At 44.4% G+C, this 54,655-nt stretch overlaps 1 protein-coding gene across 2 annotated transcripts; it reads right to left on the bottom strand.

Annotated features, from left to right (window-relative positions):
* Positions 1-16,033: 16,033 nt before the first annotated feature.
* Positions 16,034-49,407, bottom strand: GPR19 (G protein-coupled receptor 19). 2 transcript variants are annotated; one of them, XM_048824345.2, is made up of 2 exons: positions 49,104-49,407; positions 16,034-17,484 (listed from the first exon to the last, which is right to left on the bottom strand). In XM_048824345.2, the coding sequence occupies exons 1-2, from the start codon at positions 49,372-49,374 to the stop codon at positions 16,292-16,294; spliced, it is 1,464 nt and encodes a 487-aa protein (XP_048680302.1). In that variant the 5' UTR covers positions 49,375-49,407; the 3' UTR covers positions 16,034-16,291. The 2 variants fall into 2 exon arrangements, with proteins under 2 accessions (XP_048680302.1, XP_048680322.2); XM_048824365.2 differs by having other exon boundaries at positions 16,034-17,561; positions 49,104-49,244.
* Positions 49,408-54,655: the final 5,248 nt, after the last annotated feature.

Below are 54,655 nucleotides of genomic sequence, written 5' to 3'. Positions count from 1 at the left end.
GCAATTTATAACGATCTATTCCACAGCATTTGGTAGGTTGAAAAAGCTAATTCATAAAGACATGTTACCTCACCGAATGACTTGACGGGATAATAGTCCTCCCATTGAGCATACAGACCTAGGGAGGTGGTGGAATCTCCTTCCTTTGAGGTTTTTAAGGTCAGGCTTGACAAAGCCCTGGCTGGGATGATTTAGTTGGGGGTTGGTCCTGCTTTGAGCAGGGGGTTGGATTAGATGACCTCCTAAGGTCCCTTCCAACCCTAATATTCTATGATTCTATGACCTGGATTTTATATATAATTTTTGTTGTTTAAGAGATAAAGGGCCAGATGTTCAGAAGAGCCAATCATTTGTAACTTCAGCTGGGAGTCAATGGCAGGAGCTTAATGCCTCTGAAAATCAGCTCCTGAATTAAGGCCAACTTAATCTAAAATTAAGTTGGCCAAATAGAGGAGACTGAAAGGCTCAGGAGATTGCTAATAGAAGACATGGAACCTTTTAGCTCCAGTGACTGGTTACAATCCACCTTGGATTCATAGTGACTACAGCTGATTGAAAAATATTTCCCCCTGTCAAGGTTCCTTCCCCACTCTGAACTCTAGGGTACAGATGTGGGGACCTGCATGAAAACCTCCTAAGCTTATTTTTACCAGCTTAGGTTAAAACTTCCCCAAGGTACAAACTATTTTACCTTTTGCCCTGGGACTTTCGCTGCCACCACCAAACGTCTAACAGGGATATAATTGGGAAAGAGCCCGTTTGGAAACATCTTTCCCCCCCAAATCATACACCCCCTTTCCTGGGGAAGGTTTGATAAAAATCCTCACCAATTTGCATAGGTGAGCACAGACCCAAACCCTTGGATCTTAAGAACAATGAAAAAAGCATTCAGATTCTTAAAAAGAAAAGTAAAAAAAATCACCTCTGTAAAATCAGGATGGTAAATACCTTACAGGGTAATTAGATTCAAAACAGAGAATCCCTCTAGGCAAAACCGTAAGTTACAAAAAGACAAAAACAGGAATCTACATTCCATTCAGCACAGCTTATTTTCTCAGCCATTTAAAGAAATCAGAATCTAACGCATATCTAGCTAGATTACTTACTAAGTTCTAAGACTCCATTCCTGTTCTGTCCGTGGCAAAAGCATCACACAGCCAGCGAGAGAGAGGCTTTGTTTCTCCCTCCCCCAGCTTTTGAAAGTATCTTGTCTCCTCATTGGTCATTTTGGTCAGGTGCCAGCAAGGTTATCCTAGCTTCTTAACCCTTTTCAGGTGAAAGGGTTTTTCCTCTGGCCAGGAGGGATTCCAAAGGAGTTTACCCTTCCCTTTATATTTATGACACCCCCCTCCCCCAGAAAATTTCCATTTTTAGCAGAAATTTGCTAAATGAAAAATTTTGACCAAAACCAAAATACTTCTATTTGGAAATGCTGTTGCAGTGCCCATTGGAGCTGTCATTCTGTTCCCACTCCGTATTGGCCAGGCTCACCTGCTCTCCCTGGTTTGGGGTGTTCATTTTTTCTACGAAAAATCTAAATTTTCTGTTGCAGGCACTTTCCCCAAAACAATGTTTAATTCAAAACCCAATTTTCTGTCAAAAAACAGTTTTGATGGAATATTTTCAACTTCCCCAAATAGTGACTGAAAGTTCTTCCAATATATTGGCTGCCTAATGACATATATGAAACTCATAGGTAATGGAGGAGTTCCTAGTGAACAGGGTGTCCACAACTTAAAGAAAAACACCTTTGTGATTGGCACTACCTAATTTGCCCTTTCATTTAAGACCAAAGAATGAATGGACCACAGAGACTGAACTGTTTTCACCCCCATAGGTGCTCCCTCACAGAGCTGAGAGAGGTTTGTGAGGCAGTGTTTTAGGCATGCTCTAAATCACGCCTCTCAAAGTTACCCATTTTGAGGGACATTGCTCATTTTAGTCCCAAAGTTCTTTCCACCCAAAGTGAATTTAATGCCACCTCATTTATTGATGAAAGTTATTTACATCAAAATAAAGAATCATGAAATGGAGATTGCAGAAAGAGTCATTTACATTAATGGAGTGAATCTATATACATTAACGGAGTGAATCCAGCAGCATTTTACACCTACTGCTGAATGATTTGTTTGTCTCTTTTCTTGGGTCCTTGTCACACTTCGTAGCCCATGTTTGAGCCATGGCAGGGTGAGAGTTGAATCTGAAATAGTCTCCAGTGCTGTCAAGCCATCATCTTTCATTAATGTTAAACTGACAGAAAACGTAAAAAAACCCCACACAAATACTGAAAAAATTCTACTTGCCCGGTAATGTGAAGTCATCTTTGTTAGTCTCTAGTTATGAGTTTATCCTTTTCACTAGAAACTTTTCAGGTAAACTCTAAATACACAAGTTTCAGAGTAGTAGCCGTGTTCGTCTGTATCCGCAAAAAGAACAGGAGGACTTGTGGCACCTTAGAGACTAACCAATTTATTTGAGCATAAGCTTTCATGAGCTACAGCTCACTTCATCGGATGCATTCAGTGGAAAATACAGTGGGGAGATTTATATACACAGAGAACATGAAACAATGGGTGTTACCATACACACTGTAACCAGAGTGATCAGGTAAGGTGAGTTATTACCAGCAGGAGAACGGGAGGGGGAAAAAACCTCTTGTAGTTGACAAGAAACTCTGAGGAACAGAGTGAGTGTGTGTGTGTGTGGGGGGGATAAACATGGGGAAATAGTTTTACTTTGTGTAATGACCCATCCACTCCCAGTCTTTATTCAAGCCTAAGTTAATTGTATCCAGTTTGCAAATTAATTCCAATTCAGCAGTCTCTCATTGGATTCTGTTTTTGAAGTTTTTTTGTTGAAGAATTGCCACTTTTAGGTCTGTAATCGAGTGACCAAAGAGATTGAAGTGTTCTCCGACTGGTTTTTGAATGTTCTAATTCTTGACGTCTGATTTGTGTCCATTTATTCTTTTACGTAGAGACTGTCCAGTTTGGCCAATGTACATGGCAGTGACTGTCACAGAAAACTTGACCCTTAAAGGTTTAGTAATATTGCTGTATAATATTGCTGGGCTATATTTGGCTTTTGCACTGGTAGCACCAAACCACGGGTGGCTGGAGGCATTCTGCCTACTGAGTGCTGAGGCAGATAGAATGCGCCCAGGGACTGTAGGAGAAGCCTGCTCAGAAAAGGCCCTTGCATCTCCGATGCGCAAACACAGTATACTTTAGTTTTAAGGCTAGCTTCTTACAGCTAGCCTGTAAGTTGGAGCAGTAAAGTAAAGCTCACAGTGAGAGTGTGGAGTTTTTTGCTGCACTTTCTATTAAAGTTGATGATACAAATAAATCATGTTCATGTGAATTCATACAACCTCGATAAAAGAACTGTTAATAGTTCCATTGAAGTCAGGCCCGACGTAAGGAGCTTGCCATCTAGGATTTAAAAAAAAGCTATTGAATAGAAAGCTAATGGTACAAGAAAACACAGGGCGCAATAAAAGGCACACAACTGTCCCTTTAATTTATGGGGGAGGTGGCTTTGGGAGGAGTCTGGCCTTGGGTGATTGAAGAATTTACTTGATAACTCAAGGACTGTGGGGTTATTCAGATTTTTTTTTTTTAATAGAACCCACATTTGGGCCCTAAAGTAGCTGAAACTGTTCCTTTAAGGCCTTTAAGAAAAGGTTTGCCAGCCCAATAAAGCAGTAGATGCATAGCTATACAGACAAACCTTCCGAGTGTCACCAGCAAAAAAGTACTTTTTGCAAGTATAGCTTATACCAATTTCTTGAGCGAAATAAGCTATACCAGCCTGCGCACTTTTATGCTGGTATAAACTGTGTCTATGCTAGGGGTTTTAGTGGCATGGTAATGTAAAAAAAAAATCAATCCCTAACTGTCATTGCTATAGCAGCAGAAGTTTTAAGTGTAAACCTGCCCTCAGTTTCAAAATGGTGATGTGGAATTCCAAACTGTGAATAATAGTGGTGATAGATATTTTCCTTGTCTTTTCAGTTTAGTTTTACATTTGGGGGGGGGGGGGGGGTGAGGTGGGTGAAATACATCCAACTGTATTTTATTTTATAACAGAAACAATTAAAAATGAAGAATGTTGTGGTTTCAGACCCATTAGTGAGCTTCTGTAGCTTGAAAAGCATTTTGATTTTTAAAATTATATCTAGCAGCTCGTTAGTTCATCCTGTGGTTTTAGTGCTTGGAGGTAGATTCCCCGCATCGTTCAAAGCAATAGAGCAAGTTAGAAAAAAAAACAGTCCCTGCCTGTGGTTAGTGCCGTTACTATTATCCTTCAGGATTTGTAATACTTTGAGAATTATTCTCCATACTCAGATCCACAACTTTCTGTGCATTAGCACAATATACTGGAATGTCTCAGCATTGGGGATTCACAGATTAAGGACTTGTTTGGTATGCACTGACAGATAGAGCCACTGTTACAGTGTCTCATCAATGTGCCACAGATAATGGGGCTGTCTCATGTACTTCCATTCATTTGACCTCAATGGAAGAACTGTTAAGAGTTGCACTGCAGCGAGACCCAATGAGAGTTGAGTAATACTGCCTCATGGCCTTCCATTAATGGAGATGGTATGATCTCAATGGAAGAGTCATAATGATTCCATTTAGACGGATGCCTTTAATGAAACTACTGTCTGAAAGAACAAACCAAGGGATTTTAATCCAGCAAATCAATGTTAAAATAACACTGTGGGATTGACCAGACCTGAGTAGCCACCATGGAAACCCTGACATTTGAATTTCCAGGTTTTGCGGTAACTAAGTCTGACACACAAAAACCAACAAATGTTGATGTTTCATGGAGAAACAACTTACTTAGAGCAACTTCTCTTTATGAGCCAATATGTATATTTTATTTGTCTTCCCTCATTTTGAAGGCCAGCTGCAACGGAAGTCAATGGGAGTTTTGCCATTGATGTCAATGGAAATAGGATCAGACCCTCAATTCCTAGGAATATTCCTTGCACATACAATTGTTTAACACTGAAGTCAATGGGATTTGTAGGGGTGCATGAAACATGTAAAATGTTTCTAAGGAAAACAATTCTGTTTTCATAGAATTAAAAAGCAATAAAAAGAGGAAGAGAAATATATGAAGTATGTGATGCTTGCAGAAATACTTGCAAAGAGGCGTTCCTTCATGCTATGGTGGGATCCCTTTAAATATTGTAATCTGTGGCTAGTATGCATGTGTACCACCACTCCCTGCTGCATGAAAGCACAGCTTCTCAAATGTGTGTCATCGGCCTTATCTTGCTAAGAGCTATTATTTCTTTGTATTGCAATATTGCCTAGAATCCCATCATGGATCAGGACCCCACCGTATTAGGTGCTTTACAAACACAGAACAAAGAGACAGTCCTTGACCTAAAGAGCTTGGATCCAAGAGAGATTGTCCTTTTAAATCTTATGGTAGAGGCCTGAGATTTTGGAGTAGGAGGATTTGGGTTCTATCCTCTTGCTACTAATAAGATCTGAGTGACTCTGCAATGCAGCATAGTGAGAAACCTGAAGTCCTGGGTGGCATGGTTTTGTTGAACTAGGATTTGAACAGAATTTTTGATGGTTAACGTATAACCCTGAAAAAACCCCAATTCACCAAAATCCAGCTAACCAAAATTCCTACCTAACTGAAGCCATGGGGTGTCTGTTGGAGCAGACAATTCGCTTAATACACAGTTGAGGCACGCTGATGGGAGAGGGGGAGGAGAGTTTGTGTTGCTGCTGCCTACGTGTTCTGTGAGTGACTGTATAGTTCTCTTCATTCTCCAAAGGTGTCAATACAGTACCTTGAAGCAACATTATAAGTTTTCTAAAAGTTATTATTCAAAACATATACACTGTCAAGTTCTCAATAATGCTGCTGATACCTGCATCAGGAAGAAACAAATACTTCTCATGCTCTAGTCAACCTTTAATCTACAATAGGAATCTTCATTATCCCCCATATTTTTGTAACAGGTCTTGTCATCTGGTTCATATGAGCTACCATTTCCCAGCCCTTTAGTATATGCAAGAAATGTACTTTAGTCCAGACATAATGGGACAAATTTATCCCTGGAGTCAGCCATACAAAGTGAATGGATCTGAGGTGCATTTGCCCAATACTTTTGTTAAGGTCAATTTAAAGTTTGATTGGGCCGAGCTGGCAACTAAGGAACTTGCATGCTGGATTTTGTCGGTTAGAAATTGAAATAATCTTCAGGCTGCTATGGGCATGGTTTTGGAATTTCACCCAGCACTTGGACATTGGTCTGTATTTTGATGCCAGTGAGAGATGAATCAAGTTATCCTTTGCTGCTGCAGCTGTCTTTTGGTACTCATGATTTTTAAACAGCTCTTATTGCCTTGTTGCTATGAAACTGGCATTTAACCTGCATCATAGATGTGACGAGCATTATTAACAGCTGGACTTATCTGCCCAGTGTCCACAGTGCCACCAAGTGGTTAATTATGTATAATCAGAAAAGTGAAATGTCTAAAATTATGGTTGTGTGGTTGGATATTCAAAGAATAAGCAATCCTTATACTTTCAGAATCGAGCGTCAAGCCCGTACAGGACAAATTGGTTTGTGTGCACATGTATACTGTGACAGGGTCAGGCCAGATGGCTACAGGAGAGTGATAGAAGGCAGATATATTAGCCCCAGATTAAGTAGGTCCTTTTTCCCTGGGTAAGGTAACAGGGAAGGTTCCAGAACAATCAGGAACTTTCTGGAAAGAATTAAGGCAGACAGGCTGATTAGAACACCTGCAGCCAATCACGAAGCTGCTAGAATCAATTAAGGCAGGCTAATCAGGGCACCTGGGTTTAAAAAGGAGCTCACTTCAGTTTGTGGTGCATGCGAGGAGCTGGGAGCAAGAGGCGCAAGAAGCTGCGGGTGAGAAGGCATACTACTGGAAGACTGAGAAGTACAAGCATTATCAGACATCAGAAGGAAGGTCCTGTAGTGAGAATAAAGAAGGTGTTGGGAGGAGGCCAGGGGGAAGTAGCACAGGGAGCTGTAACTGTCACACAGCTGTTACAGGAGCCATTGTAGATAGCTGCAATCCACAGGGCCCGGGGCTGGAACCCGGAGTAGAGGGCAGGCCCGGGTTCCCCCCATCCCTCCACCCCCCAACTCCCTACTTGATACCGGTGGTGTTGAACTGGACTGTGGGTTCCACCAGAGGGGAAGGTCTCTGGCCTGTTCCCCGATCCACTAGGTGGATCAGCAGAGACTGCGGAGATTGTTCTTCTTCCTTTCCCCGTGTGGGCCAGTGATGAGGCTAACTGAGTGAATGGCAGATTTGAGCCACAAACGTGGGCAAACTGAGGGCTGCCATGAACCTCTGAGGTGAGAAAATCTGCCAGTAAGCGCAGGACCCACCAAGGCAGAGGAGGAACTTTGTCACAATACATATATATGTGTGTGTGTGTGTGTAGTATCAGTTGTATTAATCCAACACAAGGCCTACTCTTCAGTGACTCAACCATGGGGCTGAATAAGGACTGTGGGGTTGGGACTACAGATTAGGAACTGGAAATGGAGATTGACCAAGCTGCACATATATTTTTACTGCACTGACTTGGCTTGATTCCTTAAAGTGTTGACATAATTCCTGAGGTTTCTGTGGGTAGCCAGCTCCAGGAATTGCATATGTATGTGCATTTTTTTAAGAGATGGGCTGTTTACAACTTCCTCTGAAGTGTCCTGCTTGTCATAGACAAGATACGAAAATAGACAGACCATTAGTTGGAATCTTGGTTTAGAGGAAAGGGGTGGAAATGGGGAAACTGCAGCTCTCTCCTTTTGCTAAAAGCACAGGGGAGCTCCCGCTCCCCTCCTGGGCTTGGATAAGCACAGCTTTCCCTCTTCCTCAGCTGGGACAGTGATCACTCCCTGTCTTGTTTCAAACTACTGATTGGTTTCTTTGTGACAAACTGTTATGAGGCTGATACACTCCATCACCGTTTGGGGGCAGGGAAGAGGTGCATTACAGCCCCATGGTTGAGTCTGTAGGGCTGCCCCCAGTCTTGGGGCTGTGTGGCCCTGTTGCCTTAGTCAGCCTGGCCCTTGCATGCAGGGCAATGCAGCCTAGTGGCCAGAGTCAGCAATACAGCCCTTGCTATCAGGGCAGTGCGGCTAGCAGTCAGAATCAATAGTGCAGGTGAGCTGGGCCACCACACCGGGGTGGGTAATGGCCAGGATAGGGGGACCTGGGCCTGCCCTCTCTACCAGGTCCCAACCCAGGGCCCTATCGGTGGCAGGGTTGCCCACCACCAGCTCAGTGGGGATCCTACTGAAACATGCTGAGCCTGTCTCTGGTTTTACAACCACTTTCTCACAAAGTTTCCCTGGGTCACTTCCTACCTGATTCTCTGCAGTTTGCAATCACCAGGTTTCCGTGGTCTCTCCCTTCTCTGTGGTGTCCCGAGACTGTGTGTCAGGGTCCATCTCTGTCTGACTGGCCTTCATGTCCTGGAGTGGAGGCGTTCCTCCCCAAGAAGTCAGCAGCACACCTTCTTCCTCACCAGCAGTCAACCCAGACTGAGCTGCTCTGCTGCCTTTTATACCCTGTCTCCAGCTAGAGCATGCCCAGAAGAGCTGAGGGGGTGTGGCCTCCTTGGCCAAGAGAGAAACGTTAACCCCTGATGCACCAGTGTTGGGCTGATACACCCCGTCACACACTCTCCCTCTTCACACACTCTCCCCATTAAGATGCTGCCTGAGGTCTGTCTTCCTTCCCCCTCTTCTCCTCTCTCCCCAAAGAAGAAGTCTGCATTCGCATGGGCCTTCCCTGGCTGGTGCAGGACGCAGAAGGCAGAAGGTTGGAGGGAGAGGTACCACTGCATGATTTGCGTGTTGCTTTCCGTCATACTATGGATCCATCGGAGGGGTCCATGGTCAGGTACATGAGAAAGAGGTTCCCTAAGAGGTAATACCTTAAGGCATTGACTGTGCACTTAACAGCAAGGGCCTCTCATTCTATTGTGGAATAGTGGGGGAACAACTTGTGGCTGAGGTTCAGGATTGGATGCTCCTCCCCCTCTAGTTCTTGAGACCGCACCACTCCAAGACCTACCTCTGAAGCATCCGTTTGGAGAATGAAGGATTTTGTGAAGTCAGGCTGAGACAACACTGGCTCCCAAGTCAACTGCTCTCATAGGGCCTGGAAGGTGGCCTCACAGTCCTCTGACCACTGGATTTTCTGTGGTTGGAAGTTTTTCGTCAAGTCTATCAGTGGGGCAGCAAGTGTGGTGAACTTGGGTACAAAACAATGGTAATATTCAGCCAGCCCTAAGAATTGCCGTACATGTCTCTTTGTTGTGGGGGTGGGGTAGTCCCTTAAGGCCTGCTCCTTTTCTATTAAGGAACGTAGCTTTCTCTTACCCATGGTGTAGCCCAAGTAAGTCACCTCCCACTGACCCAAGTGACACTTGACTGGGTTTGCGGTGAGGCCTGTGTCTCCCAGGGCTCGCAGCATGCTGGTGAGGTGTTGGAGATGTTCCTCCCAGCCTGCACTATAGACGACAATATAGTTGATGTACATGGCGATGTATGAATTATGGGAGCTCAGTATTTGATTCATGAGCTGTTGGAATGTGGCTGAGGCCCCATGCGACCCAGAAGGCATCACAGTGGACTGATATAGGCCAAATGGTGTAGGAAAAGGCCATCTTCTCTCTGGAGGCTGGTGTCAAAGAGATCTGCCAATATCCCTTGATTAGGTCTAATGTTGAGATAAATTCCGCATCACCCAGCCGCTCAAGCAGTTTGTCCACCCGGGGCATAAGGTTTGCAGCAAACCAAGAGATGGGATTCAGCTTCCTGAAGTCAATGCAGAATTTGACTGCTCCATTGGGCTTGGGGACAAGGACTGTGGGGCTCCACCACTAACTCCTGGACTCCCTGACCACTCCCAGGGCTAGCATCATTTCTAGTTCCTTCTGTATAACCCTCCACATCTTTTTGGTTATTTCTCACCTTCTGGCCAGGGATGGTGGTGATGTGAATGCTCGTCACATTCATTCTCTCTGGCCGGGATGACAAGACAGTGGGGAAGGCTGATACTAGCCGTCATACCTGATTCTGCTGTTTGGGATCGAACTCCTGGCTGATTGCCACTGGCCCTGACTCAGAGTGTTTGTCAACCAGTGGCCCCAGCTCAGGTTCCAGAGGGTATGAGGCAATCATCAGGTCTTCCCATTCCTTCCAGGCCTTGAGGAGGTTCATGTGGTAGACCCGCACATCTCTCTGGTGTCCTAGTAACTGTATCTCATAGTCAACAGGCCCTACCCATCTGGTTACCAAGAGGCCCTGCCACTTGGCCAGCAGCTTAGACTCCGAGGATGGTAATAACAACAGGACCTGGTCTCTGGGCTCGAAGCTCCTCATCTTCATTCCACTGTTATACTGGTTCTCTTGGGCGCGTTGGGCCCTCAACAGGTTGTCCGGCGCCGAGGTACCCAGCTCCTGGAGCTGTTCTTAAAACCATAGTATGTACTGGATAGATCCTCTGACCTGGGTTTCCTCTTTCTCCTAAGTCTCTCTCAGGAGGTCCAGGATTCCCTGAGGCTGCCTCCCATAGAGTAGTTCAAACAGGAACAAACCAGTGGACGCCTGTGGGACCTCTCGTACGGCAGAGAGTAGTGCGGGCAGCAACTTATCCCAGTGCTGGAGATTGTCCTCCATCATTGACTTCAGGGTCCCGTTGAACCACTCCACTAACTCCTCAATCTGGGGGTGGTAAACAGGAGTTTTGAAGGCATGAATATTTAGCAGGGGGCACAGCTCAGCCATTAACCTCAATGTTACATTAGTTCCCTGGTCTGTCAGTATCTCATGTGGTTGTCCAATTCTGGCGAAGATCTTCAGGAGTTCGTTAGCGATAGCAGGGGCAGTGGCAGTCCACAAAGGGACAGCCTCGGGGTACCGTGTCGTGTAGTCAACTATGATGAGAATGTACTTGTGGCCCATGCTGCTCTTCTCCAGGGGTCCTACCAGATCCAGGCCAATATGCTTGGGTAAGGGCACAAGGGGGGCCCTCGGTACCCCCTTTGGGCTGGCTTTCTGGCAAGAGGCACAGTAGTCCTGAACTTCTCAATGAATACCAGGGCAAAAATATCTTTGGGCCACCCTCTGCAGCATTTTCTCCCTCCCAGGATACTGAGTGGGCCAGGTGGAGCAAGCCTTGCCAGAACCGCTGTGGGACCAGCAGTTGGCACAGGTCTTCCTTCATCTGCGGGTCCTGGACCAACTGGTAGAGAAGACTGTTGCGGATCTCAAACCGGGGTCCTTGGGGAAAGTGCTGAGGTTGGTCCTCCTTCTGGGTAGGGCCCGCTGCCTGTTCCCAGGCTTGCCTACAGGTTGGGTCTTCCCTTTGTTCTTCTAGGAAGTCCCTGTCTATGTTCAGCCATCTTAGCCCTTCTCTTGTCAGGCCTTCAGCCAGGGGGTGGCCTGCCTCTAGTGTCCTGGGGTTCCCCGAGGGTCCATCTTTGGAGTGGTCCAGCCTTGGAAGGCCCAGCAACCCCCACTTTGTGGGGCATGTCCCCTAACTTCTGAGGAGTGTGCACTCTACTCCTGAAAGAGGTTAGTGAAGCCTTGCCAGTCACGCCCCAGGATCACTAGGTAGGCTAGCTTTAGGACCATCCCAACTAAGCATAGTCCTTCCTGATGGGTGGCCTTAGGTCACACCCAAGTGGTCAGGTAGGGTCTCATGTCCCCACGGATGCACTGCAAATGTATGGGTGCTCCTGCCGGGCCTGTGATCTCAACTAGGCCAGCCTGGATGAGTGTTTGACTGCATTCTGAGTCAACTAGGGCCATTGTAGATATCCTGTTCACCCAAATGGGAATCAAGATCTTACCCAGTTCCCTCTTGCAGGTATGGTGACTGGCCACCCATACCTGCCCATAGTTATAGTCCATGTAGGGTCATTCTCTCCTGAAGTGTCCCTCTTGTACACACTCATAACACTGGTCACGATTTACCGTTGTAGGTGGAGTGGTCTGGAGTACGCTCTGTCCCTACAGCAGGTCATCTCTTCCCTGGGTAAGGGTTGCCCTGATTGGGTCCCTTGTACTGAGTGCCATTGTGGGTGCTGGCATACTGGTGAAGAGGCGGGGACTCCCTCTTTCGGTCTTGTGGGGTCCCGGCCTGCCGGTCAGTCTCGCTCTCCTGGGATCCCCGGTTTATGGCCCGATCCTTCAGCGGCCATCTAGTCCTCTGGCAGGGAGACCGTTTCAGCGAGAGTTGCCAGGCAATTTTGTTGCACCCACTTTCCCCCCCTGCAGGCAGGATATGGATGAATTGTTCCAGGGTCATGGCTTTGGCCACTTAGACCCCAGTCCGGTGTTCCAGTTCAGGCCACCACCAACAATAATCCCGGAGTCATTGTGCCACAGCCCTGGGTCTGGCCCCTGGCAGGTACCATTCATAGCAGAGTCACTGGCAGTATGGTTTGGGGTTGATGCCTGTTTGGTCCAGGATAGCGCCTCCTGAGGATTGAGGTTCCTGTATGCGGTCTGTGCTAGGCCAGTTAAGTAAGGGGCCAGAAGTGTGGTCCACTGCTTGGGTGGCCACCGGGCAGCAGTGGCGACCTGCTCGAAGGTCATGAGGAACACCTCTGGGTCATCACTGGGTCCCATCTTTGTCAGGCGTACCAGAATCCCTGTCAGACTGTCCCCTGTCTCTGCTCCTGCCGGGATAGGGGAACAGTTCAGGGGTGCGTGTGTGTTGGAGTGGGAGGGGGGGCACAACAGTGATGCCATCTGTTGGACTAGATGTTCCTGCTGCACATGTGGTTGGGTGGCCAACTCTTGCATGAGCTGGTACTGCTGTTCCTGCTGCTGCTCCATCTGGAGCTATTGCTGGGAGGGGAGCTGCTGGAGCAGCTGTGTCTGCTGTTGTGTAACCATTTCCGAAGCTTCTTGGCCTCCATCCATCTGCTTTGGGACTTTTAGCAGGTTCCGATTGTTGCCTGCTTTCTCCACCAGTTGTTGCGGAGCTGATACATCCCGTCACCCTTTCGGGGCAGGAGAGAGGTGTGTGAGAGCCCTGCGGTTTAGTCTGTAGGGCTGGCCCCGGTCTCAGGGCTCCGTGGCCCTGTGGCCTTAGCCAGTAGCCCAGCCCTTGTGTGCAGGACAATGTGGCCTAGTAGCCAGAGTCAGTAGCCCATCCCTTGCTATCAGGGCAGTACAGCCTAGTGGCCAGAGTCAGCAATATGGCCCTTGCTATCAGAGCAGTGCGGCCCAGCCGCCAGAGTCAATAGTGTATGTGAAAAGCGAAAAGTTTCCCTGGGTCACTTCCTACCAGATTCTCTGCAGTTTGCCATGTCCGGGTCTCCACGGTCTCACCCCTCTCTGTGGTGTCCCAAGCCTGTGTGTCGGGGTCCGTCTCCATCTGGCTGGCCCCTGTGTCCTGGAGTGGAGGCGTTCCTCCCCGAGGAGTCAGCAGCACAGCACCTTCCTCACCGGTGGTCAGCCCAGACTGAGCTGCTCTGCTGCCTTTTATATCGTGTCTCCAGCTAGAGCATGCTCAGCAGAACCGACGGGGTGTGGCCTCCTCAGTCAAGAGAGAAGGGTTAAATCCTGCTGCACCAGTGTGGGGCTAATACACCCCATCACACAAACCTGAAAGTCTTCTGTTTTGTGCTTGTACAGAGATATGAGCTGAAGCCATGTTTATTGTCAGTGAAAAAAGTCTACATGCCAATTTGTCTCTTCCAAGATGTCTATTAGGTACATGTTAGTACACGTTCTCTATAGTGAGTCGACCTCTGTGTGGGTGCACTGGCATGGAGAGTGGGTATGGGAGTCCCTTCTTGGTCCTCTCACCCAGGAAGCAGCCACCAGCTGGCAGCCATTATTCCCTGAGTGCAAGGTGATGGAGTGCTTATGCCACTGGAAGCACTATATCCTTGGAAGTGGATCGGAAGCCAGGCCATGGCCCTTCCTCCTTGTTCATCAGCAAGTGGCTGTAGTCCTGAGCAGGAGGGGAATGCCATCTAAATCTGTTATACAGATTGGCAGGTGCAATAAGGATTGATAACAAATGTAGCAGTCGATGTTAATGTCCTTCAAATCACGTCAGAGTAAAGGTTTCCAGAACTGCAGTCTCCAGGTCCATCAGAGGGCAAATGCAATGCAGAGTTGTTATATCTGAGGTACTACAAGCTACACTGAATGCCTTTGCAGACGTTATAACACTCCTGAAATGGACACAGGGCTGACAATGTAACCTATATAGCTCAAGTATCTCGACAATGTCATATTTGCTGGGGAGCCAGCAAGTCTAGTGGTTAGAGCAGGGACCGGGGAGCAAAGAAATGTGGGTTTCTTTCCAGTTTTGCCAACTACTTTCGGTCAGTAACTTCAAATGTATTCTGTGCCTTAGTTTTCCCCACTTGTAAAATGAGGATAATATTTGTAAGCCTCTTGTGCAAAGCATTTTTGCATCCTTGGATGAAAGGTGCTGTAGAAGTGTGTATTATTATTATAGGGTTATAGAAGCTGATACCCTTATATATGACGAAAGATGCAGACCACGCTAGCCTGTTTTTCATCACTGTGAGTCATAGATATGCAGGGACCATTTTTAATGTGCGCCAAAATGTCAGGGGAGTCAAGTTCAGTCCTGGGCTTCATGATCCTGGGAAAACTATTCAGAAAGTATGTGTGTGTGTGTGTATGTGTGTGTGTGTATGTGTGTGTGTGTGTGTGTGTAAAACAGGATGGGCAGAAGCACGTTGCATCATCCTCTAGTGACATCCTCTGATCCTAGAAGTGTCATTGATCCTCACTTGTTATTCATCCCTCTTCCTCTTTCTTTGGTAGCAGGGGGTCAAGACTTGACAGAGAGAAGGAAAGGGTTTCTGAGGCATCAGAACAATTCCTTTCCCACTCAGAATGTGTGCAAAGCTTTTAGGACAACACACACTTATAAAACATATTTGAGTGATGGAATTTGCTTTTAAAAGACCTCCAGTGAACACCATGGATGCTTGGGTCTGGCAATTTAGTCTCTCTAGTAATAATTTGTATCACGGTAGGACCTAGAGACTCCAGTTAGGGACTGGACCCCATTGTGTAAGCTGCTGCACAAAGATGTAGTAAAAACCCACACTCTGGCCCCACCTCCTGCCCCAAATCTATTGCACTAATATGCAGTGAATTTCTGTTTTTAGTTTTGGTTTTACTTATTCAAAACCTTGATCCAAATGCTAGTTCTCCTGGAACACATGGTGCTTGAGCCCTGATCCATGAGTAACTTTACACATGTGCAAAAAGAAAAGGAGTACTTGTGGCACCTTAGAGACTAACCAATTTATTTGAGCATGAGCTTTCGTGAGCTACAGCTCACTTCATCGGATGCACACTGTGGAAACTGCAGCAGAGAGTCTGCTGCAGTTTCCACAGTGTGCATCCGATGAAGTGAGCTGTAGCTCACGAAAGCTCATGCTCAAATAAATTGGTTAGTCTCTAAGGTGCCACAAGTACTCCTTTTCTTTTTGCGAATACAGACTAACACGGCTGTTCCTCTGAAACCTTTACACATGTGATCAGTTACACTGAACTCAGTGATACTAGTCTCATGTGCAAAGTCACTCACCCATGTAAGTGTCTAAAGGATGCAGACCTTGGATTGCCTTTCTTTCATAGACCAACATGTAGATGTGTGGTGGGGGGAAATGTCTCATAGAAATATTAAGACGCCAATGCACCCAAGACAAAAGAGAGATTTTTCTAAGGCATGAAAAGCAACAGGAGCCCTTTAGGTACAGGCAGGGGGATATTCAAAAGCATTTAGCACTGGGCTAATTCTACTCTTGAAGTCAGTGTGAGTTTTACCATTAACTTTCATGGGAGCAAAGTTAAGCTAAGCTGAACACTTCCGAAGATCTCACCCACAAAGAGAAAAAACACACTCCAACAACATCTCATTAGGATAGTAACCAAAAGGTAGTCTATATGGACTTGGGTGGCTTCACATGTTTATACAGAGTGGTCAACATGCAGAAGTAAAAAGCAGTTTTTATTTTATTTACATGTAGATAGTATGAGATTTTTGAAAAGACTGTTCATGGTTCTAGGATAATTGTTCCAAAAAGCAGAATGTAACGAAAATTAAAAAAAAATACTGTATACAAGAAAATCAATGCATTTCATAAAATAAAGCATATTTTGTCTCCCTTTAAATTGTATGCAAAAATATGTAAATATATGTCTTTTCAAAAAAGAGATCTAGTGGTGCATAATAATTATTCAAATCAATTAGACAAATGTATTTGGTGGGTTCGAATTAATAGGCCAAGCAAGCTTTTTTTCCTTTGCTTCTCTGTCAAATGAATCATAGATTGAGTCTTTGGTTACAGTTTTGGTTGGTGCAGGGATTTCTGAGATTCCAACGTAATTTTTTTTGGCTATCCTTGAACTGGTGGTGATGGTGTATGCATTGCTTCGGTAGCATTTCATGGAGGACATGCAAAATGTTTCTTTCATCCCTTTTCTGAAGTTTGCATTATACACTGAGTACAGGGTGGGCTTAGAGGCTGACGAACTAAAGGATATCCAAGTGATAGCCATGAAAACCAAAGAACTCTTTCTGTAGTCTGTCTCCTGTGGGTGCCACAGCTGCACCACGTAAAAAGGGAGCCACGATAGCAGAAATACTAAATTTAACATCAGGAACATCTTGATGGTTTTCACTTTTGTCCTTGGGACTATATTCATGGTCCGCCTGACTGTTCTGCCATCAGTTCCTACCCTCCAAATGTATTTGATGACCTTTTGGTAAAAGAGGATGATGCAAATGGATGGAATCAAAAAACTCACCAAAAGATGGATGATGCTGTAGACAGCTCCATCCCAAGAAGAGGGGAGAAAAAAGTTGCAATGGTTGTCCCAACTGGAGCCATAGAAAAAGAAAGCTGGGGACACAAAAGCGGCATCAAAGATCCAAGATGCTGCAATCATTTTCTTGGCTTTTTCTCTGGACACTTTGAAACTCAGAGGATAGACAATTGTGTAGAACCTATCTACGCAGATAGACAGCAGCACGTAGATCTGGACACCGGGAGTGAGATACTGAAAATATCTCACTAGCTTGCACATAACGCTCCCAAGTGTCCACCTGCCAGATGTAAACTGGAGCAGCACAAACGGAGCACTCGTCATGCTAATGAGGAGATCGGCACAAGCCATGGAGACCACAAAGTAGTTGGTGGTAGACTGAGTCCTCCTGCTCCGGTGGATCACTAAGCAAACAAGGGAATTTCCAAAGACAGAGAACAGCCATAATGCTCCAAAAATCATGCTGGCTACTACTATTTCCCCTGGTCTCAGTTCATACTGCAAGACAGTACTGTTCCTCTTGGCTCTGTATTCCGTGGATACGTCTGTCATCTCATGGCTTGCCAGAGACATAGAGGTTTCAGAGTGGCTGTCGTTCTGAAGTGGTAGCAGGACTGTTGGGACAACAAAAGAACCTTTGCTATTATCCATACCATAGGCAAACATCATAGTCACGTTTTCCTCTTGAGCTCTGAATGGAGACAGAAGCAGGAACATTATTGTTAAAAGGGGGAGAGAAATATCTGATTAACAAATAATACATTTTGCTTTGGGATATTATTATGAAAAGTAAACAAATAGCCAACCCAAGTCTGAATATAAGGAACACCTGTTTATAATCTAGTCCACAGTTCCCTGACAACCTGTACACACACACACACACACACATGCTGAAATGCTTGTGTCTATATCTATCATTCCAGGTCGTCAGGGATCTGTGGAATAGATTATAAACAGGAGCTGTTTTTTATATTCAAATGTGGGGTGGAGAATTGTTTATTTTTCATGTCAATATCCCAGATCTTCATGGATCAAAGGTCAAATGCTGCTCCCATCAAAATTGGTCAGAGCTTTGCTATTATCAGCAGGACTGACATTTGGACACAAGTGCACAGAAAGCTGCAGAGATGAGATAGCACAGACAAGACCGTGATTGGTAAGCACAAAAATGCTAACTACTTCCAAATTAGTAACCTGCTCAGAAGCTGCCCATGGACTCACTTCGTCTTATTTCACTAACCTGTGTGCTGCCCAGCCCACTTAATCTGAACAAGTTTTTTTAAAATCAAGTAGCAGCAAGGGGTGGCTGAATCCTTTCTCTCCCCTGGCATGTTTCAGGCAGTCAAGGACTTGCTGGCTCTGGGGAAGAGAGGCATACAGACAGATGTGAAATTGAAGACCCAGGCCCTTTGTGATGGACAGGGAAGGAAGATGGGCTGAAGAAGCTCCTTGCACTCTCCCGGGATGAGGAGAAGAAGCTCTTGCATCCTGCAAGGAATCAAGGGAGACGATTCCCATAGCTCCTGCTCCCCTTCCACTTGTGGGAGAAGAAGAGAAGATCCTTTCCCCACTATCTGGGAGAGCGATCAGCAAAGTAGTGTGAGTGAAGAGTGGTGGTGGGTGACTGAGAGGAGGGAGTGGTGGAGAGAGGGCGTGTGTGGTGAAGTGATTGAGAGGGGTGAGTGAGAGAGTGAGGTATTTGTGTGTTGTGATGTGGTACGTATTGGGGATTAGACACCTAAATCCCAGGTTTGGCTCTACTGCTATCCACAAAATTCCCATGTAACCTGATAGGCACCTAAACTCACTCAGCACCTATGTTTTAAGGGAAAATCTCCAGAAGCGCCTAAGTTTCTACTTCCAGGCATACCCTGCGCTCTCTAGGTGTCCGGATGCCTCTCTCCCACCTAAGCCCCAGAGTGATCCACAAAACGGGGGAAGATCGGTGTTCACCTGCCTTTCTCATACTCAGAGGCTGCCCACCAGATCCGGTCCCATTCAAAAATCTGGTCACCAGAGGAGAGGATGCTCCTGCTGCCCACCCTGTAACCCAATGGTTATCGCACTCATCTGGGGCTGTGGATAACCCAGGTTCAATTCCCCTCTCTGCCTGAGGGGGAGAAACAATTTGAACAGGAGTCTCCCACCTCTCAGGAGGATGCACTAACCACTGAATTATGAGACAGTTTGATGTGGGGATTCCCTCAGTCTCTCCTGCTGATGCTGTTCCACTGTGGATAAATACCTAAAAAGCCATTGAGCAGGGGGCCTGTACCCTGGGTCTCCCACCTCCCCTGTGGGTTTCCTTATACATCAGGCCACAGAGTCATTGTCGTCCTGTTGCTCTCTCTCTCTCTGGCCTAGTCATTCTTTGATTATTTATCCACAGTGGAACAGCTTCAGCAGGAAAGACTGAGGGAGCCCCACATCAGACTGTCTCATTGCTCCATGGTTGCACTTGCTTGAGAGGTAGCAGGTTCTTTTCTCCCGCTCTGGTAGAGGGAGGAGTTGAACCCGGGTCTGGCAGGGAAGCGTTCTGATCACTAGACTAAAACGTAAAAGGTTGGCACCTGCACTACCTCTTCTGGTTGTTTTGTGTAGAGTGTGGCAGGTGCCTGACTCGTTCTCACAAAGACTGACTTAGGCGTCTTGGCTGCCTGACTCCAGGAGAGGTGTTCCTGGCTGTGGGTCACTGCAGAGATAAGTGCCTGAAGTTAAGTGCCCAACATTGTGAGAGAGGTGGAGCTGAGGACATCCCCCTCTCATCAGCATCTCCTGTTGGCTGGCTTAGGCAGCTCCTAGCACAGGGGTGGGCAAACTTTTTGGCCCGAGGGCCACATCAGGGTGAAAAACTGTATGGAGGCCTGGGTAGGGAAGGCTGTGCCTCCCCAAACTGCCTGGCCCCTGCCCCCTATCCGCCCCCTCCCACTTCCCGCCCTCTGACTGCCCCCCTCAAAACCCCCGACCCATCCAACCCCTCCTGCTCCATGTCCCCTGACTGGCCCCCTGACCCCTATCCACACTCCCAACCCCTTTCCACATCCCCACCCCCTGACAGGCCCCCCAGGATTTCCACGCCTATCTAACCCCCTGATCCCCGTCTCCTGACTGCCCCCCCGCGCAGAACCTCCACCCCATCCAACCGCCCCCTGCTCCCTGTCGCCTAACTGCCCCCTCCCCCGGGATCCCCTGCCCCTTATCCAACCCCCCCGCCCACTGCCCCCTTACCATGCCGCTCAGAGCAGCAGGAGCTTGCAGCCTTGCCACCTGGCCAGAGCCAGCCGCGCTCCCCACGCAGCAGTGTAACTGTGGGGGACAGCAGGGGAGGGCCTGTGGGCTAGCCTCCCCGGCCAGGAGCTCAAGGGCTGGGCAGGATGGTCCCATAGGCCGGATGTGGCCTGCGGGCCTTAGTTTGCCCACCTCTGTCCTAGCATGTTGGCTTTTGTGGATCGCATTTGGAGGTGCCTGTCTCTCCCCTAGTCATTGTATAGGGGAGCCTAGGTGCCTGTCTCAGGCTTTGTTGATCAAAGTGTTGATCCTGTGGCTTTCTTGGTTCCTAAAAGTTAGGCCTCGTGATACTGAGCATCACAATGCCTATGTCCCTTTGTGGAGCTGAGCGTGGGCGACTGAGAGGAGCGAGTGGTGGAAGTAGGGTTGTGTGTGTGGTGGGTGACTGGTTGCAGTGGTAACTGGGTGAATGAGTTGTGGTGGTGGGGGCTGGATTAGTGGGGTGAGTAAAAGGCCGTGTGGAAGGTTATTGAGAGTATCAGTGGGGTTATTGAATGATAGCGTGACCAAGACACAGCGTGAGACCTAGTGCGATTGTGCACCGTTTCCTTCAGCAATAGGAGAACCATACACTGGAATAAAGCACCCTGGAGAATGCTGCCAGCCTCACCTGCTTCACCCATCCTCAGTTATCGGCTTCTTCCCCAGTCACCTCACCTGAGGATTAACCGCTAAGATAAATGTGAATTAAAATATTTGTACCACCTACAGAACTTTATAAATAGGGATGGGGAAGAATACAGTAGAAGAAAGTCTGTTCATGAAAGACAGGGAGTTGGTGAAAAGCTGGGAGGTGAGGGGGACCCAGCTGTTAGGTTTTGTCTCATGCTCTGATTATCCGGACTTTGTCTCTGCCTATTGCTTTTTTTATTAGATAGGAAATATAGTCAACTTCTGAGGATTGTGTGCTCTGGAGGGATCTTTGTGCAGGGGTCAGCACCACCATGTTGCGCGATGGACACTTGACAAAATTACCGGACTTAGTGATAGACATTGGCAGAGGGCAGGAGTGGGCTCTGGGCTGAGGCAGGGGGTTGAGGTGTGAGTGGGGGTTCGGGCTCTGGGCTGCGGGTGGGGGTTCTGGGATGGGGCCAGAAATGAGGGGTTCAGGGTGCGGGAGGGGGCGCCGGGCTGGAGCAGGGGTTTGGGGATGTGTGAGGGCTCCAGCTGGGGGTGCAGGCTCTGGGGTGGGGCTGGGGATGAGGGGTTTGGGGTGCAGGAGGGTGCTCCAGGCTGGGATCAAGGGGATTGGAGCTGGGACTGGGGCAGGGGATTGGGGCCCAGGAGGGGATCAGGGTGCACACTCCGGGCGGTGCTTACCTCAAGCAGTTTCCAGAAGCAGTGGCATGTTCCCCCTCCAGCACCTACACGGAGGCATGGCCAGGTGGCTCTGTGCACTGCCCTGTCTGCAGGTGCCGCCCCGCAGCTCCCATTGGCCATGGTTCCCAGCCAATGGGCTGGGAGCCGCGGAGTCAGCACTCAGGGACCGGGGACAGAGGCAGCATGCAGAGCCGCCTGGCCGCGCCTCTGCCACCACCAGCAGGGACAGGGAGCCACTTGCGGGGAGTTACCTGAGGTGAGCGCCCCCACGGACCTCAAAATTTTTACCACGGACATGTTGCCAACCCCTGTCTTTGTGCAATGGCTGACATCTTGGTCAGGACCATAGATCTGCCGAGTTGAAAGCATAAGTCTTTATAGGAGTCAGGCTCTCAAGCTGGGGTCTGTAACAGCAGGATACATGTGCAGTGGCACATGGATGTAGAGTGAAATTCTGAAGATGTGCACTGACATTCTTGGAATATGAATTCCGAGTATTAAAACAAGCACCTGACAGTCTTGGAGCACTGTCCAGCCCAGCAGTTTATGCTCAGTTGTGTCCTCAGACTCTGCCTGAGAGAGAATGAGTGAGAGAATATACTTGTGTCTACTTTAGATGCACTGTAAAAATAAATCCTGTAGGTTTATGACCGGGTTATAAACTGCTGCAGTGAACTGTTGAATGTAGCCATCAATTCACTACTTAAAAGCTGAGACTTCTTGGGTAGCCCACAGCTATTTCATAGAGAAGCTCTTGTCTGGCTCTGGGAATAAGTGGAAATGCTTTGGCTGGCTTTGAGATGTGTGAAATTATTTTCTGTGTGTTTTGGAGGCCACACTATAAATTGACATACTGTTTTCCAGTGGTCAAAATTGATTGTTTTGGAACAATCTGCAACATGAGACAGATGCATGGCTCAGTTTAGCAATGTCAAAGACTCATTATCTTTTTCTACGCTCACATGGCTCCATCTGTTTCCCTACTGGAGCTCTACAGAGAACCTCATTTTCTCTAACTTCATAGCAATCCTCCCCATGCAGCTGTGTCATAGCCTTTATGCCTCTAATGAGGGCTGGATGGAATTCCCTAGCAAACCCATCAGCCAAAAAAGAAAGTGTAAGATTGGAAAGTGCATAGAGTATTGATCATGTGAGGGGTTGAGTGCCCTAGAATTGCATTGACTTTGTAGGATTTGTTTAGTCTCTAAGGTGCCACTAGTACTCCTTTTCTTTTTTGTAGGATTTGTGAGCACTTGGTATCTTGCAAGATGGGACTCTAGCAATGCAGAACATTCTCACTATGGCATTTCATGCCACGGAAATGCAGCCATCTCTGGGTCCAACAACACAGTTATTCTTTCCCAGCTACAGAATACAGTTTTAGGAAGGGAATGAAGCATTACTTCTCCAATTGAAACTACAGGGGAAATTTAGCTAGACAGAATGTAATTGCCTAATTTGAGATTTGGACAGGAAACTGGTGCCAACCCACCTAATCTTGGAAAAAAGTGCTGTGAAATCTTTCATGATTAGGCCTGAGTTTCACATCAAAAGTTTCAAAAGTTGCTTCGGTGACTATTTGGTGAAGAAATCTGTCAGCTATCACATCCAGGTAAATCTGGGACCTACTGTTATTGGTAGTGCTTGTCCTCCAGTCTATATCTGGGAAGTTAAAGTCTCCCTCAATCACACAATTTCCAATATATTTATTTCATTAAAAACATTAAAGAGGCCTCTATGCATATCCAAATTGGATCCTGGGGGTCTGTAGTATACCCCAAGCACTAGCCCAAGGGTGTAGCTTTCTTCCCCAAAGTGATTTTGGCCTAAACAGACTCTGTCTTATCCGTTCCATCACAACTAATTTCATTACACTCTACCTCATCATTAATATACAATACTACTCCATCACCTCTCCCTTTATTTCTGTCTTATCTGAACTGCATATATCCTGTACTCCAGTCATGACTACTATTCCACCATGTTTATGTTATCCTATAATATCTGGTTTCACTTCCTGAACCACTAGTTCTAGTTCCTCCATTTTGTTACTCAGGCTCCTTGCAAGGTGTACAAAAATTTTAATTGTTGCTGCTTGGCTTCACCCAGATTTCTTGCCCGGTTAGATACAGTCATTTTACTGCCAGTATTGCCAGTACTGACTGTTAGTGCCAATACCAATGAAGCTATCTTTCCTCTTAATGGCCATTCTCCTACCCACTGTTGTTCCTTTCTCCATTGCTGTATCCTTTCTTACTTGATTTTCTTCATTCTCAATGTTAAAATCAGGTGTGGCGATTACATGAGCATCTCCCAACCGTCTCCCCCAAGTTCCTAGTTTAAAGCTCTTTTAGTCAGTTGTGCCAACCTCTATCCCAGAAGTCTATTTCCCTCCCAACTCAAGTGGATTCCATCCCATGAGAACAGTTCTCTGTCCATGAATGCCTCCCAGTGGTCAAACATCCCAAAGTCCTCCTTATAGCACCACTGCCTAAGCCATCTTTGATCATCATAATCTTGTCTCACCTTCATCCTCCTCCTCTAGGGACAGGTAGAATCCCATTAAAGATCACTTGAGCATCCATTTTTTTAAGCGTCTTCCCCAGCCTGGCATAGTCTCCCTTGATACATTCCAGTGAGAATCTAGCTGTATCATTTGTTCCCATGTGAGGGAGAATCAGTGGTGTCTTTCCTGCTCCCGTTAGATTTTTCTTCAACCTCAGCACAACATCCCGTATCTTAGTTCTCGCCAGACAGCACACCCTTCTGTTCTCCAGAACAGCTCTGGTGACAGGCCTGTCTGTCCTTCTTAATAGGGAGTCCCCAGCCATGTAGACTGGCCTCTTCCTGGTGCTGGTGCGATTCTCTGGCCTTCCTTGTGTTCTTTCTGGCTGCAAGTCCTCTTGTCTTTTATTCTCCCTTGAAATCTTCTGTGAGTCATTCTGTATCCTCCTGAGGCTCTGAACTCAGGGTATCTCCATTGGCTCTTCCCATCTTCTTATAGGACTAGCCATTCTTCTCTTCTTCCTTGCCCTCCCACCTTCAGTTACAGCTTGCTGTGCCCTTTCTTCTTTCTCCAACTTGGCAAACCTGTTCCCGAGCTCTATTTCTCCTTTGCTAGTTGGTCTTTTCCTCTACCTGGTTCTTGTAGTCACATGCTTCCCCTGACTACTTTCCTCGCCCAGCAATCTCCCCTCTGAGTTCTTCAGTCCAGCTTGCATCCGCGAGTCTCAGCTTTTCCCTTCAGCCTCCTCTTGCCTTCCCTCCATCATCTGCTCGAATCCCCGTAGAAACTCAATCATAGTTTCCACCTGCATCTCCAAACCTCAGATCTTCTCTTACATCAGTTCCATCATGTGGCACTTCATACCACCAAAGCTTTTTTCAGGTACACGCTCCAGGATAATGTACATCCTGCAGCTTCCATATCCAGTCATCTTCATTGTGTCTTCCATTGCGTGGGTCACTAACACTGCTGCCTCTTTGTCTGTCATAATCTTCCCGCCTAAGCTCCTGTCAAGCAAAAAACCAATCCAAAACCAAAACCCCCAACAAACACCAAAACAAAACTGGAACACCACACACTCCCCCTGAACTCTTCCAAACACCCGTTTACAGCTATTTACTTACTCTTATGCTGCTGGCTAACTGTTTGGATGCCTTTATAGGACCCCTCATCAGGGAAGCCCCGCCCCCTAATCAGGGACGTCCCATTCCCTAAACAGGGCTCTGCCTCTCTCACAGCACACTTTCCCCTACCAGTCTCTACAAATTGAACAGGAAAAACAAACAAACAAACAAACATGACGTTCCCCTCTGCTGCTATCTGAACTGGTGATCTGCTAGGTCACCCCAATCCTTGACTCTGAGAGACAGCCTTACCCTGCTCTGCTGTGAGAACCCCCACTCCTGGGCTGTTCACGCACAGCCTCTGGCATGTAAGCTGCTCCTTGGATTGTACAACCGAATGATACTAGTCAATATCTCTGGTCCCAACCCTAGGAACCTCCAGCTTGCAGTGTCCAGTTGTGCCTGCTGGATGCTGCAAGCTTATATGCGTTTGTCAATTTAACAAAGAAATTGGTATGTACCAGGCTTGTTATCTCAAGGAGAGTCTCTGACATTCTTCAAACCAAATGCCCTGCTTCAGGTAGAATAAACAAACAGATTTATTAACTATAAAGATAGATTTTAAGTGATTATAAGTCAAAACATAACAAGTCAGATTTGTTTAAATGAAATAAAAGCAAAACGCATTCTAAACTAATCATAACACTTTCAGTGCCCTTACAAGCTTAGATGCTTCTCACCACAGGCTGGCTGGTTGCTCTTCAGCCAGGCTCTCCCCTTTGATCAGCACTTCAGTCACTTGGTGTGGTGTCTGTAGATGTAGGCGGAAGAGAGAGGAAGAGCATGGCAAATGTCCCTCCCTTTTATCATGTCCTTTCTTCCCTCTTGGCTTTGCCCTCCCCCCTTCAGAGTCAGGTGAGCATTACCTCATCACAGTTCCAAACTGACAAAAGGAATTGGAGTGACTCCCTCAAGAGTCTAAGAGATCCTTTTGTTGTTGCCTAGGCCAATGTCCTTTGTTCCTGTGAGGCTGGGCTGGGTTTGTCCCATACCTGCCCTGATGAGGTATGAACTGCCTCTCTGCTCTTGAAGAGTTTTTGCCTGGGCTTGCTTTAAGCCATGAAGATACATTTTCAGCCTTGTAACTATATATATATATATATATATATATATATATGAAATTATAACTTATAACCTTACTGTAACAATTACTATAACATCACTATAACAACCATGCTCAGTGCATCATGAGTCTTCCGAAGACACCCAACATGACAAACTTTGCATTGGATACCACAGAATCATTTATAAAGATGAACATGGGGTTGTCGGGTGTTCCCCTGAGGTACAGAGCGTCAAAACAACCCCCCCCCCCCAAAAAAAAACCAGAAAAACACAAACACCCTGTAGTGGGGTGGCTGCCCCACTCCTGGAGAACAGGGGTTAAAAGCAGCCAAGCTAGGCTGATTAGGGAAGCAGCCACAGCTGGGGCCACACCCAATCAGGGCCCAGCTGGCCCTGATAAGAGGGCTGGAGGCAAGGAGCTGAAGGAGTCCCTCTCTAGCTTTGGAGAGAGATGGACCTAGCTGCCTGAAGGAGCAAAGATTACTGTGGACAGAGCAGTGCTGGGGAAGAGGCAGGTTGAGCTGGGGAGCTCAGGCCTGGCGACCTCCCAGGCTGCGGCCTGACAGGAAGGCCTAGAGAGGTAGTGGGCTGCAGGGAAAGGCAGCAGGTCCAAACCCCCCTTGCCAATGAGTGGCCATTTCACTGCAGTCTTCCCCAATGAACAGGGGCTAGATGATGACGGCAGTAGCCACCTAGGCAAGGTGGGTTTAGAGGATTGGGGGTTCCCCTTGGAGGGGAGACCCAGAGCATGGGCGTACTGCTGGGGCAGAACCCTGAGGTAAAGGGCACCAGGATCCAGGAGGGACACAGGGCTAGCGGCAGGTGAGACACTGGCCTGCGAGGGTGCGCCGAGTGCTGAATGAGCTAATTCCCAGGACGACCAGCAGGAGGCGCCATGCTGGTGAGTCATCACTTCACTACAAACTCACACACTTCCCCCAAAGGAGCAGGGGCTAGCCTCCTCCTTTCCCCTCCAACAGAACTCCTACTCAAACTCCCCTGTTTATAGCTTTGTTTTCTGGACATGCATTTGTGGCTATTGCTTTACTATTGGAAAAGCAAAAATGGCTCTAATGGAAATGATGATGATAATAATAATATTTTATATTTATCTAACACCGAAGGATCCCAAATCATGTAAAAAGCTATCTATACAACAGTGAAAGGCAGCCACTTCTGGGGTGGATGGCAAGCAGCTGGAATAAAGCACACACTAATAGCGAGAGGGGGAAATGTTGAACATCCAGGCAAGCCTCTACTCTTCTGAATAGTCCAATGGGATCTTTAAAGTCCATGCAGGACAGATAAGACCTGTGGCCAATGGGAGCTGCTGGGTGCTCAGCACTTTTGAAATTCATGTCACTTAACTTGGCACCTAAATATGGTTTAGTTTCCTGACTCTAGCAATCTGTTTGTGGAGATCTTGAAGCTAGAGGCCAAGATCTTATCTGAAAGTCCCTTATGCAGTAAATAACATGGTACCCAATGTTATCAGCAGGATGATGGGCTAATTCAATGTTCTATTTATACCTTGTTTGGTGCTTAGGCACTAAGGTGATAGGAACCTTAAAAAAAACAACCCTAAGATAGAAACATAATTAATCTTGTCAGAGTGTGAACCTGCCCTTCAAGGGAGTCTAGATATTCCAAAATTGATGCTTCAACTACTGAGCCACCCACTCTAGCTATAATCTCAGAACGCTCTATTATTATCATCTCTCTGAATCAAAGACACACACACACACCCCACCCCAGGAAGTAGCATCTATGTAGAATGGCAGCTTACAGATAGGTCTCAATGATATTGTGAATGGGGAATCATCACTGAACTGGTGTTTCTCGTTCAGTCCTGCAGGTATTGATTCTTGACCCTATGCTATTTAATATTTTTATTAATGGCATAGATGAAAACATAAAATTATCACTGATAAAGTTTGCAGATGATATTAAAAAATGGGAGAGTGGTAAATAATGAAGAAAAGAAGTCACTGATATAGCGTGGTCTGGGTTGTTTGGCAAGCTGGGAGCAATCAAACAATATGCATTTTATACATCGCTAAATGTAAATGTATATGTGTAGGAACAAAGAATATAGGCCATACTTCCATGACTGGGGACTCTATCCTATAATCTATGACTCTGAAAAAGATTTGGGTGTCGTGGTGGATAATCAGCTGAATATGAGCTCCCAGTGTGACACTGTGGCCAAAAGAGTTAATGCGATCTCTGGATGTATAAGCAGGGGAATCTTGAGTCGAAGTAGTAGTAGTATTTACCTCTGTATTTGGCACTGGTGTGATCACTGCTGGAATAATCAGTCCAGTTCTGGTGCCCACAATTCAAGGAGGATGTTGATAAATTGAAGAAGATTCGGAGAAGATCCATGAGAATGATTAAAGGATTAGAAAACATGTCTTCTAATGACAGATGCAAGGAGCTCAATCTATTTTGCTTAACAAAGAGAAGGTTAAGGGGAGACTTGATTGCAGTCTATATGTACCTACATGGGGAACAAATACTTAATAATGGGCTCTTCAATCTAGCAAAGATCCGATGGCTGGAAGTTGAAGCTAGACAAACTGAGATTGGAAATAAGGTATACATTTTTAACAGTGAAAGTAATTAACTATTAGAACAACTTACCAAGTGTCTTGGGGGATTCTCCATCACTTGCAATTTTAAAATCAAGATTGGATGTTTTTCTAAAAAAATATGCTCTAGGAATTATTTTGGGGACGTTCTGTGGCTTGTGTTATACAGGAAGTAGACAAGATGGTCCCTTTTGGTTTTGGAAAAGATCAATCTATGAGAGAGACAAGGTGGGTGAGGTAATATCTTTTATTGGACTGACTTCTGTTAGTGAAAAGACAAGCTTCTGAGCTATACAGAACTTGTTTTAAGGTCTGGGAAGGGTACTCCTAGCGTCACAATTAAATACAAGATGGAACAGATTGTTTAGCATAAGTAGTTAACACATATTGTAAGAGACCATTCAAGGTGAAGTGGCCAGTTAACACCTTTGCAGACATAGGTCAAAAAGTGGGGTTAGTGGGTTATAGATTGTTGTAATAAGCCTGTGACATTATCTGATTAAAATATGACCATGCAAATCATTGCTGTTACCACCGTATAAAATTCATTGCAATTATATAACAAAGTGTGCCAAGAAAATGTCAATAGAAAGGGTTAAGTAGCTCGCAGGCTAAATGACCCAGAAACAACCTTTAGAGACATGTTAGAAAAGTAAGTGAATGGTAATTAGGGCCAGTCCATGTTAGATGGGCTAGAACTTTGAAATGAAAACCTGCATTGTTAGAGAATTAGAGGTGATACTAATTGTATGTGTGTACTTATATCTTGTTAGGTGTTAAACTGTCTGTCACTATAGCTATTGATTCAGAGATCAAAAGGGAATATTAACATTTAGATGAAACTTGGGTGAAATAATGTCATTACCTATATGTTTCTTTAAAGTTTGTGATAAACTGCCTAATGGATAAATTGCCTTATCGGTGTAGCTAATTACTGGTGATGCTTGGGAAATAGGTCTACTTCAAAGTCTCCATAATTGCCTATTGTTCGCCTGAGGACTCTGAGCTGGCAGGAGAAGACCTGGAACTATATATCTCAGATCTGCTTGATGCTTCATGCCGGGGAAGCTCAAGTCGTAAGACTGAGATCTCCAGTCCTATCAAGTTCACCCTGAATATGAACATTGGAGTATAACCTATGGAGTAATTCTGAAAGAACTCTTTGCAGCTATGAAGCTCACCATCTCTACCATGAATCTGATCTCAGAACTGTATCCATGTCTGTATGTATACTGATCTTTTAACCAATACTCTCTTTTCTTTTTATTTAAAATTTAAAAGTTTAGTTTAGTTAATAAGAATTGGCTGTAAGTGTGTATTTGGGTAAGATGTGAAATATTCCTTAACCTGGGAGGTAATGTGTCCGATCCTTTGGGATTGGTAGAACTTTCTTATATGATGAGTAAGATTTTTAGTAATCCTCATCATATTTGACTTGGGTGTCTGGGTGGAGGCCTGAGACTGGGTTGCTTTAAGGAAATGGTGTTGTTGGCTTCTGGGTAACCAGTAAGGTAATATAGAAGCTGGTTTGTGCTGGCTTGGTAAATCTAAGTATTGGACTATCTACCAGCTTTGGGGATTGTTTGCCCCATTCTTTTCAGTTGACCCTAATTGAGTAACCTCAGTGCAGCTCCCTGGGACCCTGGTCACAAAGCCATAAACCCAGTGTCTTTATTAAGTCCATGATTTTTGGTGTTTAGCAGAGTTATGCATTTAAGACCCCAGGCTGGTCTATTGAAAGTGTTGTGCAGGTTTCCTTTGAGGACAAGGACTTCAGAGGTCAGATATAGAGTGACTGTTGTGTGAAAAGTGTTTGCCCACAGATAATATAGTGTGTTATCATTTTCCTCCATGAGTTCATTCGCAAGCATAGTGATTATCAGGTTTCACCCACACAATTGTAGTTGGGGCATTTAGTGCACTGGATGAGGTACACCACACATGGTGATAGGCATGTGTTGGACCCATGAATCTTGAAAAGTGAGTGGTGAGGGGTATTGATCATTGTAGCAGTGGACATCTGTCTGCAGGGTTTACATCTGTTGTTTGGCCAGGGTCTGGTGCTTCTTTGAGTTTGTGGGTCCTGGTCTGTGGGGATCTTGCTTCTGATGATGAGCTTGGTGTTGTTTGAAGGTCAGAAATGGGGGGATTCAGGAAAGATTTCTTTCAGGATGTGGTCTCCATCAAGTTTGAGTTGTAATTGTTTACTGATACCTCATAGGGGTTCCATTGTGGGGTGGTCAGTGGCAACTAGGGATGTGCGGTTGGAGGGTTTTTTCCCTTCTGTATTGAAGTAGGTTCTCTCAGGGCATTTGGGTGGCCTGTTCCATGGTGTGGTGTCCTTGTTTGGTGAAAGTTGTTTTAAGTTTGTTTAGGTGTGAACCCTGGACTTTCCTTGGAGCATATTCTGTGGTCTGTGAGTGCCTGGCTGTAGATAAGAGATTTCTTGGTGTGTTTGGGGTGATTACAAATCCAGTAACTACCTGAGGCACACCAAGAAATCTGTTATCACTCCACTAGCAGGACGTCTAGCACGGTTACAGTGCAATTATGCATTTACTGTCATGATTAGAATCATGGTTTTCTGAGTTCTGTTGTCGTTTGAGGCAGCTAAAAATGTATGTATTGATTCACGAAGGAAACCTATTTTAATTCATGCTATAAATTGTCCTTTTGTGACTCATGCAAAGGCATGACTCATTTTTCTTTCCTTTTTTCAGATTAAAATGCTAATCAAATCAATTAAGAGACTAATCAGTATATGATAGTTGCATGAAATCTGAGCACTGAGTGAGGTTTTGTTAAGACATTGATGTTTGTATTCAAAGTATTATCTTACCTTCCCCAAAGTATTATCAGGAGTGTACAATAGCAAGTATATTCTGCAAAGAATTGTCTTCCCATTACAAAGAATGCACTGGATGCTCATTTATCAGAGTAACAATAATTGTATGTAATACTGTATAGCCAACTAATCAGTACAAGTTACTGGGCATACAAATGTCACTTGATACATTTGCATTTCTATTTAGCTTTTTGTGGATGGCAAAAAATTACCCAGGGAAGCCAGACTGTCCTGTGTGGCACAGGAATTCCAAATATCCTTGCTTTTTGTAATCACATTAATACCATGCTGGTTTCTGTCCCTGCTGCTAGCATGGTACTGATGAGCACGCATAGTGACCAGCTCTGCTACTAAGGCTGGCCTGCACCTGACATCTCCTCAGATACGCAAGAAAGCTCTGAAGAGCTCCAATTTTGAGGTGAGGTGCTGTCTGTCGCCCTGTGACGAGGTGTATCTACCCCACACCAGCCCCGAAAGGGTTAACTGTGCCTGGCAAGCTGAGGAAACCCTGCCCCTCCGACTTTGCTGTGCATGCTCAGCCTGGAGGCAGAGTATAAAAGGAAGCAGCCCAACTCAGTCTGGGCAGGTTGCTGAAGGAGGAGGATGCAGACTGCAGGCTCTCTGCAGGGAGTTGCTACAGGCCCTGGCTACAGAGCCATGGCACACAGAGCTCCAGACGGACTCTGCGGTGCCTGATGAGCCCAGAGAAGGGACCGTGCCATCAGGAGCTACACCACTTGAGGGCTCCAGAAACCCGTGGGAACCGTGGAACCTCATCAAGGGAGAAAGGGTAGGAAGCAGCCCAGGGAACATAAACATTTCTCCAGTGAGTGAACCGGGGAACTAGTCAGTGTGTTTCAGGAGGATCCCCACTGACTCAGTGTTGAGCACCCCCACTGCTGCCAGGGCCCTGGGCTGGGACTCAGAGGAGCAGGGAAGGCCCGAGTCCCCCCACCCTGGGTGCCACACACCCCTAAGTAGTGCCCCATTCCCCAAAGGCCACTCGGCCACACAATCCCACCGAGGTGGGTTACGTTATTGATTCTGGCCATTAGGCCCGGATGCCCTTATTGACTCTGGCCACTAGGCTGTACTGCCATGTTTTATAGTCAGGGTCATGAACACAGGACTTAACTGGCTGCTATACAGTTTTCTTTCCCTTCTCACCATACGTGACCCAGCACATGGGATGGAGTGTATCTACCCCGCAGCACTCCCCCTATGTCTTACAGTGGAAGTGGAAAATGACCAACCCCCCCACTTCACTTACAAATTGAAAGAACAAATCAAATAAAATAGGGATCAAACCTGCAGCCTCTGTGCCATTGTTTCCAACCCTGACGCATCCAGGCTGGCTGAGATATGCACCATATTTAGCTAAAGATGCAGTGAAGGTTGTCTGATGCCAGCAGCAGGTCTGCTCTGACTACTGTGCACGCACGATGTACCATGCTAGCGGTGGTAAAAGTTCCTAGTATGATCTCAGAGGCACATAGACATTTTCTTTTATAGCGGATTTAGTGGTGGTGAAAGGAACTGGATCAACAGCTGTGGACACAGAAATAACGTCTCTGTCCCCAGTACAGATACAGCAAAGGCAGCAACATAGGAAGCTTCCACATACTGCCCGGCTGATATGCCTCAACTTTGTGCCAGAAGGAATCTCTCTCAATATGAGCCCTTGTGTCTTAAGTCCTTCTTCACAGACTGCTCACAAAAGCAGCTGGGTTGGTACTGAATGCAGAGATGGTTTGTGATGGGAATACCTTTCCACCAGGAACTGGATTGTAACCATCAGCACTTTTCACACAGGAAAATGCTCAGCCAGCGACTGGTAACAACTTCCATGTACTCATGAGATACAAATGGGTGCATTTTACACCTGCATATGAGGCATCAGCGTAGACCAGGGGTAGTCAACAGGTGGACCACGGGCCAAATGCAGACCGCCAGACACTTTTGAACAGACCCTGAAATCTTTTTATTTACTTATTTATTATTATCATCATTATTGTTATTTTTTTTAAATTATTTTCTCTGGAGTCTAGACCTTGACTATACCTTGACCAAGAAATTTGGACCTTGACAAAAAATAATTGATTTCCCCTGGCCTAGACTGCAGGGGAAATCATTGGTGTTAGGTTAGTCAAACAGAGACAGGGGGAAAATGGAAGCTAGCAGCAACAAATTTATTTGATCTATCCTCTAGCCATCTAATCTTCAGCACTGGGTAAAGATGTGCTGCAGTATTCTTCACTCAACCCCACCTAGGGACTAAACATTATACTGCAGTTTACACTGTCCATCACATTTCTCCCCTTTTTAATTTTTCTTTTCTGCATTTTTACAATTTTAAAACTAAAACTTTTTCTTCAAATTAACTTTTAATCCTAACATGCCTCCATCTGTTACTCATCCTTAAATGGCACTGTTGTTTTTTAACTATACAGCCACTTGGTGACTAGACAGTCTTTTATTGGCAATGGCTTTCTCCGGCAGGTTTGGAATAGGTGAATCTACTCCTTATTCTTCATCTGCAATTTGCAGACTTTGCTCAGTGATTATACAATCTTTGAAACAAACTGTTGAACTCCCCAGTTTGTCTCAATAGTGTATGATCTGGGTGATGCATATATATATATATATTTTTTTACTTCACAACAGCTGGAGTGTTCCATCCTTTTCCTCCATCCAGTTTGACACAAACAGGGCCACCAGGTTCCAGATGTCTTTTACAAAAGTATTCCTAAGCTCTTTTTGCCCTTTGATGTTAGTTGATTATTCTTCTGATGTCTGCCTCTTTGGGGCTAGAATCTTTTACAGGGTTGGAAATGGGTCCTGAGTAGCCTTCCCATCAGGAGTTGGGCTGAGCTATAAATGGTAGCAATTAATGGTGTTGATCTATTGCGCATAAGAACTAGGAATGGATCTTCCTGCTTCAGTATTTTCTTGGCTGTCTGTACAGCTCTCTCAGCCTCTCCACTTGCTTGCAGGTAATACAGGAAGCTAGTGATGTGTTCAAAATAATATTTTGTTTAGAATTACTTAAATTCAGCTGCGGTGAATTATGCATTGTCCATTACTAGTTGTCCTGGAATACCAAAATGTGCTACTGTGCTCTTTAATTGCTCAATAATATTGAGACATATTGCATCTTTCAAATATATTATTTAAATACTGTATATATAGAAAAATAATCCACTGCAACTAGGTAATGTCCTCTGAATTCACAAAAGTCTGCTGTTAGCCTCTTCCAGGATCTGTCTGGTAGAAGTGTTGTCATTAGAGGCTCTTTGCATTGAGCTGGTCTGTTAGTTCTGCAATATTCACAGGAGGATACTTTATTTTGTCATGTTCTTACTGATTCCAGGCCATCACACTGACTGATTGGCCTGTTCATGCTATTTATTTGGTCCTTGATATCCTTCATGGATGAGGTCTAGAATTTCTCCTCTCAAAGCACTGGGGATGACAGTGCAATCATCTTGAACTCATTTAATTGTCCTCATACAGCAAAGTAGTCTAGCAAAGTTATGAATTTAAGCTCCCAAACTCATCTTTTAAAAGTGTTGTGCAGGTTTCCTTTGAGGATGAGGACTGAGAGGTCAGATATAGAGTGATTACTTTGTAAAAAGTGTTCACTCACAGGTGATGTGGTGTTTTGTCATTTATCATTTTCCTGCGTGAGTTCATTCGAGAGTGTAGTGATTGTCAGGTTTCACCCACATAGCTGTTATAGGGGCATTTAGTGCACTGGATGAGGTACACCACATGTGATAGGCATGTATAGGACCCCTAGATTTTGAAAGGTGTGTTTTGGGGTATTGATCATTGTAGCAGCGGAGATATGTCTGCAGGGTTTGCATCTGTTGTTCTGGCAGGGGGCCTGGTGGCGCTTTGAGTTGATGTGTCCTGGTCTGTGGGGTAGCCTGGGAGCTTAAATTCATAACTTTGCTAGACACTAAAAATCCTGGTCTTAATATGATTTATGACTTATTACAACACTATGTAACCCACAACCCCCCTTTTAGTCCTATGATTTCAGCGGTGTTAACAGGCTGCTTCATCTTGAATTGTCCCTTAGAATATGTGCTAACTACTTATGCTAATCTAGTTGTTCAACGTTGTATTTAGTTGTGATACCCTGAGTAGCCAAAACATGAAGGGGCATATGAATGTTTAGCATATCTGGCACATAAATACCTTGCAATGCTGGATACCAAAGTGCCATGCGAATGTCTTCTCACTTTCAGGTGACGTTGTAAACAAGAAGCAGGCAGCATTATCTCCCGTAAATGTAAACAAACTTGTTTCTCTTAGCGCTTGGCTGAACAAGAAGTAGGACTGCATGGATTTGTAGGCTCTAAAGTTTTATATTGTTTTGCTTTTGAGTGCAGTTATGTAACAAAAAGAAATATCTACATTTGTAAGTTACGCTTTCATGATGAAGAGATTGCACTACGGTTCTTGTATGAGGTGAATTGAAAAATACTATTTCTTTTGTTTATCATTTTTACAGTGCAAATATCTGTAACAAAAATAATATAAAGTGAGCACTGTACACTTTGTATTCTGTGTTGTAATTGAAATTAATATATTTTAAAATGTAAAAAATTCCAAATGTTTAGTAAATGTCAATTGGTTTTCTATTGTTTAACAGTGCGATTGAAACGACATTTAATCATGATTAGTTTTCAAAATCACGATTAATTTTTTTGAGTTAATCGCATGAGTTAACTGCAATTAGTCGGCAGCCCTAATGTAAACCTTTCCATCTTCCTCTAGCCTATTGGCGTTTGAGTGTGATGCTGGGCTCTGTGACAGTGTGTCTGCTATTATCAGATTTGTACCAGGAATATATTCAATGACTGAGTTAAATTGCATTAGCTTAATCAACAGACATTGGCATCTCAATCTTTTCTGTTGATAAGAGTTACAAGAGGTTTATGGTCAGCTATCAGTGTAAAGGACCTCAACCCACACAGATATCTGTGGAAGTTCTCACATGCCCATACCCTTGCCAGGCACTCCTTTTCATTCTGCAGAGATTGTTTTTTTCCGTAAGTGTATGAGAGCAGAGAGCAACTGGCTTCCACTCAGATCCATGTAGTTGCAACAACATACCACCAAGGCCATAGCTACTGGCTTCAGCACTGACCATTGTGAGTTTGTTTACATCATAGAATTTTAAAACGGGAGCATCTTAGATAATTTCTTTTACCTTTTTGAAGGCATTCTCTTGATTTGGCCCCCCTAGCGAGGATGTATTGAACCTTAATAGTTCATTCAGTGGTTTAGTCACTGTGGCAAGGTATTGGTGAAGATAGTTTACCATCCCTAGTATGCATCTTAGTTCTGCTACATTTGTTGGTGCATTCAGTTCTGTAATTGCTTTTACTTTCTCAGGATCAGGACTAATTCCATTCTTGTTTATTATTTGTCCCAGCGATTCTGTTTGGTGTAGGCAGAAAACGCGCTTTTCTTTATTTAACTTGAGTCCAGACTCACAGATTAAGTTCAAAACTTCACTGAGAGTTTTGTCATGTTCTTCCATTGATGACCCATATACTAATATGTCACCCACATAAGCAACACTCCCATTTAATTGTTCAGTAGCTTGGACGTCTTTCTTTGGAAAATGTCAGGAGTGCTTGTAATCCCAAAGTGTAATCTTTGAAAGCAAATTCTCCCAAATGGTGTAATGAATGTAATCAATCTAACAATCTCTTTGGGTAAGGGAATTTGCCAGAAATGACCTGAGGCATCTAGCATGGAGAATACAGTAGCTCCAGCCACTTTAGAAAAGATGTTCTTCTAGTATTGAGAAGATATATTTTGCTCTGACTACTGATTCAGTAAGTCTTTTAAGATTTGCACAAATTCATATTTTCCCATTTTTTCTTTATTGAAGGTACCATTGGAACCCACCATGCAGTTGGCTCAAAGATTTTCTCAATTATGCCATGCTTTTCCATTCTCTTTAACTCCGTTTCTTCTTTATGAAGTAACAGGATAAGAATTCCGTGTGGCACATAAGGTTCAGCATTTTCTCCTAAGATTATTTCTACAGCCTCTCCTTTTAAAGGTCCAATATCACCAAATATTCCATCAACTTCTTCCACCTTTCTCACCCATCATGGCAACCACACTGCCACTGAGGAGATTCTCAGCCTCCAGTCCTCGAATCATATACACATTAAAATTAAAGCTTTTGTGTTTTGTATGTTGTTTCTGTGGAAAACTGTCCAATTCAGCTCAAAATACCTCCAGGGCTATCTAGGACAGTATCTGCTAGTTTCAGCTGTGGGAGAGGTTGAAGTTGATTACAACTCCTGATATGACTGTTACAATGTACATCTGCACTCAAATCTATTTTAAGATGAACAGTTTTTCCACAAATATTCAGTTCCATCCTCTAGACCGGCTCTGTGTCATTACACATGATTGATCCCAGGAAAAATGGCTCTTGACTCTCAGTGGTCACTTTCAGTATTGCCTTTGTGTGGCGGACAGTGGCAAAATGTCAAATTTTTGTGTATTTATGGTATTTGGCTCCTTTAGCTGGGCAATCATCTTTTGGACTGTGATCTTTCCCAAATCTTGTGCATCGAGTCTGAAAAGTGTTATATTTTGCCTAGGGCTAACTCCATCATGCCTTGAGGATTTATGAGTTGCTTTTTGCTAATGTGACTCTTTTTCTAAGTCACTTCCTCTAGGTTTCTTTCTGGTGGCCATTAGTTTCTATTTTGGTTTGCAAACATCTTGTCTTGCCATTTCTACTGCATCGTGAAGGCTTAAATCCAAAGGTGCTGACTTTTTTATTTTTCCCCAGCAGTGCTCCACCCCGCTCCATCCTGAGGTCCCATCCCTACTCTGGCCTTTCCCTCGAGGCACCGCCCTCACTCCACCTCTTCCAGCCCCTGCTCCACATCCTCCCCTGAGGCCCCCGCCTGCCTGCCACTCGCTGCTCTTTGCCCTCCCCTAAGCACCTCCCACACCTGCAGAACAGCTGATCTGCATGGGTGCTTGAGCTATGGAGCACCCATAGAGTCGATGCCTATGATTAAATCTCTTTTCATTTTCAGTTTCTCTGACAGCCCTTTGTCTAAAAATGCCAGTCGCTTCTCTGTCTCTAATAGGCTCTTCCTTTTTGTCTTTAAAATAACTTTTCTGCCATGTCATACAAGCCTCTTATAAAAGATTCCACAGAGTCCCTAGGCTTTTGGACACACTGGCAGAAACATGCTCACTCATAAATCACATTGTGCTATGGTATAGAAAGCTCATCAAACTTAGCCAGCACCACAGCATAATTGTTCCTGGGGCTTTCTTCTCCAAAGGCAAAAGATTTAAAATATATTCAGCTTCCCTGCCCATGACAGAGAGAATTAACCTGCACCTCCCCCATCTCCTCATGGAGTTTAGTTGCGATACAAAACATGTTTCAGAGTAGCAGGCATGTTAGTCTGTATTCGCAAAAAGAAAAACCAATCATAAACCAATCGGAGAACACTTCATTCTCTCTGGTCACTCGATTACAGAACTAAAAGTTGCAATATTACAACAAAAAGTCTTCAAAAACAGACTCCAATGAGAGACTGCTGAATTGAAATTAATTTGCAAACTGGATACAATTAACTTGGGCTTGAATAGAGACTGGGAGTGGATAGGTCATTACACAAAGTAAAACTATTTCCCCATTTTTATTTCCTCCCCTCCTCCCCCACTGTTCCTTAGACGTTCTTGTCAACTGCTGGAAATGGCCCAACTTGATTATCACTACAAAAGGTTTTCTCCCCCCCGCCCCTGCTCTCCTGCTGGTAACAGCTCATCTTAAGTGATCACTCTCCTTACAGTGTGCATGATAAACACCCATTGTTCCATGTTCTGTGTGTATATAAATCTCCCCACTGTATTTTCCACTGAATGCATCCGATGAAGTGAGCTGTAGCTCACGAAAGCTTCTGCTCAAATAAATTGATACAAAACATGCAAATCAATGTCCAATGAGGCCAGGCTGATGGTCTGTCAAAGCTGAAGCTCCCAAAACATTAACATTTTGATGAAATACTGCCATTTCTATTGTTTTTCTTCTGACTCTGTCAGGTTAGTCATGCAGAGACGAGGGCAAAATGGACACTAGCAACAACAATTTTATTGTGGAAAAAGATGCAGACTGTCTCTGTTGCTCAGGTAGATGCATGGCCATATTCTTCACACAATACCACCTAGTGGCTAACCGTTACAATACAGCTTAAACTTTCCATCACAATTTGAGCGGGAGATATGGGCCAAGTCTAATAAAAGAAGGACATACCTTGTGTCCAGTAATATTGTTATGCATATTTGCCGCACAGGGCTACAGCTGTAGCGTAAACCTAAACAGGGTTTTTCTGCTGAGCAGTTGGGAATGGCCAAGGTGAGCTAAAGATTCTCTCCGTCATTAATCTTGTCTTATCTCTTTAACCCCAATTACCACGGGATATAAATGCTGAGAACAACCAATCACATTGCAAAGAGGTGCACCGCTTCTATATCTTGCCACTAGGAGCAATGTCTTAGTCAGGTGATAGAATTCTTCTTTACAGGAAACTGCCAGCAGAGAAGAATTTGCCCCTTCTGTGAATGTGTGTGTTTCAGTGGGGCTGGGCAGTGGAGCAGGTCATGTGATATTTGCTAAAAGACCTGATTGTAAAAATAAAAGAGGGTGAACCAACACAAACGAGCAAAGAATGCCAGCATATCAATGGGCAAAACTCTGAGTGTCTGCTTTGGCAGGATACAAGGGCCTTAAACTGTAAGCGACATGTACACTCACTTTAAAGCCCTTAGAGAGAGACAGAGCAGTCCAAAGGGGCTTTAACATCAATGAGAATTGGGCCCCACCTGCATTAGAAAATATCAAGCATTATTGGGGAATTTGAGGCTACCCACAGGCAATTTTAACTGACAAAACTGAGGCTTTATGAGGCAGATAGAATAACAGGGCCAGATTCTGCTCTGAGTTACATAAGGGTTAATCCACAGTCCAGCAGCCCCACTGAAATCACTGGAATTACAGTGTTGTAAATAGACTCATAGACTTTAAGGTCAGAAGGGACCATTATGATCATCTAGTCTGACCTCCTGCACAATGCAGGCCACAGAATCTCACCCACCCACTCCTGTAACAAACCCCTGACCTATGTCTGAGCTATTGAAGTCCTCAACTCATGGTTTAAAGACTTCAAGGTTCAGAGAATCCTCCAGCAAGTGACCCGTGCCCCAAGCTGCAGAGGAAGGTTGCCAATCTGCCCTGGAGGAAAATTCCTTCCTGACCCCAAATATGGCAATCAGCTGAAACCCTGAGCATGTGGGCAAGACTCACCAGCCAGACACCCAGGAAAGAATTCTCTGTAGTAACTCAGATCCCACCTTATCTAGTGTCCCATCACAGGCCATTGGGCATATTTACCGCTAATAGTCAAAGATCAATTAATTGCCAAAATTAGGTTATCCCATCATACCATCCCCTCCACAAACTTATCAAGCTTTGTCTTGAAGCCAGATATGTCTTTTGCCTCCACTGCTCCCCTTGGAAGGCTATTCCAGAACTTCACTCCTCTAATGGTTAGAAACCTTCGTCTAAATCTAGAGCACGGGAGAGCAGATTCTGGCTCCTAATGGGGTATGCTTTATTTAACGCTGACAATTCCTCCAGCATATTCAAATGTAGCAGGACCTCTGCCAACACACACAAACATTTGCTTGTTACAACAATCCTTTCTTATATTTTTGCTCTTGTTTATTCTGGGATTTGAAAGGAGGCTCCCACTCCCACTATATGTATGTTTACACTTGAGTCCCTTGGGCTATTTACACCCGAGGACAAAGTAGTACAAGCAGAGGAATCAAAGTCACATACTCCTGTGTTCTAACCCCAGTTTTGCTACTAACTTCTCTTGGCTTTAGACAAGTCACTGGATCTTTCTGTCTCTATTCCCATAATAATACCTCCCTCCCTCACATGGGTATTCAGGAGACAAACTACCTTACAATAATACCTACCTCCTATATAGATCACAGAGTGCTTTACAAAGAAGGTCAGTGTCATGATCCCCATTTTACAGATGGAGAAACTCTAGCACAGAGAGGTGCTTTGGTGGGGCAAAGGTCACCCAGCATGACTGTGACACAGGTGGGACTAGAACCCAGTTCTCCTGAGGCCTAGTGGTGCTCCACTAAGCTACATTGTTTGCCTTAGTGGGATAAGCACAGATTTTCAAGAAAGCGAGCGTGCGCCCTCTGAAAATCAGGGTCTTTAAGGTTTCAGGTTTCTCAATTTGGGCAAAATCACTTGTCAATTTTTGAAAATCCTGGCCATAAAGTGATTGAATGTGACAGCACTACATAAGTGGTAATAATAATTATTATTATACTTATTGCAAGAATTTAGTAGTGTCTATGGCCCATTTCTTTTATTTACTTTTTGTGATTGGTCGTTGATGAAGATTCCTCCTTCAATCCATTAATGGTACTATTTAAAGACCCGTTTCACCAAGTGTTCTATCTTTTGAGAGTGGAATAGTTGGCTTTTTTTCTCCTTTCTCCCTTCATACATTGGCATTTGAGAATGTGAAGAGTGTCTGCCTGGCTGTGCTGTGGGTATTCAAATATCCAGAGTGGACGCTATCAAAATATTGGCTTTTCAAACACCAGAAATGGTAACATCCTTTCTGTCAGCTACTAGAAATTGCATTTTCTTCTAAAATATACAATGCAGCCAAATTGTTCCAGACTTCTTGGCATTGGTGGGAACAATTTTTCTGTTGCTTGATTAATGGGAAGGAGCACAGAAGGTCTCAGACAGATTTTTACAGGTGCAGTAGAAAACAGCAATGGCCACACCAGGGGGTGGAGCTAGCAAATATGTTGTGGGCTGTTCCCAGCAATTCTAACCCTAATTATTCCCACTCCCTCAACTTACTTTCATATCTGTAATTGGTTAGAGATGCAACTGTGCTTAATGCTCCCAAATGAGTCAATGAAAGACATCAGGGGCCAAATTTTCCTCTCAGTTACACTTAAACATGTGTGGAGTAATACCCTTGACTTCATAAGGACTGCAGCATTTGGTTTTCTGCATTGGATCTAAATCCTGGCCCTGGAACATCCATAGCACAAAGTCTGGCATCTCATCCAGGCTCCATGGCCATAGAGGCTCTCTCTAAGCCTTTCCCTTTGAGGAGCTTGGCTGGCAGGTTCTTGCTGACATACTCAGGATTTAACTGATCACCATACATGTGGTTGGGAAGGAATTTCCCTCCTGCTCAGATTGACAGTAACCTTGCGGGGCGGTTTCACCTTCCTCAGCAGCACATGAGTGAGAGGGTCACTTGCCAGGATTATCTGGGTATATCTCACTTAAACATTTCCCTGCTATTGCTTGGACCTCAGGCAATGGTGCAGCTTGGTTCCTCCTACGCTCTGCCTGTGGTACATTATAGTCTAGTCTCCTGTGTGTTGTGCTGCTTTGGTCTGGTTTTTGTTGTTGGGCTTAGTGTGGGTGCTGGGTAGTGCTAGTAGCCTGTGACATACAGGAGGTCAGACTAGATGATCCCTTCTGGCCTTAAACTCTATGGCTCTAAATCTTGAGTAGCTACATTGCACCTAAGAAAGCATCTGTAATGATCCTTGTATGTCATGATCCTGTAATGCATCCTTATATATACTTATTAACATAGTAAAAAAACCCCTAAGGTGATAAGATGATTTTCTGGCTTTATGAGACCTCCACATGACTTATTTCTTTCAAAAGAAGCTTTACTTTACAAAAGCTTTACTTTGAAAGCTTTACAACATTAAGTTCAAACTAATCAAATGTGCTAAGTACCTGGATTTTTGTTGCCCTATTTACAAATTGTGAAAAAAGCTGGTTGAAAAAGGAGCTATGTGGCCAATCTCAATACATTTATCGAACATTTTCTTTAACAGAATCAGAGATTGACATTAGAAGTGGAGTTGGGGGAATTTTTTGGCAAATAGAAATTTTGCTGAAATTGAAGCCCTGAAATATGTATATTTTCAGGGCTTCAAAACTATTTGCAAATTGGAGGCAAATTCAATGAATACTTTTGGCCAAGAAAAAAAAACCCTGAAAAAATTGTTTTGAAAAGGTTGAAATGTTTTCTTTTGGCTTTTTATTTCAAAATGACTTATTTTCAAATTTGGCCACTTTTTTTAAAAAAAACCATGCACACAAAAGGGGGTGGAAAATACCTTAAAACATTTGACTTGAAATGAAAAACAAAGTTTTGAGTCCCCCAAAATTGTTTCAGTTGATTCAAAATGATTTTTTTTTGTTTTTTGATTTGACAATTTTTTTTTAAAATTGGTTTGTTTGAATTGAACCAGATTTCCCCCTCCTAGATTTTTCAGCTTGGCTCCCAATCTGAAAAATCCATGATTCATCCAGCTCTCATCAGAAGTGACCTCCTGTGTTAACTGAATGATATACAAGAGAGTAGCGGGTGGTTACAGATCCTGCTGTGGGCTGACAATATTTGTTTCATGCTGTAGATGCATGAATGAAGCCTGATTCTGATTTACATTGGGGCTGCTTTATTGTTCTGGCAGTGAAAAGAAGCTTTATAGTGTCTGTAATTCATATTTACATGCACTTTCAGACTCCCTTCCACTGCCAGATGGCTATAAAGTGGCTTCAGTATAAAGAAGAATCAGGCCTCTGCAATGGGGTTTACAAACCCCATACTGAACACAGAGAGAAGGGGGAGGAAGGTCTCTCCTGTTTACGAACAAGCAGCTTGATCACACCCCCCACGCAGCTGCTAGAGCTGCTAAGCATGGAGGCAGGCACCCACAGCTGTAACCAATAGAGAAAACAAGACCTGCTATAAAGGGGAGAGCACAGGGATGGAAAGGGGAAGTACAAAGGCCTAAGATAGCATGGGGGTAATAGCTCTGCTTCAAGCTGCTTCCAAGAAAAATAGCCAGGAGACTAAAAGCCCTAAAATTGAAGGGCTGACAGACTCAGTTGGAGGTGAGGATCTGGTAACTGATCTGAGTGAGAACAAACTAAGGAGGGTCAGTTAGGCGAAGATGAGATTCCTAGAAAGATCACACCAAAAAGCGGTGACACCTCCCAGCACCAAAATACATGCCCCCCCCCACACCTCTGAGAGTACAAAATGCAGTGCAACAGGTGCAGTTCTCTCCAACAATGATGGGGTGGATATTGGTGGGCTGTGTGTGGATTGCACATCGTCGGCACAGAGCTCAGCTCTTTTGAGGAGGGGGTCTCCCTTTTGTGGCATGGGCAGGAACTGCTACTGTAAGGAGAGGAGTACTTGTGGCACCTTAGAGACTAAGCTTACGCTCAAATAAATTTGTTAGTCTCTAAGGTGCCACAAGTACTCCTTTTCTTTTTGCGAATACAGACTAACACGGCTGCTACTCTGAATACTGTAGGGATCTTAATCCTCCAGGCACCATGGGGCAGGGAGCTATGTAAGCTCCTATGGAGCCCAGTGCAGTCACTGTGTAGGAGAAGGTTATGTGGAGCGGCTGTCTGGCTGGAGACAGTCCGTTTCTCTGCCCTGCTCTTGTGCATCAGCCCAGCCCCTAGTGAAGTTACTCAGATTGTGGAGTGCTGGATTTTTGCCCAAGAAAATATTAATGGGTGAAAATTTTGACACATTAACATACATTTATTATAAATTAATATAACTATGGATTCTCCCCCCCCCCCCCGAGGGGAAAATAAATGAAAGAGGGAAATTGCTTCTAAAACTCACTAGGCCGTTTCTAATCTCACATCAGTGTAACTCATTGACTTCAACGGAGCTACTCCAGATTTATGTTGATATCAATCAGAACAGAATCAAGGCCTTTGACCAGGGGCCCACAAAATAAGTTTCACCAACGGGAATTGCCAAAATAGGATGCCACTCAGAGTAGACTGTGCAAATGTTCAAAATAGAGCTGGTAGAAACTTGGAATTTGTGCTTCATGGGAAATTTCAACAAAATTTATCTTTGTTCCAGATTGGAATGAAAAGAAATATCTTTTACAATTTTCTGCAATATGGAATTTCCAAAGAATTTCAGTTTTGAAAATTTTGAAATGTCAATATTTCATTTAATGACAGGTTTCAGAGTAGCAGCCGTGTTAGTCTGTATTTGCAAAAAGAAAAGGAGTACTTGTGGCACCTTAGAGACTAACCAAGTTATTTGAGCATAAGCTTTCGTGAGCTACAGCTCCGATGCATCCGATGAATCCGATGAAGTGAGCTGTAGCTCACAAAAGCTTATGCTCAGATAAACTGGTTAGTCTCTAAGGTGCCACAAGTCCTCCTTTTCTTTTTGCGAATATTTCATTTAGAATTTTATTTTAGTTCATTTCATTTTTTATCTTTTTACATTATTTCATGACATGTTGGTAACAGTAGTAGTGCATAATGTGTTAAAGTGTTAGACTTTTTCATTACAAAACAAACAGGAGACACTTTGATCCAGGAAAAAGATAAGATGTTTCACTCAGTATTAAGTAGCAGGTGCCCTTAATGACTTTAAGAATAAAAACAGAATATTCAACTATTTATTATGTCCTATTATGAGATTGGTACTGTATAATATGCCTTCTGATATGTCATGAAGTAATGTAAAAATAATAAAAATGGGAAAAAACCCTATATAATATCCAAAATAAAATTGTGAAGTCTTTCTCATCACTAACTTTCCAAAATGATTTTTTTTTTTGAATTTTTTCTCTGCAGGAATTTTCACTGAAGTGATTATAATTTTACAAAAAATAACTAATTGAAATAGCTTTTTCTGACAAACTGTTTTGACCATTTTTTTCCTGTTCTGCTCTAGTTTTAACATAGAATTTGGCATACCACTTGGTTCCCCTTCGGTGGGGCTTCAACGTGTCCATTGGTTCAGCTAGGCTTTTTGGGCAGGACCCCTTCTTGATCCGGGGTGGGGGGGATAAGAGGTGCAATCTCTCAAACACCATCCATTTATGGCACCAAAGTGAGATGTCAGTCTAGTAAATTGTGCAGATCTATGATTCCCCTTTCTCACAGGAAGAATGAAATGGTTAACAATGTTGCCACTTAATTAATCATCACTGTACCTCTGAATTAACCCCTCTCTGAGATGAATAGGGCAGTTCACACCCCTCACGTCTATTGTTCCATGCTCTGTGTAGACTCATCTAGGCATTAGTTACACAGGGGTCACATTTTTGGGGTTTTCTTTGCAACCATAACACTTAAGGACTTATTTATGTTTAAAATAAAAGCGGAGATTCTGGAGAATATTTAGTTTCAGAGAGGTGGTGGTGGTATGGCGTTAGAGAATGATCTGGCTGTTTCCAAGCCCTGCTTTTGACTCTCCTCTGTGCTGCGCAATGAAGGAGAGTACAGGGCTCTATATTATTAATTCTGTCAAGTGTTTGTGCTATACTTGTATGAAGGACAATATGCCAAGCAATTATTCATCTGGTTCCTTCTCTGGTTCCTGAATTGCATTTGCATTTTTAAAGTTAATTTTGAAGAATTGCTTTCATTTTTCTGGCTCGTAGGGCTAATAACAATAATACAATACAATAAAGCAGTCCTAAAACTATCAAGCAGAACCATCAGTCTTTGGATCTAAAACTCGACAAGTCTAACTTATTCAATAAATTGGAAATAATGTTGATCTCACACACGCTGGTGTAAATCAGGAGTAAAGCCACTAAAGTCAATGGTGTTATATTGGTGTAAGTGAGATTGTAATCAGGCCTGTTGTTTTCAAGAGAGCATTAGTTAGTGAAAAAGAAGAAGACTTTGTCTAGAGGAGGGTTTTGAAACCCAAGTCTCTTTGGGTATTCAAAGAAAACTTCCTTAAAATTTTTCCAAAGCTGCATACAGCAGGGTTTCTTGTATCTTCCTCTGAAGCAGCTGGTACTGTTCATGGTTAGAGACATGAATCTGAACAGGATGGCCCACTGATCTGATGCCATGTGGCAACTGCTATATCAAATATTAACATATTCTAAAATGTATCCTGTATGATTTAATTCTGTACACTTGGAAAGAATGAAATACTGACATTTTCTTATAGGGTGTAAATGGATGAAATTCCATTGAGGTCAATGGAGCTCTGACCATTAACACTGGCAGCAAATTTGGCCCTTTAATTTTAACACAAATTTTTGCATCATTGTTACCAAAATGTTGACTGGTGATTTTCCTATTTAAAAAATTACAAACTTATATGTACTTTAGAAATGACTGCTAAATTCTTACTAGAAGTTACTTTTCTAACCGTTAAGAAATTGAAATAGGTTTTTGCAGTTCTATGGGGCCTTGCATCAGAGGACTTAAAAATGCTTTACAAATAATTATTACATCCCTTCCACACCTCTGTGGAATAGCTATTCCCACTTTACAGTTGGTGAATGGGAGCTTTAGGGTGCTTGTTTTCAAGTGGAGAAACTGAGGCACAGAAGTCTTGCTCAAGGTCTTAAAGGCCAAGATGTTTAAAATGGGGGCCAACAGCTGGACTCTTAAATCCATATTTAGGCACCTGAATAAATGATTTTTTAAAATGCTATGCCTCCAGCACGTCTCATTCACCTCAGGAGGAGCTGCTTGGTGCTCAGCTCTTTTGAAAATCAGGACACTTATTTAGGCCTTCAGAGCATGAATTCGGGCACTTGTTTTAAAAAATCTGGGTCCGGGGAGAAGTAATGCTGTTCCAACCTTGCCTCACACACAGGCCCAGTCAGTTCCCCCCTTTCACAGCACTGTGGAACCCTCACTCCTTTTCACAGCGCTGAAAGCCAGCCAGCTGAACTCCACCTACTGCCGTTACTTTTCAGGGAACATGGTTCCGATTTATGGAATTGCAGGCAACAAAACTTGCAGCCTCTGCTGTCTGCTGACAAGCAAAGGTGGTTCCGAGCTCTGCAAGGCCTTCCCAGGTAGCTCCAGTGTCCCATCCCTGGCAAAGAGATAACAGTGTGCTCCTTTCAGGCAGAGGAGGAGACTACCAGAACAGTCACACGGAAATACAAAACCACGTTTTAAAACTGGAACAAAAGAAGGGAAGCCGCTGTTGGCCTGAAGAATTTTAACCGGAGGCAGGACGTTAACCAGATTTTTAAGCAGAGGCCGAACTGCCATCTTTAGGCACACAAATAAGTGGCCTGATTTTCAAAAGTGTGGAGCCCCTTGTAGCTTCTGGTGATTTTTTTTTTTTTGGTTAAACCTCTTCTTTATTCTACAGAACTGCACATTGCTTTCAGGACAATCGGTTTAGTGCCGGGGACTCCATCCTCTTCTTAACACTACGGCAGGTTTGAAAGAAGGGCTGGCAAAACTCGCAGGCAACAAAGCAATGGAAGAGAACCCCCGCATTTCTATCCCGAAGGAGGGGAACTACCCCCCCCCAGCCCCCCGGAATCATGACATCGTTCAACACCCACTACCCACCAGTGCACATACCTGTTCCCAGTCCCAGAGGCAAGCGTCTGTTCCTTTGCCTCTCAGCCACCCCACTGGAAAGCACCTCTGGGACGGCAGCAGTCATGGTGGAAGCCACACTGCATGTTGCTCGCGGCTCTGCTGCCTGGACGTGTAAATGCCTCGGGGTGAGCGGACGGTCTTTGTGTGTGCCTCTTTCCTTTGCTGGAGAAAGGGATGACGTTTGCAGGGCTGGCTGCGGGCACCCACTTCTCTCCAAGCCCCGGAATACGTCACGTGGGAAATGGATCATGTGGGGTCCCCTCCCCCGCCCCGGATCAAACAATCTCGATTCCCCTCCCTTAAGCTAACAGGCAGCCGTCGCAGCACAGAGGCTGCCTCTGCCTGAGCCCCGGCCCTGCCCAGCCATGGGAATGCCCCTGCCCCGCCGAAGGCTTTTACTCCCCGCCTCGGCTTTCCCAGATCACCAGGAGCTCGAGTCCGAGAAATGGGTAACCGGCTCTCCCCGCATCCTGCGGCCGCGGCCGCTCATCGCCCCAGGCCCTGCCCTGAGCGCCGGGGAGGGAAAATCCAGCCCCGAGCCCAGCAGCGGGGCTCGTTCAGTACCTTGGAGAGCGGCGCGGCGCCTTGGTGACTGGGCTGCTTGCCCGCTTGGCAGGAGCCTCAGGCCAAGGGGCCGCTAGGTGCACGTGCAGCGCCGCCTTGCCGCGAGGAGCTTCCCTGCAGAAGCCGCTGACGAGCCCGGCTCTCCCGCGATGGAGCAATCCGGCCCCCGCCCCCTCGTCCGTGCGCCCGGATTTTCATTGCGCGAGGCGCTTGCCCTGCCCGCCTACCCCCCCCCCCCCCATCCCAGCACCGCCAGGCCGAGGGCAGGGCGGGACGGAAACCTGCCCTGGCCCCTGGTGGGGCTAAGGAGCCGCGCTGACGTGCCGGGTGCTGTGGTCCGGGTGGGATTGTTGAAGAGGATGGTTTTCTTCAGTGATGGTCACCATGGGATCCTGGCAGTCGAAAGGACAAAGACACAGGGCGGGGGGAAGGATGTTCAATTAGGTTCCCCCAGCTGAGCCTTTTCTTGCCTTATTGTTACTTACAGCCCTAGTAAAAGATGGGAGAAATCGTGATGCAGCCCACAGCCTGGTCCCCGCACGGTATGATACCTTTCCTTTCCTGTCTTAGGGGTAACTGCGCCCACCCCTTTGCCTTCTACCCACTCCTTAGAAAGACAAAGGCATGATGCCCCATATCCTAAGTCCCCCTGTGGGGATGGCCACAAAGAGTTGCCATAAGCAGTTGTGTCAAGTGTGCCACCTGTAACTTCAAGGAATGAAAACATAGTTTTGGACCGGCTTGGAACTTTTTCTCCCTAAAGGAAAGTGCAATGTGGGGATCTTTGTTCCTTTTAACATTGGCTAATGGTCTGATTGTCATAATTTAGTCATAGGGTTGTCCCAGTGGTACAAAATACCTTTAAATAGCTACAAGTCAGTGACTGGCTCTGCCCATTCAGCCTCACTCCTTCATTTATTATTACTCATCAGTCTTTTTACTTGGTGTTTGTACAGAGCCTAGCACATCGGGATCCTGGTCCTTGACTGGAGCGCCTCAGCACTAAATAATCATCAATTGGCTCAGTTGTCATTTCCTATTGCTCTGCTAATACTACATAGCTGTAAATTCTGTTTGGAAGTTTCCTTCACCCAAGTTAGAGGTTCCTACAGCCCTTCCTCATGTGGTGTAATTCCTGTAGTCCCAGCGTAAAGGTATATGTACCACTTTAGTCCCACTTAAAATATCAAAAATAGGATTTAAGTGGTGTGTTGGCCATATGCTGAATTTCACTCATGAATTTCACTCAGTTACTTCTTTTGAATAAAGACTAACAGCATCAATTAGGGTCCTAGGATTCAGTCTCTTCTCACTCCCAATAGACTAAGTGTTTTGACTACTCATCACCTCCAGTCCTTGGACCTGATCAATCCATCTAACCTGCCTCTTCAGTATTGCCTGTATTAATGAATGCAATCGTTTGTGGTTTAAATTGTGAGTGATTTGTGGAAATAATATAATTTGTTGGAGTCTGTGGCTGTTTCCTTCCACCATCCTTTTTAGATAATTGGCTAATGGAATATTTTCAAGAATAAAGGCCTTATAACCAATGTGGGTAGAGTAGTCACAAAACAGTGGTCTAGTACATGTCTGAAATTTTCTAATGTCTACAGGCAAATACAGCAAGGGTGTGCATGCTGCCCAATATGCCTTGTTGATGGTTCTACAAATTGTTCCCTGCTAGCTGAACTAAACATTTTCACTCTCTACTTTAAGCAGACTACCATAGTAAATATAAAGAAAAAGACACACAAACCTTCATACTTTGTTTGTGAATCATTACAAAAAAGTCTTCATTACTAACTTACCCAGTGTTGCATTTTGAGGGGTGTCTATTTCAGGGCCTTAATAATCAATTGTTCCCCAACATTAGATTGTAAACGCTTTGGGGCAGCTCTTGCCATTATATGTGTTGCTCCAAGAACTACCACAATAAATAAATATATACATGCAGACTAATTTTCTTACGCTGCCCTCATTTCTGATACCGTATCTTATACTTTAACTAATCACTTAAGGATCAGTTCATCTAGTTGTAGTCCTAACTTCATTGATTTCAATGGAGTTGGAGCAGTTTCAAACTGGGATAAGGCAGGGGTAAATCAAGCCCTGAATATTTTCATTCTCCCTATTTTTTTGTGAAGCAACCCAGTTATAACTTCATTTATTTAAATGAAATATTTTGGAAAAAGTGCATTTGCTTTTTGTCACGAATAGAATGAAAGGTTTTTTTATTACTGTAAATAATTTTCTCTCTTCTGTTACTCTACATGGAATAAACAAAAGAGGAGTCCTTGTGGCACCTTAGAGACTAACAAATTTATTTGGGCATAAGCTTTCGTGGGCTAGAACCCACTTCATCAGATGTATGAAGTAAAAGATACAGGAGCTGGTATAAATACATGAAAAGATGTGGGTTGCTTTACCAAGTGTTAGGTCAGTCTAACAAGATAAATCAATTAACAGCAGGATACCAAGGGAGGAGAAATAACTTCTGACGTGGTAAGAGAGTGGCCCATTACAGACAGCAACCCACATCCTTTCATGTATTTATACCTGCTCCTGTATCTTTTACTTAATACATCTGATTAAGTGGGTTCTAGCCCACGAAAGCTTATGCCCAAATAAATTTGTTAGTCTCTAAGGTGTCACAAGGACTCCTCGTTTTTTTTGCTGATACAGACTAACATGGCTACCACTGAAACCTGTCTACATGGAATGTGGCTTCTGAATATAATGTAGTAGCTTGGAGAATCAATTCTTAAGTGTTTTCTTTTGGTTTTACTAAATAAGTGGGACTTTAATATAAAATTTTAATTGTTGACATTTTTTAATTTAGAAAACCCCAAACTGCTGCATTGTCTATTGTTTAATTATTTACATGTGACTTGTAATTGTTTTTTATGTTGAATAGAAATATAATCATTAAGTGTAATGACATCCCTGGGGTATGTTCACAATATAAAATTCCCACACACTGTAACTCAGTTTGTTGCAATTAGCAGTTTTTCCCCCAAGAGAATTCCACAGCTAGAACTCCTTGCAAGCTGAGAGCACTTCTCATTAGTTTGTCTGTGCATGCAAGCTAGTACAAACTATACATGGCTCTGCCAAGTACTGCTTGTTCTTCCGTTGATCACCACACATTCCTAATTATATCCTTTGCACTTTTTGTCTGATGATTGCAAAGCACTTTACAACCAGTAATTCTCAGGTACCCTGCCTAGGTGTTTGTGTTATTGGTGTGTCCTTTCCTCTTTACATAATAATAATAGGTAGAAACCACACAGGAATGGTAGCATCCCAAATAATTAGCATCATCTTCCTCACCACTTCCCTATTCAGGGTCAGTGACTGTCAAAGTCTTCTTCCAAAACTCATGATTGTATGACTGGTTGTCATGCAAATTGGTCTCTCTACAGTCTGCTGGCATCAAGTTCATGTGCCAAATCTCTGGCCTCCCCCATGGTCTTCTTCCATCCACAATCATTGGAAGAGCCTTCTTACCAATATAACTCTTGGGTCTTTGCTGGAGATGTCCATACTAACACGGCCTAGCCTCCCTCAACTTGTCTTCAATTGGTGTAACCTACATTAGACTCACCGTAACCTCATTTTGTTTCCTGTCACTAGCTAACTGGTAAATAACGATTTACTAAATATACACAAGCATGCTAGGCCAAACTGCATACAGATTGCTGCTCTGACTGATTTCAGGCATCTTCTATTACTCAGAACACAGTGAGAATCCTAGAGGGTTAACAAATATTTAAAGGGGTACTATTTTATTCCCCCACAGTACAGTTAATATCTGTATTATTTACTCAGATGAGACAAAGATGAAGGAATCCAGTTCTGCTCCCATTGAAGTCAATGGCAAAACTTCCATTGACTTCAAAGGTGCAAGATCAACTGCTAAAGTGGGCAGTGACTTCAGTGGAGATACATGCTGTAAATCTAGAGTATCACATCAATAGCAATGCAGCTGGCTGATCAGGCACAAGATACAAAGGCAGAGTCAACCACGTGCTTGCTTGGTCACGCTCACATCTGTCTCCATTAAGTGTCTAGACTCTCAAAGCCAGTCATTGCACAGCTGCTGCCCTGAGAAATGTGGACATAATGGAAAGAATTTAACCTGTGAGTTTAAGTCAGCATTTAAATTTAGTTGTGGTCCAATGATTCCAGTTGGATGAACACAAGTAGGTTTGACAATGGCTAATGAACACTCAGGCATGAACACTACAGACTCCTGCCCTGTGTGCAATGAATTGCAACTAGCTCAAGTCATGTCAGACTTCGCTACAAATTATTCTCTTGCAATCAGCCAGAACCAGTATAAGTTGAGTGTGAATGAAAGGGTCTTTTGGTCTGGCTACTGGGGAATATGTTTATGGAGGACATCAGTGCCTGATATTAAAAGAGACCTTTATTCACACTGCCAATTTGTGGGTCCAAATAGAGGTAGGTGTAATTTTGCATTTGTGAGTGCGTTCGGGTAGTTAGGTGTACGTGACATCAGTGACACCTGCAATTATTTGTGCCTGCAAAAAATATGTCTGTATGTATTTGCTCTTTCAAAATCACAGGCACAAACTGGGAGGACACTTTTCAAAAAGAGCCCCAATGTATCCTTGCACAGTTTATAGAACAGGAATGTTGATGGTAGCTTGACCATGTGCCAGCTTCATTCCAGAATATTTTTCCTCTACAAACATAATTTAGGGACCTATTTTACTGCTGTTTTTCCTCTTCAGTTTTATTCCATTATTTTCTGGTGATTGTCAGAGAATGAGAATGATAAAAAGATAATCATTTTCTGCACCTGTCTTGTCAAGCTTGTTTTCCATAGTGGAGGGTAAGGGAAAGGTAGCAGAAGGAATGTCATTGTACGCTCATTTTGGTGGACTATTGTATCAGAGCATGGCAACTGCCGTAATGGATCACCCCACTGGTCCATCAGCTCA

The sequence above is a fragment of the Caretta caretta genome, chromosome 1, assembly GCF_965140235.1.
Source record: "Caretta caretta isolate rCarCar2 chromosome 1, rCarCar1.hap1, whole genome shotgun sequence".
Lineage (NCBI taxonomy): Eukaryota > Metazoa > Chordata > Testudines > Cheloniidae > Caretta > Caretta caretta.
This window is presented reverse-complemented; position numbering and strand designations above follow the sequence as displayed.

Excerpts from the sequence above, each read along its gene's own strand:
- GPR19 (XM_048824345.2), bottom strand. The coding sequence starts at position 49,374 with ATGATCCATTTCCCACGTGACGTATTCCGGGGCTTGGAGAGAAGTGGG. Across the intron at positions 17,485-49,103 it reads GCCTCTGGGACTGGGAACAG|TCCTGCTACCACTTCAGAAC; the intron begins GTATGTGCACTG and ends TTGTCCCAACAG.